Genomic DNA, 50483 nt, shown 5'->3' on the forward strand with positions numbered 1-50483 from the left:
GCATGCATACATTTGGCAAGGCTTTCCTAGGAGTTGTGAGCATTTCCATGGGGTGGGTGGGTAGGTGGGCAGTTTTGTGACCCTTGTGGTGGTAGTTTGACAAAGCTTATGTACCGTGAACGTGAGGAAACATTTACAAGAATCTAATTAATTACTTTTACGGCCTTTGGAAATAGTTGAGGTGAGAGGCGGAAGGAAGGGTCTGAGAATGCCGACCACAGTGTCTCTAAGCGCAATATCACGAGTCACATCAATCACCAAAACGACAAGAGCTGAACAAACGGACCGAGTGACACAGAAACGTCCTGAAGAACACCATTAACGCAAATCGAACTTTCGTCTTTACACTGAGGCGATGAAGGTGCTATGCGTAACCATCCTAAAGGGCAACCAATATCACTGAATCAATTACCAAGGCGACACGAGCAAATAAAGAGCTCTTTAAAACGCTCTTTAAAACATCGCACTGACAGGAATATTCTAACCATGTCCATTTTTACACTGAGGCGATGAAGGTGCTGAGCGTAACTATCCTAAAGGGCAACCAATATCACTGAATCAGTTACCAAAGCGACACGAGCAAATAGACAGCCGTGGCTATGAAACGCTCTTTAATACAACGCACTGACAGGAATATTCTAACCATGTCCATTTTTACACTGAGGCGATGAAGGTGCTGAGCGTAACCATCCTAAAGGGCAACCGATATCACTGAATCAATCACCAAGGCGACACGAGCAAATAAATAGACAACCGTGGGTATGAAACGCTCTTTAAAACATCGCACTGACAGGAATATTCTAACCATGTCCATTTTTACACTGAGGCGATGAAGGTGCTGAGCGTAACTATTCTAAAGGGCAACTAATAAAAGGGCAATTAATAGACAAATGTGGCTATGAAACGCTCTTTAAAACATCGCACTGACAGGAATATTCTAACCCTGTCCATCCTTCTTTAGGTTTAGACGCTGGTGGTGCTCAGGGTCCATCCAAACATCCACCTCGGAAATTTTGTTTAAACCAAGAATAAAAGATGAGGTTGGGGTGTCTGGAAAAGGCCGCTGTACTCTATTCAGGAGCAGTAGGTAGCGGGATTTTTTTTTCATTATTGTTTTTCTTTTTTTTTACGCCCTTACAGTCTCCTCTGCTGTAAAAAAAAAAAAAAAAAAAAAAAAAAAACAGGACGACAAATAAAAGGTGAGGGTACACGGAGCTTGCTAGGAAGATGATTGGAGAATGGTGGAGAAAGTATCTGCATTTTTATTTTTATTTTTGTTGTTATGCCAAAAGAAAACAAAATAAAGGAAGCTGTTTGTTTAAGCCGTATAGTGGTGACTGGAATAAACAGTGAGAGAGAGAGAGAGAGAGAGAGAGAGAGAGAGAGAGAGAGAGAGAGAGAGAGAGAGAGAGAGAGAGAGAGAGAGAGAGAGAGAGAGAGAGAGAGAGAGAGAGAGAGAGAGAGAGAGAGAGAGAATATGAGGTAACCTGATGGAAAGTAAAGTAAAGCCTCTCAAAAGGTTGGAGAGAATGCTGAAAAGGAAATCCGATGTTTTGTTTTCCCTCTCTCTCTCTCTCTCTTATTGGGTTTTCACAGTTGAAGAAACAGCTTAAGGGGTATAGACACACGCTGATCCGATAAAGAACACGAAATAAGATGCCGAGAAAGGAATAAGCAGAGAAAGAGTGGGCAAGGAGGGCAAGGGGTATGTGAGTTAACAAGATCCACAGTGCAAGGTCCCGTTCACAATGTGCCGACCAGCGTTGCCAGATTATCGTATTCACCACATTTTATTTATTACTTTTAAGCCTCAAACTCTCGTACCTACAAAAAACGATAGAAAATTGAAGTTAGCGTTAAAACTCCTACTTTTAATGATGATTGTTTGTTTGCTTTTGCTATAGTTATTGGTCAGAAACAACGAAAATGCAATGCGATGTGTACGATGATTTGGCACCGCTGGTGCCGACCGACTCCCCCACGACAACCTTCTTCCTTCCCCTTCGAACTGTACCGACTCAGCATCCGGCGACCGTTTCTAGACCTTTCTCCGACCAAGTGCGACTCTTTCACATCAAAATTTCACACCCAAGACCTCATGTACCCTGAGTCGCCTGGCTGTCGTGGCCCAGAGTCGGCACAGTGTGAACGGGGCGGGGCCTAAGACTTCAACTAGGTCACATGTATATATAGGACACATCTAACGCCCATTCCACTCACCCATATCAGTTTCCGTGCCCGCCATACCCACACGAAAATAAAATAAATCGATGCAAAGAAAGAAAAACGGCTGAGAAGAGACTTAACCAGGTTGGTATAATAAGACACTTTCGCTTCTCACATCAGCTATTTCTTAAGGTCAAAGAGGGGGTCAATCGGGTTCTAATGAGTGATTCTTCAGGTTCACGGTACAGAAGAAGGGTCAGACTACCACCAGGGTCATAAAACTACTTCTATTTCTAAAGGTCAAAGGGGGGATCAATCCGGTTCTAATGAGTGTTTCTTTAGGTTCACGGTACAGAAGAAGGGTCAGACTACCACCAGGGTCATAAAACTACTTCTATTTCTAAAGGTCAAAGGGGGGATCAATCCGGTTCTAATGAGTGATTCTTCAGGTTCACGGTACAGAAGAAGGGTCAGACTACCACCAGGGTCATAAAACTACTTCTATTTCTAAAGGTCAAAGGGGGGATCAATCCGGTTCTAATGAGTGTTTCTTTAGGTTCACGGTACAGAAGAAGGGTCAGACTGCCACCAGGGTCCTAAAACTACTTCTATTTCTAAAGGTCAAAGGGGGATCAATCACCACCAGGGTCATAAAACTACTCCTGGAAATGCCAAAGAGGGGGTCAGTCGGGTTCTAATGAGTGTTTCTTTAGGTTCACGGTACAGAAGAAGGGTCAGACTACCACCAGGGTCATAAAACTACTTCTGGAAATGCCCCAAACTCCTAGGAAAGCCTTGTCAAATAGGTGAACTTTGGAGACGAAATGATTAGTAATACATCCCTTACCCTTCCTAGATTCCTTAAAACTACCTACTCTAAAACAAAGCCATAATAAACACCTTTCGTAATTATCAAACCGTCGTATATAGAACTGACTAAGACGTTACGTAGCTTAGGAATAGAGTTGAAGAGCATGGTGAAGGAGGCATTTTTTTGTTTTGTTTTTTGTTTGTTTTCCAGCTATCCATTTTCTTCGTTTTATTTTATTGTCCTCTACTTTGTCTTTCTTTCTTTTTTTTCTCTTTCTTCCTTCCTTTCTTTCTCTTTCTTCTTTTCTCTACTTCTTTCTTTCTCTTTCTTCATTTCTCTCTTTCTTTCTTTCCTTCCTTCCTTTCTTTCTTTCTTCTTTCTTTCCTTTTTTTACTCAGAGAAGAAACACAGAAAGAGGGAAGATGCATGTGCCTCGAGAGCTTGAGCGTGAGCGTGATGCTGCAGCGACTCACGGCACACAACTCACACCTCGGTCTGGGTTGCGTCGCGTTGACCGCCATGTGTGTGTCTGCCTGGCTACCGTCGTGTCTTCCCTTCCGCCTCGCAGTGACTCAGGGGTTCTACGTGAAGGGTGGAGGAGGTGTCGAGAGGCGGTGTGCTGAGGGGGCGTTAATCAGAGTTCTACGTGAGGTGGGGGTGGCGTCGCGAGGTGCTGCGCTGAGGGGGCGGCGTCAATCAGAGCGTGTGGACACGGAACAACAGGCAGCAGCTTGACTTGCTCTTGCGTAGGTCAGGTTACTCGTGTTGGGCTCTCTTGCGTACAGGTTATGGTTGTGTTTCACTCTCCACTTGTTCTTGTTAATATATCGTTTCTTTTACGGTAAGAAGAGGCAGACCAAAGGCTAAAGACACTGGGCTGGTATTATAAGACACGCGCTTCTTACATCAGGTACTTCTAAAGGTCAAAGAGGGGGTCAGTCGGATCGAACCTGCGCGTAGGTTACTTAGGTTCGTGTTCTTGCGTGTGCTAGGTTCAGGTGTATGTTTGCGCTGTGGTCTGTCTTTCCCTGACTGGTTCTTGCTAATATATCGCTTTTTGCACGGTAGGAATAGGCAGATAAAGGCTAAAGATAAAGACACTTGTTCTTGCGTAGTAGGTTTTGTTACTGTTGCGTACAACTCAAGGTTATGTTGTTTGTGGTTGTGTTGGTCCTGACTGGTTCTTGTATATCGCTATTTTTTTTCACGTAGGAATAGTCAGATAAAGATAAGGCTAAAGATAAACTTGTTTGTTTGCAGGGTTAGGTTACTCGTGTTCGGTTCTTGCGTACAGGTTATGTTTGAGTTTCCTCCTCAAATACACGTGTTCTTGGGTAGGTTAGGTTATTCGTGTTCGATTCTTGCGTACAGGTTATGGTTGTGGTTCATTCCTGACTGGTTCTTACTAATAAATCGCTTGTTTTACGGTAGAAATTGGCAGATCAAAGGCTAAAGACACTTATTCTTGCGTAGGTTAGGTTCCCCGTGTTCGGTTCTCTTGGGCACAGGTTATGTTTGTGGTTCACTCCTGACTGGTTCTCACTAATACAGCGCTTGTTTTACGGTAGAAAGAGACAGACCGAAGGTATTTCCTCCTGCCTATGACTTCAACTCTTTCAAGAGGAGAGTATCAAGACACCTCTCGACCCGAAATTGACCTCTCTTCTGCCCTCTCGCTCTTTTTTTTCTCGGAGCAGCGTTTAGCGTTCTTTCTCTTTGTTGTTGTTGATGATGATGTTGATGATGTTTTTGTTTTTTGCCCTTGAGCTGCCTCCCTTGTTAAAAAAAAAAAAATGGACACGCTGCTGCTCTGGTGAAAGTAAAATATAGAAATAGAAGCACGAGTATAATGCAAAATATAAATAACCAGTGAGTGTAAGAGGAGTGAGGAAACAAGATTAACGGTGCACGACGCCTGGAAGAGATCTAAAAAAAAAATAATAATAATGAAAAAAAAATAATGAAGAAAAAAAGCCCGCTACTTACTGCTCCTGAATAGAGTAGAGTGGCGACCCGTAACAAGAACAAAACCGAAACACGAACAACTAAATCAACTTTGTACACGAGAGCAATAACAACACACACAAACGCGCACACTGATGCAAATATGACAACACAAATCTTAGGACTTTGTGAAGCTCAGACGAAGCGTGGAATATGAAAAGAGAAAACACTGCTCCATCTCGCCGGACCGAAACGCACTTAACAAACAGGACTGAGCGAGGAAAAGATAATTATATATAAAATTTCCTTCGGCTCTTCACGCCTCGAAAGCACGTCAAGCGATACCGGTAATGAGAGTCTGCTCGGCCAGCGAAACACCGACCACAAAATGCATTAATCTGAGTACGTGTTGACCCGAAACTGACGAGCCATGAAATAGACAATAAACAAGAATAAAGAGGAAGAATAACAGAGGAGATAAAAATGAAAGGGAAGAAGAAAATAATTGTAAGGAACGAGTTACCGAAAGAAAAAGAGAAATGAAGGAAAATGAGTATAGAAGAATAAGCAAAAACAATAAATAAACACAGGTAGAAAGGAATGGAAGTTAAGAATAAATACTTGTCACAGTCAGGCTCGAGAAATGATGATGTCTTGTCTCGATCCATTAAACGCAATCCAGGAATTCAATAGACAGCAGAAAAAAAATAATAATACCACCACCACCACTAAAAATAACAAAGAAAATAATGATGTTAAGAAAAAGTGATAATATTGACTGACTGACTGACTGATTGACTGATTGATTGACTGATTGATTTATTGATTGGTGGGCTGTGGTAATGTCGCCGCAACTAGTGGTCATATGGCGCTGAACACAGTATACAAGTTAAAACTATAAAGTCTTAAAAAAAAAAAATGAAAATCGCTGTTAATAAAAAAATAATGATGATAATGATGATGATGATGACGATAATAATAATAATAATAAAAGTAAGAAGAAGAAGCAGAAGAAGAAGAAGAAGAAGAAGAAGAAGAACAAGAAGAACAAGAAGCGGAAAAAGATAAAAAAGAAGAAGAAGAAAAAGATGAAAATGAAGAACAAGAAGAAGAAGAAGAAGAAGAAGAAGAAAACAAAGAAGAGGAAGAAACAGATAAATAAATAAATAAATAAATAAACAAACAAACAAAATATTAAATAAGAACACCAGTAACCAGCACTTCCCCGTTATGACATCACTGCAGCCACAGCCCAAAACGGAGCCAACATTTCATCACCTCCACACACACACACACACACACACACACACAGACGTAGAAACAGCCGTCCATGCCTTCAGTGACGTAATAAAACAATAAAGCATGCCCCTCCCCCTTTATTTTCCTCCTTACTTTACTGTCATTGTCTTTACTTGTTTACTTTACTTCTTACGTTACATTGCTCTTTACTCTACTTGTCCCCCTCACCCTTTTTTTCCTCCTTACTTTACTGTTATTATGTCTTTACTTGTTTACTTTACTGCTTACTTTACATTACTCTTTACTCTACTTGTCCCCCTCACCCTTTTTTTCCTCCTTACTTTACTGTCATTGTGTCTTTACTTGTTTACTTTACTGCTTACTTTACATTGCTCTTTACTCTACTTGTCCCCCTCACCCTTTTTTTCCTCCTTACTTTACTGTCATTGTGTCTTTACTTGTTTACTTTACTGCTTACCTTACATTGCTCTTTACTTTACTTGTCCCCTTCACTCTTTTTTTTCCTCCTTACTTTACTGTTATTATTTTTATTGCTACTTTCTCCCCTCTTTTTTTTATTCTTCTGCTTACTTTACTATTACCTGCTCTACCCTCCCCCTTTTTTTCCCCCTTTTTATTGTGACATGCCCCTTCACCCTTTTTTTTATTTTTCTACTTACGATACTGTCACTTTCCCTTTCCCACTAATTATTACTCTTACTTTATCGTCATTATCTTCTGTTTTTCGTATCCATATCTGCTTATCGAGGGGACTTTGTTTGGGTCTACATCATTTTTATTACTGTTTTTTTTTATACCTTTTCATGGATCTCAACAACAACAACAACAACAATAATCATAATAACAATAATAATCATTCTCGTATCACCAACCATAACACGAGGAAATATACGATCATTCCATTCCCTAAGTTAAGGAGGCATGATAGATAGAGTCACAGATAGACAGACAGAATCATATACAGCAAATCGTACCCTTTCAACTCACTCAGCATGGAAGATAGTAAGATAGTGTCATACAAGGGGGTTTAAAGGCTCATATCCATTTACTCCTTTCTCTCGGCTAAGTCCATAAAGGATGGTCGTGGACGGATATCAGATGGAGTTTACATAATCCAACCTGTAGTCTTAGTATCTTGCTGCTTTCGTTTCGTTCCGCAAGGCAGCTGTTGTGTCTACCTCAATTTTTTATTTTTTATTATTATTATTCTCTCTCTCTCTCTCTCTCTCTCTCTCTCTCTCTCTCTCTCTCTCTCTCTCTCTCTCTCTCTCTCTCTCTCTCTCTCTCTCTTCTATCTTGTCTCTTCTCTATTCCACTTTTTTTTGTTTTCTTTTTTCTTTCCTTCTCTTTCCATTTCTTTTCTTCTCTTTACTTGTCGTTTCTAATCTTTTCGTCTTTCCTACACTTCTTTTTCTCTTCTCTCTCTCTCTCTCTCTCTCTCTCTCTCTCTCTCTCTCTCTCTCTCTCTCTCTCTCTCTCTCTCTCTCTCTCTCTCTCTCTCTCTCTCTCTCTCTCTCTCTCTCTCTCTCACACACACACACACACACACACACACACACACACACACACAGAATGACCTTGCATAATGTTCTCGGCGCTAAGGGATGGAGGGAAGGAGGGTGGGGGTGGGAGGGAGGGAAGGAGGGAGGGAGGTAGGGAAGAGGGGAAGAAGATTGCAGGTAAAGAGAGAGAAAGGGAAGGAAAGAGAGGAGGTGCGAAGTAAAGCAAGGAAAGGAAGGAAGGAAGGGAAGAAGAAGGAGGAAAGAAAGGCAGGAAGGAGGGAAGAAAGAAAGGAAAGAAGGAAGGAAGGAAGGAAGAAAGAAAGGAAGGAAATAGAAAGGGAAAAAGTGGAATGAATAAATGAAGGAAGGAAGAAGGGAAGAACAGAAGGAAGGAAAAAGATAGAAACGGAAGGAGAGTGGAAGGAAGAAAGCAAACAAAGAAAGGGGGGTGATAGTACGGAGGAGACGAAGACATGAAAAAAAAAACAATAACAGACGAAAAATAAGAAAGAACAAATCAAGAAAGAATGAAAAAATAACGAAAAAAATGAAACCAATAAAGGAGAGACGGCAGGAAGAGACAGGAAAGCATGAAGCGAGCACCGGCGATAAATAAATAGGAAGAGAGAGGGGAGAAACAGAAAGGAGGTTAGGCAAAGAAAGGAAAGTGGTGGGGGCGAGAAAACAAGGAAGCAAAATAGTGGAGAGAGAAAAAAAAAGGAAGAGCATAATATTGATGAGAGAGAGAGAGCGAGAAAAGGAAGAGAGGAAAGTGAGAGTAAAAGCAACAGTAAGCATGAACAGTAAACAGAAATGAAGAGGATGAAGACTAACGGAGGAGGAGGAGATAAAAATTAATGGTGAAAAAAAAGAGAAAAGAAAACACGAAAGAGAATGAAAGTATAGAATAAACAAGCGTAAGAAAGTGGCAATAAACAAGAATGAAGAGGAGGAAGACTAAAGGAGGAGATAAAAGTGAAGAAGAAGAAAATAATTGTAAGAAATGAGTTACAGAAAGGAAAAAATAGAAATGAAGGAGAATGAAAGTATAAAATAAAGAAAAATAAAACAGTGGCGATAAACAAGAATAAAGAGGAGGAAGAATAAAGGAGAAGGAAGAGGTAAAAAGGAAAGGATGAAGAAAATAAGTGAGTTACGAGTTACTCAAAAAAAAAAGAAAAAAAAAAAAAAAAAAAAATGAAAATAAAAAAAAAAAAAAAAAAAAAAATAAAAAAAAAAAGAGTGAAGAAGAAGAATGAAGGAGAAGGAGGAGATAAAAATGAGGAGGAGGAAGAAGAAAATAATTGTGAGTTACGAGTTACTCAAAAAATAAAGAAGAATGAAAGTATAAAATAAAGAAAAAAACGCGACAAAAAAAAGAATGAAGAGGAAGAATGAAGGAGAAGGAGGAGATAAAAATGAGGAGGAGGAAGAAGAAAATAATTGTGAGTTACGAGTTACACAAAAAAAAAGGAGAATGAAAGTACAGCATAAAGAAACATAAGAAAGTGGCAATAAAGAAAAATGAAGAGGAAGAAGAAGAAAGGAGAAGGAGGAGATAAAAATGAAGGAGAGGAAGAAAATAATGGTGAAGAAAGTTACCAAAAAAAAAAAGAGAAATGAAGGAGATTGAAAATATAAAATAAGGAAATAATAATACAAAACATTGGAAGAAAGGAAAAAAAAGATAAGATTAAAAAGACGAAGATAACACTGAAAACAAAAAGACAAAAAATATAAAAAAAGAAAACTGGAAGTGGAAGAAAGTGAAAGCGTAGAGAGAAAAAAAAAACAGGTAAAAGGGAGAGAAGAAAATGATAAAAAAAATATATTGCATGAAAGTAACCAAGAAAAAGAAAAGATAAGAAAACGAGTGAAATTTAGAAAATAAAAAATAAAAAAAGGCAAAAGAAAAAAGAAAGACATGAATACAATAAAAAAAACACTAATGCAGGAACAGGTTATAAAAGAGAGAGAGAGAAAGTGGGAAACGAAAGCGAGAGTGAAAGAAGTGGACAGGTAAAAAGAAACTAACAAAAAAGAAAAAAAAGAAGATAAAACTGATAAAAAGCCAAAAAAAAAAGAAATAGGGAAACGAAACGGAAAGTGAAATAATGAGATAATGAAGTAAAGAAAGAGAGAAAGGAATAGGAAGAAAGAAAACGGGAATAAAAGGAAGGAGGGAAGACTATGGAAATAAATTCTCAGTAAAAGGAAGAAAGGAAAGTGAAAGATAATAAAGTGGAAAGTGGAAGAACAATAAGATGAGAGGTGGAGGAACGAAATGAAGATGAAAGGTGGAAGAAAAAAGAAAAAAAAGGTGGATGGTGGATAATAAAGTGAAAGGAAGAAGATAAGAAACAAAAAAAGAGCCAACATGCAATTACGAAAGGACGAAGAAAGAGAGAATATAAAAAAAAATAAGAGAGGAATGAGATTAGAAAGGAGGAATAAATGAAAGAAGGAAGGAGAAAGGGAAAGGCACAAAATAAAAGAGGAACAACATCATGAAGGGAGGGACATGCAGTATATAAGTGGAGAGAATTATATCATTAATGAAGAGTACAGAAGGACGTAATTACTGATGCATGACTTTTATTTAGATATTACGCGGGTTATCATGATGGTCTCTCTCTCTCTCTCTCTCTCTCTCTCTCTCTCTCTCTCTCTCTCTCTCTCTCTCTCTTCCCCACCACACTCATCTCACTCCCTGCTTCTCCCCTTCCCACTTTCACCCATCCCACCTCATCCCCCATCAACCCCACCCCACCCCACCCCTCCATACTCCACCCCATCCATCCCCTTCCTGTAACTCTCACCCCCTCCATCCCTCTGTACTTCACATCATCCCTTTTCTTCCTATAAGCCAAGAATGGATATTGGTAAAGAAGGTAAAGAGGAATATTGAAGATGAGGACGATGACAAGACAAGAGAAAGCAGGATCATGTGTAAGAAGAAATATTATAGGAAGCAGAAAGGAAGGTAGACGGTTTTTTTTTTTTTTTTACACTCTTTTTGTTGCCCTTGAGCCGTCTCCTTTGTTGTAAATGAGTAAATAAATAAATAAATAAATATATAAAAGAGATGTATATGGATGTATGGGCGTACGGAAAATAAACAAAACAAATATATAGAAAACATCATAGGCAAGAAGAAATTGAGGAAAGCATAAAGGTCATCTCATTGCCTCACCCCATCATACCTTTCCCCTCACTATGAATCACCCTACTCGCAGCTCCTCCTCCTCCTCCTCCTCCTCCCTCTCCCTCCCAGTACCGCGCCCCACCACACCCTACCTCTCACCCCTTTCCCTCCCTGGTATACTCCTCCCCACCATACCCAACTGCAGTCCCTACCACAACCTCATGCACCACCACCTCGGCTCCGCGTCCAGTCACATAACTTTCGAAAAAAGATCTATCACGTGGAGATGAATGCATCTGAACCCATCTTCGCCTCCTCTGTGGGTCGGTTACTTCGGCGGGAACCTGAAGCAACCGTGTGGAAGGGAGAGAGGGAGAGAAGGAAGGAAGGAAGGATGAAGGAAATCGACGCGCCGTGACTTACGCTGATGACGGTAGTGAAGTAACGATGATGATGATGATGATGATGATGAGGGTGATCGTGCGTGCGTTGCAGTGTGTGTGTGTGTGTGTGTGTGTGTGTGTGTGTGTGTGTGTAATTCACCACGGCCTGATCATGAGCTGGACTCGTCATCGCCAGTAAGTACCTTCCTGATTAGGTATGATAGTCTAAGAGCAGAAATGGCGACAGTACTGGTAGGTAAAGAGGAAGAAGGGTCTAAGGAAGAGAAAAAAAAAAAAAAGAAGAGCAGAAAGAGCTAAAGAAAAACTAAAACAAGGACAACAAAACCCAAAATAAACAAACCAAAAAATAAAAAGACCCAGAGAGCAAGCACTACTTAAGACCTTCCCCACAACCTTTCCAACCACCACCAGCTTGAGGAGTCACACCAGCTCGCGACGGGAGATGATATACCTGCTGAGCCAAGACCCCGGGCAGGTAGGCGAAGCGACCAGGTAATGTGCGTGAAGTCAGCGGGTGGCGGGTGGGATGGAGACAAGCGAGCAGGAGGAGACGTGAAGGAGGGACAAGCAGTATATATAAGTGGAGAGAAAGGTATTATGTTAGGTAGGGAGGGGGGGAAGAGGAGTAGGAGGATACGTAATGGAGGAAAAGGCGTATGAGAAGGAAGATAGGGATAGAGGAGAAGGGACGTGAAGTTAAATGGAAGAAAGATTACATGTCGGGTCAGAGACTAGGATGAGAAAGATACGAGAGGAAAAGACAGATGAGGAGGAAGACAGATAGAGGTAGAGTGACATTAAGTTAAGCTGGATGGGAGAGGGGCGAGGGAAAGAGGAGACAAGATTGAAGAGAGACAAGAAGAGAGGTGGAAGGGGGACATGCAGTAAGTGGGAGAAAGATTTTATGTCGGGTTAGAAAACAGAAAAAGGAGGACCAGGGGAGAGAGAGGAGACAAATGAAGAGAGAGACAAAAAGAGAGAGAGAGAGGAAGGACATGCGATTGAAAAGAAGAACAAAGGTATTATATCGGGTTAAAGGATAGGAAGAAAAGGAGCACGGAGGAAGGAAAAGAAAAAAAATGAGGAGAAAGACAAGAAAAGAGGTAGAGATACAGAAAAACAAGAAATAAGGTAAAGGGAAAACATAAAAACAAGGAAGACTGGAAAGAAAATGAAAAACAAGGAAGAACTGAGGAACATGAAGAAAACAAGGCAGAATAGATAGACATACAAAAACAAAACAAAATAATAGATAAAGACAAATAAAGAAGACGGGACAGGTGGAAATAGAGAGGTTAGTGTGTTGTGATGACAGAGAAAGGGAACAGATGAACAGGAAGGAGCGGAGGGAGGGAAGAGAGGAAAGGGGGGGTGGGGGGGGAGAGAGAGAGAGAGAGAGAGAGAGAGAGAGAGAGAGAGAGAGAATGATGGGAGTTTTCACGTGTCTCTCTCTGCCACATGACTGTCTTTATGCGTGACTTATAACAATAATAGAAAGTGACGGATTGTGGGATAAGGTATCATATGGCTGCAACAACAACAACAACAACAACAACACACACACACACACACACACGATGGAAGATGATCCGATAACCCATACATATACACACACAGATACATACATACATACAAACTTATACAATGGATGAACAACGTGGATGGTTTAGAATTAGCCATGACAGAAAGGGAATAGGAATGGGACAAGTCTGTCAGGGGGATGGAATGATGGAATTGTTGGAAAGAAGAAATGGAGGGAAAGAGGGGACGGAGGGGAAGAAGGAAATGGAGGGAAAGAAGGAACGGCTGGGAAAGATGGAATAGAGGGGGAGAAGGAATGGAGGGAAAGAGGGAATAGGGAGAAAAAAGGAATGGATGGGAAAGGACAAAGTGATGGGATGAACAAATTATTATAGAGTTTAATGGATGAAATGTATCGTTTGGAGTGGCCACAAAAAAAGGGATGCGTACATATATGGTTAGGTCACATACATACATACATACACACATACAAACATACATACACACATACATTTAAACAAACGTGGTAAAGGGAGCGTGGACTTTTGTAAGTGAATAGAATACGTGTGCATTGGCCTGTTTTGTGGGTGTATTTGTTTGATTTGCTTGAATGTGTGTGTGTGTGTGTGTGTGTGTGTGTGCATATGAAATGACTCAGCTGACTGCATTAGACATATCTCTCTCCCTTTCTCTCTCTCTCTCTCTCTCTCTCTCTCTCTCTCTCATGCAGGGCTTTACTCACGAGTGGTTTGATTCCCAGAGCAGCAATAACACACACACACACACACACACACACTCGTAACACAGACAATGATGTAACACAAACCAAACCGCAAACAATCCCCCTTCACCCATCTCCACTCCGTCCCCAATCACCTGCCCCTCCCCTTAACCCCCCCCCTTCCTCGCCACCCCCTTCTTCCCCACCACCACTATACAACCACGCCCATACACGCCCATGTCCTCCCTACCCCTCCCTACTACTGAGACTAATTACCTAGCCTTCACCTTCCCTCTTGTCCTTCTACTACACCTGTCCATTTAAATCACCACCTTCACCACCATCACCACCGCCACCTGTTATTATCATCATCTTCCAGACACTATTGATTCCTTCTTCTCTTCCCCAATTATTCTATTCCTTCTTTACGTTCACTCTGTCCTCAAATTTATTCTTTAGCCTTAAGTTATTGTTCTAAGTATTCATCTTCTTCCTTTCTCTCTAGTTCATCTTTATCTTCCACTTTTTCGTTTATTCATTTCCATCATTTTATACTTCCTATCCACGAGTCTAATTACCATTATGGCTTTTTTTTTTTTTTTTACAGCTAAGGAGACAGTTCAAGGGCGTAAATAAAAAAATAAATAAAAAATAGCCCGCTACTCACTGTTCCCGAACGGAGGTCAAAGGAGTGTCCAAAACGAGAGGTCAATTTCGGGAGGATCTAATCTAACCATTCCACTTTTTTACCCAATATCCCCTTCAATTTGTCCACTCCCTCTTTATCTCTGCCTCCACCTCGACCTTCCACCCCCATTCCATCACGCACCCATCGACCAATTCATCATTTCTTTTTTCCACTATGACTTCTTTCTACTAAGCATCCATTCACCCTGTTCACCCATACCTATTCTTCACCCTTAACCCCACTTCCATATTCTCATTCAACCTATCCACAAAGCGAAGGAAAGAAAGGACTGATTATACGCTTCCTACTTATTTTTCCCCCTATCTTCTTTTCCTCCTCTTCTCTTACGTATTCGTCCTTTCTCTCCATCTTCTTTCTCCTTCTCCCTCTGTTGTTGTTTTTCTTCCTTCTCGCCCTCTTTCCGCCGTATTCACAAAGACATCCTCTGTTCACTCCATAATGGGTGATTTCAACCGTCTAGTCTTCCCTTCTTGTCCTTCAAAATGTCCACTTCTCATCCCATGTATCCACAAAGCAATCCTCCCTTCGCTCTATATGGATAATTTCAACCGTATAGTTTTTTCTCCTTGTCCTTCAAAATGTCCACTCATCCCTGGCTCTCCCTCCCCCTTAACCTCACTTCCATATTCTCATCCCATGTATCAACAAAGCCATCCTCCCTTCGCTCTATTATGCGTGATTTCAACCGTCTAGCCTCCTCTTCCTGTCCTTCAAAATGTCCACTCATCCTCGCCTCTTCTTCCCCTCCCTCTCCTCATCTTTTACCGCCCCCCTCCACCCCCGCCCCTTTAGCTCTCCGCAACAACAGACGGAGCCGCCCTCAGGCAATGACTAGTGAGGGAGGGGCGGGAAGAGAGCGGTGGTGTGAGTGCCCTATATAAGCAGCCCACGCACCGTAAGTTCCCATCAGTCTTCGTTCTGGGCCTAACACAACAACAACACCCCTCAAGGTACTCCTGGTAAACCCTCAAGCAGGATCGCAAATGTTAAAGGAAAGATACAGTAATACAGAGAAGCTTCAAGATGGGAAAAGAGGATCCAGATGGTTTTGTTAAGTATAAGAAAATGAGAAGTTGAGAACATTATAGACTTGGGAATCGATATTAAAGTTTTATGAAGGGAAATATTAAGACGCAGACCGATTTTTACTTTTATACATGGAATATTTCTGAAGTCGTGATGTTGAACGACTAATAACAGAACTTTTTTATCGTTATTTTTTTTCCTACAGAGGACTTCGATATTCCCTTTGATAATACACTATGATACACGACTATTAACCCAACGCCAATATAATCTTGTCTTTTCACTTAACCTAACCTAACCTAACCTATATCCCTAACAGCTCCTAACCTAGCTTAACCTAGACCAACCCATAACAGCTCCTAAACTAACCTTACCTAACCCCTAACAGCTCCTAACCTAATTTAACCTAGATCAACCCATACCAGCTCCTAACTAACTTTACCTAACCCCTAACAGCTCCTAACCTAAATTAACCTAGACCAACCCATAACAGCTCCTAACTATCCTTACCTAACCCCTAACAGCTCCTAACCTAATTTAACCTAGATCAACCCATAACAGCTCCTAACTAACCTTACCTAACCTCTAACAGCTCCTGACCTTACCGAACCCATTACAGTTCCTAACCTAGCCTAACCTAACCTAACCTAACCACTCCAATTCTCATCTCCCTTTCCCTCTCCAACCCCTCAGATGATGCTGGCGAACGGTCTCGTGTCGGCGGTGCTTCTGGTGGCGGCGATAGGGTCGGTCGAGGCAACCTATGGCAAGCCTCAACAGCAGTGCTACCCCAAGACTCAATACGTGACACAGTACCAGACGGAGTACCAGAAGGTGATGAAGGAGTGAGAGGGGAAGAGAAAGAGAGAGTATTAGACAGCTAGGGAGGACCAGAGGGTGATAATGGAGGGAGAGGAGAAGAGAGAAAGAGAGTGATAGGTAGATAGATAGATAGATACAGCAGAAGGTGATTCAGGAGAGAGAGAACGAGAGGTGGAATTAGATAGATAGATAGATAAATAGATATTGATTGAGAGAATGAGAGAAAATTTTGATAGGTAGATAGATAGATAGATAAATAGAGCAAAAGGTGATTTGGGAGGGAGAGAACGAGAGGTGGAATTAGATAGATAGATAGATTGATTGAGAGAATGAGAGAAAGAAAATTACCTCACACGTACAAATAATGAGATTAATTGTTTATATTGCTGTGGTTTTAAGAGTCAATTGCATTATTACTTTCTCTTCAGGTAAACTTCACTAATTAACTCTCCCTTTGCCTATCACAGGTGCCGGTGTACGAGACGGTCTACAAGGATAGGGTCGTGCCCACCACCCTGTACCAGACCCAGTACCAAACCCAGTACCAGACCCAGTACAAGACCGAGTACGTGCCCAGATACGTCACCAAGACCCAGTATCAGACCCAAACCCAGTACGTCACCAAGTACCAAACCCAATACCAGACCCAATACCAGACCAAATACGTCACCAGCACCCAGTATGTCCCCAAGTACGTCACGCAGACCCAGTACCAGACCCAGTACCAGACCCAGACCCAGTACCAGACGGTGTATAAGACTGAGTACCGCCCCCAGTACGTCACCACGACCCAAGTGCAGTACCAGACGCAGTACCAGACCCAGTACCAGACCCAGTACCAGACGGTCACCAAGAACCAGCAATCCTACGTGACGGTGTGCCCCAAGCCTTCCTACGGCGGCTATAACTGAGGCTCACCTGTCTGTGTCTTCGCTTATTACCTGTGTGAGCTAACTTAACCGACGCGATGTTCAGGAGAAGCTTGTATAATCGTGTCTTTGTTACCCCGGCCAACTAGTCTGTACTGCATTGTCATAAATAAACGAATGGAAACGAAAATGAAGGTTTGATTTTTGTTACGCGTGTTAGGTAGGCGTTGTGGAGTAAAGAAAGGAAAGTTAAAAGGTAAAAAAAAAAAAAAAATGAAAGGATAAAATTATAAAAAAAAACAATATAAATAAAGATAATGAAGGTTTGGCTTGTGTTATGTGTGTTAGAGAAAAGCTGGCAACATAAGAACATAAGAACGTAATGAGTCTGCAAGAGGTAAAGAAAGGAAAATTTAGGAGTTATAAGACCAAGGATAAAATATAAAAAAGACGATAAACGAAAATAAAAGAAAATGAAGCTTGTCTTATTTATGTTACAGTAAAGGTATCAGGACACCTCTCCTCCCGAAATTGACCCATCTTTCGGCCACTCCTCTTCACTCTTTTGTGGGAGCAGTGAGTAGCGGGCTTTTTTCATTATTGTTTCCTTTTTTTTTTGCCTTGAACTATTTCCTTTACTGTAAAAAAAAAGAAAGGGAGTATATAAAGGAAAGGTAAGAGTTATAAGACCATAAATAAACAATAAAGCGATAAAATAAAAGACGGGTAAGAGGTAACAGACCATTCATAAACGACAATAAAATGATAAACGAGAATAAAAGATAATGAACCTTGTCTTATGAATGACAAAAAAAGTGGGAAGTAAAGAAAGGAAAAGCAAGAGACATAAGACTATAAATATAAATAAATAAAACCATAATAAAAAAACGATAAACGAGAATAAAGATAATGAGGCTTGTCTTAGGAATGACAAAGAAAGTGGGAAGTAAAGAAAGGAAAAGCAAAATGATTATTGCTTCCAGGATAGAGACCCCTCTGTGTGTGCTCAGCGCATCACAGAGGTGATTGTCTCTGGAATGGAGGCATACATTCCTCGTTCTTTCTCTACTCCTCACGCTAAAAAGCCTTGGTTTAATCACACTTGTTCTTGTGCTGTCAATGATAGAGAGGCAGCTCACAAAAGGTACCAGAGCCTTCAAACTAATGCTAATTATGAACTTTAGATTTCTGCCCGAAATCGTGCCAAATCTACGTATTCTCCGACTAACCAAAAATTCTTTCATTAATAGAAAATGCCAAAACCTTGCTTTCTCTAACTCTTCCCGTGACTTCTGGCATCTAGCCAAAAACATCTCCTCCAACTTCACTTCTTCATCTTTCCCTCCACTCCTCAGTCCTGACGGCAACACTGCCGTCTCATCTATCTCTAAGGCTGAACTCTTCTCTCAAACTTTTTCTAAAAACTCCACTCTGGACGATTCTGGGCATATTCCTCCTGCTCATCCCCCCTCTGACTCCTTTATACCTGTTATAAAGATTATTCAAAATGATGTTTTCTATGCCCTCTCTGGCCTCAATCCTCAGGAGGCTTATGGACCTGATGGAGTGCCTCCTATTGTCCTTAAAACTGTGCCTCCGTGCTGTCACCCTGCCTGGTCGAACTCTATCGCCTCTGCCTGTCAAAATCTACCTTTCCTTCTTGCTGGAAGTATGCCTTCATACAGCCTGTGCCTAAGAAGGGTGACCGCTCCAATCCCTCAAACTACCGTCCTATAGCTTTACTTTCTTGTCTATCTAAAGCTTTTGAATCCATCCTTAACCGGAAGATTCAAAAGCATCTTTCCACTTCTGACCTTCTATCTGATCGCCAGTATGGGTTCCGCAAGGGGCGTTCTACTGGTGATCTCCTAGCCTTCTTAACTGACTCTTGGTCATCCTCTCTTAGCCGTTTCGGTGAAACCTTTGCTATTGCGCTGGACATATCAAAATATTTTGATAGGGTCTGGCACAAATCTTTGCTTTCCAAACTACCCTTCTACGGTTTCTATCCTTCTCTCTGTACCTTTATCTCCAGTTTCCTTTCTGATCGTTCTATTTCTGCCGTGGTAGACGGTCACTGTTCTTCCCCTAAATCTATTAACAGTGGTGTCCCACAGGGTTCTGTCCTATCTTCCACTCTTTTTTTGTTGTTCATTGATGATCTTTCCAAAACGAACTGTCCTATCCATTCCTACGCCGATGATTCCACTCTGCATTACTCAACTTCTTTTAATAGAAGACCCACCCTACAGGAACTTAACGACTCAAGGCTGGAGGCTGCAGAACGATTAGCCTCAGCCCTTACTATTATTTCCGATTGGGGCAAGAGGAACCTGGTGTCCTTCAACGCCTCAAAAACACAGTTTCTCCACCTATCCACTCGACACAATCTTCCAAACAACTATCCCCTATTCTTTGACAACACCCAGCTATCACCTCCCTCAACACTAAACTTCCTCGGTCTATCCTTAACTCAAAATCTCAACTGGAAACTTCATATCTCATCTCTTACTAAATCAGCTTTCTCGAGGCTGGGCGTTCTGTACCGTCTCCGCCAGTTCTTCTCCCCTGCACAGTTAGTGTCCATATACAGGGGCCTTGTCCGCCCTCGTATGGAGTATGCATCTCATGTGTGGGGGGGCTCCACTCACACAGCTCTTCTGGACAGAGAGGAGGCTAAGGCTCTTCGTCTCATCAGCTCTCCTCCTCATACTGATAGTCTTCTACCTCTTAAATTCCGCCTCAGTGTTGCCTCTCTTTCTATCTTCTATCGATATTTCCACGCTGACTGCTCTTCTGAAATTGCTAACTGCATGCCTCCCCCCCTCCCGCGGCCCCGCTGCACTCGACTTTCTACTCATGCTCATCCCTATACTGTCCAAACACCTTATGCAAGAGTTAACCAGCATCTTCACTCTTTCATCCCTCACGCTGGTAAACTCTGGAACAATCTTCCTTCATCTGTATTTCCTCCTGCCTACGACTTGAACTCTTTCAAGAGGAGGGTATCAGGACATCTCTCCTCCCGTATTTGATCTTGCTTTCGGCCACCTCTTTTGTTTCTTTTATAGGAGCAGCGAGTAGCGGGCTTTTTTTTATTATTGTTTTCTTTTTTTGTGTGCCCTTGAGCTGCCTCCTTTTTTTTAAAAAAAAAAAAAAAAAAAAAAAAGACGACTATAAATATAAATAAATAAAACCATAATAAAAAACGATAAACGAGAATAAAGATAATGAAGCTTCTCTCTTGCATGTCATAAGGAAGGAGGGAATTAAAGAAAGGCAGGACAGGTAAAAGGTATAAGATCATGCTTGTACAAAGGGAGGAGGAGGAAGAGAAGAGGAGGGGAAAAATAGGGGAAGAGGAAGCAGGAGAAAAATATTATTACGCATGGAGAAAATGGATGGAATATATGAGGAAAAGGGGAAAGAGAACAGAGGGGAAGGAAAGAGACCGTGAATGACTAAGAGGGTGATGGGTGAGCGGAATAAACAGGTAGGCCCGTTTTGTAGTTAAGACTAAAACAATTATTGACTGCTTTCAAATGGAAGATTAATGGACGGGATATGTTTTTTTTCTGAGTTCAAAGGCAAAAATAATAAAATAAAATAAAGATAACAATGAGAAGAAAAAGCCCACTAATCACTACCCCTATAAAAAAAAATAAGTGATCAGAAGAGTGGCCAATACGAGACAGCCTATATACAAGCCCACCTGCATATATTTTTTTTTTCCTTCTGAGTTCAAAGGCAAAAATAATAAAATAAAGATAACAATGAGAAAAAAAAGCCAGCTAATCACTACCCCTATAAAAAAAAGTTATTAAGAGTGGCCTATACGAGACAGCCTATACACAAGCCCTCCTGCACCTTAACATATAAAACAAATAAGTAAATAAATATACCAAAAAATAGAGAAACATCACCTTAAGAACAGTTTCTCGCCTCAGTGGAATGCTACATATCGAATCCTTATACATGGCAAAGAAGAGAGAAGGACTAAAAATACGCCTTCTACTTATTTTTTCTCCCTATCTTCTTTTCTTCCTCTTTTTTTATTTGTCCTTCTTCTCCATCTTCTTTCTCCTTCTCCCTCTGTTGTTGTTTTTCTTCCTTCTCGCCCTCTTTCCGCCGTATTCACAAAGACATCATCCGTTCACTCCAAAATGGGTGAATTGAACCGTCTAGTCTTCTCTTCTTGTCCTTCAAAATGTCCACTCATCCCTGGCTCTCCCTCCCCCTTAACCTCACTTCCATATTCTCATCCCATGTATCCACAAAGCCATCCTCCCTTCGCTCTATACGGATAATTTCAACCGTATAGTCTTCCCTTCTTGTCCTTCAAAATGTCCACTCATCCCTGGCTCTCCCTCCCCCTTAACCTCACTTCCATATTCTCATCCCATGTATCCACAAAGCCATCCTCCCTTCGCTCTATACGGATAATTTCAACCGTCTAGTCTTCCCTTCCTGTCCTTCAAAATGTCCACTCATCCCTGGCTCTCCCTCCCCCTTAACTTCACTTCCATATTCTCATCCCATGTATCAACAAAGCCATCCTCCCTTCGCTCTATTATGGGTGATTTCAACCGTCTAGTCTCCTCTTCCTGTCCTTCAAAATGTCCACTCATCCTCGCCTCTTCTTCCCCTCCCTCTCCTCATCATTTACCGCCCCCCTCCACCCCCGCCCCTTTAGCTCTCCGCAACAACGGACGGAGCCGCCCTCAAGCAATGACTAGGGAGGGAGGGGCGGGAAGAGAACGGTGGTGTGAGTGCCCTATATAAGCAGCCCACGCACCGTAAGTTCTCATCAGTCTTCGTTCAGGGCCTAACACAACAACAACACCCCTCAAGGTACTCCTGGTAAACCCTCAAGCAGGATCGCAAATGTTAAAGGAAAGATACGGTAATACAGAGAAGCTTCAAGATGGGAAAAGAGGATCCAGATGGTTTTGTTAAGTATAAGGAAATGAGAAGTAGAGAACATTAGACTTGGGAATCGATATTAAAGTTTTATGAAGGGAAATATTAAGACGCAGGCCGATTTTTTTTAGACATGGAATAGATCTGAAGCTGTATTGTTGAGCGACTCACAGCAGAACATTTTCGTCTTCAGTTTTCTTGTTTTTTCCCTAAACAGGACTCCGATATTCCCTTTAATAATATAATACACTATTGATACACGACTATTCACCAAACGTCATTATAGTCTTGTCTTTTCCCCCACTCTTTTTTTCCTTCTTGGATAAGTTAGGCAGGTAAACTGATTTAACTTAACCAAACCGAACTGCAAACACAACTCCAATTCTTGTCTTTATACAACGACATTATAATCTTGCCTTTTCCCCCACTCTTTTTTTCCTTCTTGGATAAGTTAGGCAGGTAAACTGATTTAACTTAACCAAACCGAACTGCTAACATAACTCCAATTCTTGTCTTTATACAACGACATTATAATCTTGCCTTTTCCCCTCCTTTCTTCTCACTCTCAGGAATGATTTGGTTGTTAGGTAAGGTAAGGTTAAGCAGATCAAATGACCAAATCTAACCTAACCTTCCCTAAACACTAACAGCTCCAAACCAAACCTAACCTTACTTAACCCCTAATAGCTCCTAACCTAACCTAACCTAACCTAACCTTACTTAACCCGTAATAGCTCCAAACCTAACCTAACCTTGCCTAATCACCAACAGCCCTAACCTAACCTAACCTAGCCCCTCCAATTCTCATCTCCCCTTCCCTCTCCAACCCCTCAGATGATGCTGGCGAACGGTCTCGTGTCGGCGGTGCTTCTGGTGGCGGCGATAGGGTCGGTCGAAGCAACCTATGGCAAGCATCGACAGCAGTGCTACCCCAAGACTCAATACGTGACGCAGTACCAGACGGAGTACCAGAAGGTGATGAAGGAGTGAGAGGGGAAGAGAGAGTATTAGACAGCTAGGGAGGACCAGAGGGTGATAATGGAGGGAGGAGAAGAGAAAGAGAGTGATAGGTAGATAGATAGATAGATACAGCAGAAGGTGATTCAAGAGGGAGAGAACGAGAGGTGGAATTAGATAGATAGATAGATAAATAGATATTGATTGAGAGAATGAGAAAATTTTGATAGGTAGATAGATAGAAAGATAAATAGAGCAAAAGGTGAATTGGGAGGGAGAACGAGAGAGGTGGAATTAAATAGATAGACAGATAGATAGATAGATTGATTGAGAGAATGAGAGAAAGAAAATTACCTCACACGTACAAATAATGAGGTTAATTGTTTATATTGCTGTGGTTTTAAGAGTCAATTGCATTATTACTTTCTCTTCAGGTAAACTTCACTAATTAACTCTCCCTTTGGCTATCACAGGTGCCGGTGTACGAGACGGTCTACAAGGATAGGGTCGTGCCCACCACCCTGTACCAGACCCAGTACCAAACCCAGTACCAGACCCAGTACAAGACCGAGTACGTGCCCAGATACGTCACCAAGACCCAGTACCAGACCCAAACCCAGTACGTCACCAAGTACCAAACCCAATACCAGACCCAATACGTGCCCAAATACGTCACCAGCACCCAGTATGTCCCCAAGTACGTCACGCAGACACAGTACCAGACCCAGTACCAGACCCAGACCCAGTACCAGACAGTGTATAAGACTGAGTACCGCCCCCAGTACGTCACCACGACCCAAGTGCAGTACCAGACGCAGTACCAGACCCAGTACCAGACCCAGTACCAGACGGTCACCAAGAACCAGCAGTCTTACGTGACGGTGTGCCCCAAGCCTTCCTACGGCGGCTATAACTGAGGCTCACCTGTCTGTGTCTTCGCTTATTACCTGTGTGAGATTACTTAACCGACGCGATGTTCAGGAGAAGCTTGTATAATCGTGTCTTTGTTACCCCGGCCAACTAGTCTGTACTGCATTGTCATAAATAAACGAATGGAAACGAAAATGAAGGTTTGATTTTTGTTACGCGTGTTAGGTAGGCGTTGTGGAGTAAAGAAAGGAAAGTTAAAAGGTAAAAAAAAAAAAAATTAAAGGATAAAATTATAAAAAAAAAACAATATAAATAAAGATAATGAAGGTTTGGCTTGTGTTATGTGTGTTAGAGAAAAGCTGGCAACATAAGAACATAAGAACGTAATTAGTCTGCAAGAGGTAAAGAAAGGAAAATTTAGGAGTTATAAGACCAAGGATAAAATATAAAAAAGACGATAAACGAAAATAAAAGAAAATGAAGCTTGTCTTATTTATGTTACGGTAAAGTTATAAGAACACCTCTCCTCCCGAAATTGACCTATCTTTCGGCCACTCCTCTTGACTCTTTTGTGGGAGCAGTGAGTAGCGGGCTTTTTTCATTATTGTTTTCTTTTTTTTTTTGCCTTGAACTATTTCCTTTACTGTAAAAAAAAAAAAGAAAGGGAGTATATAAAGGAAAGGGAAGAGTTATAAGACCATAAATAAACAATAAAGCGATAAAATAAAAGACGGGTAAGAGGTAACAGACCATTCATAAACGACAATAAAACGATAAACGAGAATAAAAGATAATGAACCTTGTCTTATGAATGACAAAGAAAGTGGGAAGTAAAGAAAGGAAAAGCAAGAGACATAAGACTATAAATATAAATAAATAAAACCATAATAAAAAAACGATAAACGAGAATAAAGATAATGAAGCTTGTCTTAGGAATGACAAAGAAAGTGGGAAGTAAAGAAAGGAAAAGCAAAATGATTATTGCTTCCAGGATAGAGACCCCTCTGTGTGTGCTCAGCGCATCACAGAGGTGATTGTCTCTGGAATGGAGGCATACATTCCTCGTTCTTTCTCTACTCCTCACGCTAAAAAGCCTTGGTTTAATCACACTTGTTCTTGTGCTGTCAATGATAGAGAGGCAGCTCACAAAAGGTACCAGAGCCTTCAAATTAATGCTAATTATGAACTTTACATTTCTGCCCGAAATCGTGCCAAATCTATTCTCCGACTAACCAAAAATTCTTTCATTAATAGAAAATGCCAAAACCTTGCTTTCTCTAACTCTTCCCGTGACTTCTAGCATCTAGCCAAAAACATCTCCTCCAACTTCACTTCTTCATTTTTCCCTCCACTCCTCAGTCCTGACGGCAACACTGCCGTCTCATCTATCCCTAAGGCTGAACTCTCCTCTCAAACTTTTTCTAAAAACTCCACTCTGGACGATTCTGGGCATATTCCTCCTACTCATCCCCCCTCTGACTCCTTTATGCCTGTTATAAAGATTCTTCAAAATGATGTTTTCTATGACATCTCTGGCCTCAATCCTCAGAAGGCTTATGGACCTGATGGAGTGCCTCCTATTGTCCTTAAAAACTGTGCCTCCGTGCTGTCACCCTGCCTGGTCGAACTCTTTCGCCTCTGCATGTCAAAATCTACCTTTCCTTCTTGCTGGAAGTATGCCTTCATACAGCCTGTGCCTAAGAAGGGTGACCGCTCCAATCCCTCAAACTACCGTCCTATAGCTTTACTTTCTTGTCTATCTAAAGCTTTTGAATCAATCCTTAACCGGAAGATTCAAAAGCACCTTTCCACTTCTGACCTTCTATCTGATCGCCAGTATGGGTTCCGCAAGGGGCGTTCTACTGGTGATCTCCTAGCCTTCTTAACTGGCTCTTGGTCATCCTCTCTTAGCCGTTTCGGTGAAACCTTTGCTATTGCGCTGGACATATCAAAAGCTTTTGATAGGGTCTGGCACAAATCTTTGCTTTCCAAACTACCCTTCTACGGTTTCTATCCTTCTCTCTGTACCTTTATCTCCAGTTTCCTTTCTGATCGTTCTATTTCTGCCGTGGTAGACGGTCACTGTTCTTCCCCTAAATCTATTAACAGTGGTGTCCCACAGGGTTCTGTCCTACCTTCCACTCTTTTTTTGTTGTTCATTGATGATCTTCTTTCCAAAACGAACTGTCCTATCCATTCCTACGCCGATGATTCCACTCTGCATTACTCAACTTCATTTAATAGAAGACCCACCCTACAGGAACTTAACGACTCAAGGCTGGAGGCTGCAGAACGCATAGCCTCAGCCCTTACTATTATTTACGATTGGGGCAAGAGGAACCTGGTGTCCTTCAACGCCTCAAAAACACAGTTTCTCCACCTATCCACTCGACACAATCTTCCAAACAACTATCCCCTATTCTTTGACAACACCCAGCTATCACCTCCCTCAACACTAAACTTCCTCGGTCTATCCTTAACTCAAAATCTCAACTGGAAACTTCATATCTCATCTCTTACTAAATCAGCTTTCTCAAGGCTGGGCGTTCTGTACCGTCTCCGCCAGTTCTTCTCCCCTGCACAGTTAGTGTCCATATACAGGGGCCTTGTCCGCCCTCGTATGGAGTATGCAGCTCATGTGTGGGGGGCCTCCACTCACACAGCTCTTCTGGACAGAGTGGAGGCTAAGGCTCTTCGTCTCATCAGCTCTCCTCCTCATGCTGATAGTCTTCTACCTCTTAAATTCCGCCGCAATGTTGCCTCTCTATCTTCTATCGATATGTTCACGCTGACTGCTCTTCTGAAATTGCTAACTGCATGCCTCCCCCCCTCCCGCGGCCCCGCTGCACTCGACTTTCTACTCATGCTCATCCCTATACTGTCCAAACACCTTATGCAAGAGTTAACCAGCATCTTCACTCTTTCATCCCTCACGCTGGTAAACTCTGGAACAATCTTCCTTCATCTGTATTTCCTCCTGCCTACGATTTGAACTCTTTCAAGAGGAGGGTATCAGGACATCTCTCCTCCCGTATTTGATCTTGCTTTCGGCCACCTCTTTTGTTTCTTTTTTAGGAGCAGCGAGTAGCGGGCTTTTTTTTATTATTGTTTTCTTTTTTTGTGTGCCCTTGAGCTGCCTCCTTTGTTGTAAAAAAAAAAAAAAAAAAGACATAAGACTATAAATGTAAATAAATAAAACCATAATAAAAAAACGATAAACGAGAATAAAGATAATGAAGCTTCTCTCTTGCATGTCATAAGGAAGGAGGGAATTAAAGAAAGGCAGGACAGGTAAAAGGTATAAGACCACGCTTGTACAAAGGGAGGAGGAGGAAGAGAAGAGGAGGGGAAAAATAGGGGAAGAGGAAGCAGGAGAAAAATATTATTACGCATGGAGAAAATGGATGGAATATATGAGGAAAAGGGGAAAGAGAACAGAGGGGAAGGAAAGAGACCGTGAATGACTAAGAGGGTGATGGGTGAGCGGAATAAACAGGTAGGCCCGTTTTGTAGTTAAGACTAAAACAATTATTGACTTCTTTCAAATGGAAGATTAATGGACGGGATATGTTTTTTTTCTGAGTTCAAAGGCAAAAATAATAAAATAAAATAAAGATAACAATGAGAAGAAAAAGCCCACTAATCACTACCCCTATAAAAAAAAATAAGTGATCAGAAGAGTGGCTTGTATGAGACAGCCTATATACAAGCCCACCTGCATATATTTTTTTTTCCTTCTGAGTTCAAAGGCAAAAATAATAAAATAAAGATAACAATGAGAAAAAAAAGCCAGCTAATCACTACCCCTATAAAAAAAAGTTATTAAGAGTGGCCTATACGAGACAGCCTATACACAAGCCCTCCTGCACCTTAACATATAAAACAAATAAGTAAATAAATATACCAAAAAATAGAGAAACATCACCTTAAGAACAGTTTCTCGCCTCAGTGGAATGCTACATATCGAATCCTTATACTTGGCAAAGAAGAGAGAAGGACTAAAAATATGCCTTCTACTTATTTTTTCTCCCTATCTTCTTTTCTTCCTCTTTTTTTATTTGTCCTTCTTCTCCATCTTCTTTCTCCTTCTCCCTCTGTTGTTGTTTTTCTTCCTTCTCGCCCTCTTTCCGCCGTATTCACAAAGACATCCTCCGTTCACTCCATAATGGGTGAATTGAACCGTCTAGTCTTCCCTTCTTGTCCTTCAAAATGTCCACTCATCCCTGGCTCTCCCTCCCCCTTAACCTCACTTCCATATTCTCATCCCATGTATCAACAAAGCCATCCTCCCTTCGCTCTATATGGATAATTTCAACCGTCTAGTCTTCCCTTCTTGTCCTTCAAAATGTCCACTCATCCCTGGCTCTCCCTCCCCCTTAACCTCACTTCCATATTCTCATCCCATGTATCAACAAAGCCATCCTCCCTTCGCTCTATTATGCGTGATTTCAACCGTCTAGTCTCCTCTTCCTGTCCTTCAAAATGTCCACTCATCCTCGCCTCTTCTTCCCCTCCCTCTCCTCATCATTTACCGCCCCCCTCCACCCCCGCCCCTTTAGCTCTCCGCAACAACGGACGGAGCCGCCCTCAAGCAATGACTAGTGAGGGAGGGGCGGGAAGAGAACGGTGGTGTGAGTGCCCTATATAAGCAGCCCACGCACCGTAAGTTCCCATCAGTCTTCGTTCAGGGCCTAACACAACAACAACACCCCTCAAGGTACTCCTGGTAAACCCTCAGGCAGGATCGCAAATGTTAAAGGAAAGATACGGTAATACAGAGAAGCTTCAAGATGGGAAAAGAGGATCCAGATGGTTTTGTTAAGTATAAGGAAATGAGAAGTAGAGAACATTAGACTTGGGAATCGATATTAAAGTTTTATGAAGGGAAATATTAAGACGCAGGCCGATTTTTTTTAGACATGGAATAGATCTGAAGCTGTATTGTTGAGCGACTCGCAGCAGAACATTTTTCGTCCTCAGTTTTCTTGTTTTTTCCCTAAACAGGACTCCGATATTCCCTTTAATAATATAATACACTATTGATACACGACTATTCACCAAACGTCATTATAGTCTTGTCTTTTCCCCCACTCTTTTTTTTCCTTCTTGGATAAGTTAGGCAGGTAAGCTGATTTAACTTAACCAAACCGAACTGCTAACACAACTCCAATTCTTGTCTTTATACAACGACATTATAATCTTGCCTTTTCCCCTCCTTTCTTCTCACTCTCAGGAATGATTTGGTTGTTAGGTAAGGTAAGGTTAAGCAGATCAAATGACCGAATCTAACCTAACCTTCCCTAAACACTAACAGCTCCAAACCAAACCTAACCTTACTTAACCCCTAATAGCTCCTAACCTAACCTAACCTAACCTAACCTTACTTAACCCGTAATAGCTCCAAACCTAACCTAACCTTGCCTAATCACCAACAGCCCTAACCTAACCTAACCTAGCCCCTCCAATTCTCATCTCCCCTTCCCTCTCCAACCCCTCAGATGATGCTGGCGAACGGTCTCGTGTCGGCGGTGCTTCTGGTGGCGGCGATAGGGTCGGTCGAAGCAACCTATGGCAAGACTCGACAGCAGTGCTACCCCAAGACTCAATACGTGACGCAGTACCAGACGGAGTACCAGAAGGTGATGAAGGAGTGAGAGGGGAAGAGAGAGTATTAGACAGCTAGGGAGGACCAGAGGGTGATAATGGAGGGAGAGGAGAAGAGAGAAAGAGAGTGATAGGTAGATAGATAGATAGATACAGCAGAAGGTGATTCAGGAGGGAGAGAACGAGAGGTGGAATTAGATAGATAGATAGATAAATAGATATTGATTGAGAGAATGAGAGAAAATTTTGATAGGTAGATAGATAGAAAGATAAATAGAGCAAAAGGTGATTTGGGAGGGAGAGAACGAGAGAGGTGGAATTAGATAGATAGACAGATAGATAGATAGATTGATTGAGAGAATGAGAGAAAGAAAATTACCTCACACGTACAAATAATGAGGTTAATTGTTTATATTGCTGTGGTTTTAAGAGTCAATTGCATTATTACTTTCTCTTCAGGTAAACTTCACTAATTAACTCTCCCTTTGGCTATCACAGGTGCCGGTGTACGAGACGGTCTACAAGGATAGGGTCGTGCCCACCACCCTGTACCAGACCCAGTACCAAACCCAGTACCAGACCCAGTACAAGACCGAGTACGTGCCCAGATACGTCACCAAGACCCAGTATCAGACCCAAACCCAGTACGTCACCAAGTACCAAACCCAATACCAGACCCAATACGTGCCCAAATACGTCACCAGCACCCAGTATGTCCCCAAGTACGTCACGCAGACCCAGTACCAGACCCAGTACCAGACCCAGACCCAGTACCAGACGGTGTATAAGACTGAGTACCGCCCCCAGTACGTCACCACGACCCAAGTGCAGTACCAGACGCAGTACCAGACCCAGTACCAGACCCAGTACCAGACGGTCACCAAGAACCAGCAGTCTTACGTGACGGTGTGCCCCAAGCCTTCCTACGGCGGCTATAACTGAGGCTCACCTGTCTGTCTTCGCTTTTTACCTGTGTGAGCTTACTTAACCGACGCGATGTTCAGGAGAAGCTTGTATAATCGTGTCTTTGTTACCCCGGCCAACTAGTCTGTACTGCATTGTCATAAATAAACGAATGGAAACGAAAATGAAGGTTTGATTTTTGTTACGCGTGTTAGGTAGGCGTTGTGGAGTAAAGAAAGGAAAGTTAAAAGATAAAAAAAAAACATAATGAAAGGATAAAATAAAATAAAAAACAATATAAATAAAGATAATGAAGGTTTGGCTTGTGTTATGTGTGTTAGAGAAAAGCTGGCAACATAAGAACATAAGAACGTAAGGAGTCTGCAAGAGGTAAAGAAAGGAAAATTTAGGAGTTATAAGACCAAGGATAAAATATAAAAAAAGACGATAAACGAAAATAAAAGAAAATGAAGCTTGTCTTATTTATGTTATAGTAAAGTTATCAAGACACCTCTCCTCCCGAAATTGACCTATCTTTCGGCCACTCCTCTTCACTCTTTTGTGGGAGCAGTGAGTAGCGGGCTTTTTTCATTATTGTTTCCTTTTTTTTTTGCCTTGAACTATTTCCTTTACTGTAAAAAAAAAAGAAAGGGAGTATATAAAGGAAAGGGAAGAGTTATAAGACCATAAATAAACAATAAAGCGATAAAATAAAATACGGGTAAGAGGTAACAGACCATTCATAAACGACAATAAAACGATAAACGAGAATAAAAGATAATGAACCTTGTCTTATGAATGACAAAAAAAGTGGGAAGTAAAGAAAGGAAAAGCAAGAGACATAAGACTATAAATATAAATAAATAAAACCATAATAAAAAAACGATAAACGAGAATAAAGATAATGAAGCTTGTCTTAGGAATGACAAAGAAAGTGGGAAGTAAAGAAAGGAAAAGCAAAATGATTATTGCTTCCAGGATAGAGACCCCTCTGTGTGTGCTCAGCGCATCACAGAGGTGATTGTCTCTGGAATGGAGGCATACATTCCTCGTTCTTTCTCTACTCCTCACGCTAAAAAGCCTTGGTTTAATCACACTTGTTCTTGTGCTGTCAATGATAGAGAGGCAGCTCACAAAAGGTACCAGAGCCTTCAAATTAATGCTAATTATGAACTTTACATTTCTGCCCGAAATCGTGCCAAATCTATTCTCCGACTAACCAAAAATTCTTTCATTAAAAGAAAATGCCAAAACCTTGCTTTCTCTAACTCTTCCCGTGACTTCTAGCATCTAGCCAAAAACATATCCTCCAACTTCACTTCTTCATCTTTCCCTCCACTCCTCAGTCCTGACGGCAACACTGCCGTCTCATCTATCTCTAAGGCTGAACTCTTCTCTCAAACTTTTTCTAAAAACTCCACTCTGGACGATTCTGGGCATATTCCTCCTACTCATCCCCCCTCTGACTCCTTTATGCCTGTTATAAAGATTCTTCAAAATGATGTTTTCTATGCCCTCTCTGGCCTCAATCCTCAGAAGGCTTATGGACCTGATGGAGTGCCTCCTATTGTCCTTAAAAACTGTGCCTCCGTGCTGTCACCCTGCCTGGTCGAACTCTTTCGCCTCTGCATGTCAAAATCTACCTTTCCTTCTTGCTGGAAGTATGCCTTCATACAGCCTGTGCCTAAGAAGGGTGACCGCTCCAATCCCTCAAACTACCGTCTTATAGCTTTACTTTCTTGTCTATCTAAAGCTTTTGAATCAATCCTTAACCGGAAGATTCAAAAGCACCTTTCCACTTCTGACCTTCTATCTGATCGCCAGTATGGGTTCCGCAAGGGGCGTTCTACTGGTGATCTCCTAGCCTTCTTAACTGGCTCTTGGTCATCCTCTCTTAGCCGTTTCGGTGAAACCTTTGCTATTGCGCTGGACATATCAAAAGCTTTTGATAGGGTCTGGCACAAATCTTTGCTTTCCAAACTACCCTTCTACGGTTTCTATCCTTCTCTCTGTACCTTTATCTCCAGTTTCCTTTCTGATCGTTCTATTTCTGCCGTGGTAGATGGTCACTGTTCTTCCCCTAAATCTATTAACAGTGGTGTCCCACAGGGTTCTGTCCTACCTTCCACTCTTTTTTTGTTGTTCATTGATGATCTTTCCAAAACGAACTGTCCTATCCATTCCTACGCCGATGATTCCACTCTGCATTACTCAACTTCTTTTAATAGAAGACCCACCCTACAGGAACTTAACGACTCAAGGCTGGACGCTGCAGAACGCTTAGCCTCAGACCTTACTATTATTTCCGATTGGGGCAAGAGGAACCTGGTGTCCTTCAACGCCTCAAAAACACAGTTTCTCCACCTATCCACTCGACACAATCTTCCAAACAACTATCCCCTATTCTTTGACAACACCCAGCTATCACCTCCCTCAACACTAAACTTCCTCGGTCTACCCTTAACTCAAAATCTCAACTGGAAACTTCATATCTCATCTCTTACTAAATCAGCTTTCTCGAGGCTGGGCGTTCTGTACCGTCTCCGCCAGTTCTTCTCCCCTGCACAGTTAGTGTCCATATACAGGGGCCTTGTCCGCCCTCGTATGGAGTATGCAGCTCATGTGTGGGGGGGCTCCACTCACACAGCTCTTCTGGACAGAGTGGAGGCTAAGGCTCTTCGTCTCATCAGCTCTCCTCCTCATACTGATAGTCTTCTACCTCTTAAATTCCGCCGCAATGTTGCCTCTCTTTCTATCTTCTATCGATATTTTCACGCTGACTGCTCTTCTGAAATTGCTAACTGCATGCCTCCCCCCCTCCCGCGGCCCCGCTGCACTCGACTTTCTACTCATGCTCATCCCTATACTGTCCAAACCCCTTATGCAAGAGTTAACCAGCATCTTCACTCTTTCATCCCTCACGCTGGTAAACTCTGGAACAATCTTCCTTCATCTGTATTTCCTCCTGCCTACGACTTGAACTCTTTCAAGAGGAGGGTATCAGGACACCTCTCCTCTCGTATTTGATCTTGCTTTCGGCCACCTCTTTTGTTTCTTTTTTAGGAGCATCGAGTAGCGGGCTTTTTTTTTTATTATTGTATTATTTTTTTGTGTGCACTTGAGCTGCCTCCTTTGTTGTAAAAAAAAAAAAAAAAAAAAAAAGACATGACTATAAATATAAATAAATAAAACCATAATAAAAAAAAACGATAAACGAGAATAAAGATAATGAAGCTTGTCTCTTGCATGTCATAAGGAAGGAGGGAATTAAAGAAAGGCAGGACAGGTAAAAGGTATAAGATCATGCTTGTACAGAGGGAGGAGGAGGAAGAGAAGAGGAGGGGAAAAATAGGGGAAGAGGAAGCAGGAGAAAAATATTATTACGCATGGAGAAAATGGATGGAATATATGAGGAAAAGGGGAAAGAGAACAGAGGGGAAGGAAAGAGACCGTGAATGACTAACAGGGTGATGGGTGAGCGGAATAAACAGGTAGGCCCGTTTTGTAGTTAAGACTAAAACAATTATTGACTGCTTTCAAATGGAAGATTAATGGACGGGATATGTTTTTTTTCTGAGTTCAAAGGCAAAAATAATAAAGTAAAATAAAGATAACAATGAGAAGAAAAAGCCCACTAATCACTAGGCCTATAAAAAAAAATAAGTGTCCAGAAGAGTGGCCTATACGAGACAGCCTATATACAAGCCCACCTGCATATATTTTTTTTCCTTCTGAGTTCAAAGGCAAAAATAGTAAAATAAAGATAACAATGAGAAAAAAAAAGCCAGCTAATCACTACCCCTATAAAAAAAAGTTATTAAGAGTGGCCTATACGAGACAGCCTATGCACAAGCCCTCCTGCACCTTAACATATAAAACAAATAAGTAAATAAATATCCCAAAAAATAGAGAAACATCACCTTAAGAACAGTTTCTCGCTTCAGTGGAACGCTACATATCGAATCCTTATACATGGCAAAGAAGAGAGAAGGACTAAACATACACCTTCTACTTATTTTTTCTCCCTATCTTCTTTTCTTCCTCTTTTTTTATTTGTCCTTCTTCTCCATCTTCTTTCTCCTTCTCCCTCTGTTGTTGTTTTTCTTCCTTCTCGCCCTCTTTCCGCCGTATTCACAAAGACATCCTCCGTTCACTCCATAATGGGTGATTTCAACCGTCTAGTCTTCCCTTCTTGTCCTTCAAAATATCCACTCATCCCTGGCTCTCCCTCCCCCTTAACCTCACTTCCATATTCTCATCCCATGTATCAACAAAGCCATCCTCCCTTCGCTCTATATGGATAATTTCAACCGTCTAGTCTTCCCTTCTTGTCCTTCAAAATGTCCACTCACCCCTGGCTCTCCCTCCCCCTTAACCCCACTTCCATATTCTCATCCCATGTATCAACAAAACCATCCTCCCTTCGCTCTATTATGGGTGATTTCAACCGTCTAGTCTCCTCTTCCTGTCCTTCAAAATGTCCACTCATCCTCGCCTCTTCTTCCCCTCCCTCTCCTCATCATTTACCGCCCCCCTCCACCCCCGCCCATTTAGCTCTCCGCAATAACAGACGGAGCCGCCCTCAAGCAATGACTAGGGAGGGAGGGGCGGGAAGAGAACGGTGGTGTGAGTGCCCTATATAAGCAGCCCACGCACCGTAAGTTCCCATCAGTCTTCGTTCTGGGCCTAACACAACAACAACACCCCTCAAGGTACTCCTGGTAAACCCTCAAGCAGGATCGCAAATGTTAAAGGAAAGATACGGTAATACAGAGAAGCTTCAAGATGGGAAAAGAGGATCCAGATGGTTTTGTTAAGTATAAGGAAATGAGAAGTAGAGAACATTAGACTTGGGAATCGATATTAAAGTTTTATGAAGGGAAATATTAAGACGCAGGCCGATTTTTTTTAGACATGGAATAGATCTGAAGCTGTATTGTTGAGCGACTCGCAGCAGAACATTTTTCGTCTTCAGTTTTCTTGTTTTTTCCCTAAACAGGACTCCGATATTCCCTTTAATAATATAATACACTATTGATACACGACTATTCACCAAACGTCATTATAGTCTTGTCTTTTCCCCCACTCTTCTTTTCCTTCTTGGATAAGTTAGGCAGGTAAACTGATTTAACTTAACCAAACCGAACTGCTAACACAACTCCAATTCTTGTCTTTATACAACGACATTATAATCTTGCCTTTTCCCCTCCTTTCTTCTCACTCTCAGGAATGATTTGGTTGTTAGGACAGGTAAGGTTAAGCAGATCAAATGACCAAATCTAACCTAACCTTCCCTAAACACTAACAGCTCCAAACCAAACCTAACCTTACTTAACCCCTAATAGCTCCTAACCTAACCTAACCTAACCTTACCTTACTTAACCCGTAATAGCTCCAAACCTAACCTAATCTAACCTTGCCTAATCACCAACAGCCCTGACCTAACCTAACCTAGCCCCTCCAATTCTCATCTCCCCTTTCCTCTCCAACCCCTCAGATGATGCTGGCGAACGGTCTCGTGTCGGCGGTGCTTCTGGTGGCGGCGATAGGGTCGGTCGAAGCAACCTATGGCAAGCATCGACAGCAGTGCTACCCCAAGACTCAATACGTGACGCAGTACCAGACGGAGTACCAGAAGGTGATGAAGGAGTGAGAGGGGAAGAGAGAGTATTAGACAGCTAGGGAGGACCAGAGGGTGATAATGGAGGGAGAGGAGAAGAGAGAAAGAGAGTGATAGGTAGATAGATAGATAGATACAGCAGAAGGTGATTCAAGAGGGAGAGAACGAGAGGTGGAATTAGATAGATAGATAGATAAATAGATATTGATTGAGAGAATGAGAAAATTTTGATAGGTAGATAGATAGAAAGATAAATAGAGCAAAAGGTGAATTGGGAGGGAGAACGAGAGAGGTGGAATTAGATAGATAGACAGATAGATAGATAGATTGATTGAGAGAATGAGAGAAAGAAAATTACCTCACACGTACAAATAATGAGGTTAATTGTTTATATTGCTGTGGTTTTAAGAGTCAATTGCATTATTACTTTCTCTTCAGGTAAACTTCACTAATTAACTCTCCCTTTGGCTATCACAGGTGCCGGTGTACGAGACGGTCTACAAGGATAGGGTCGTGCCCACCACCCTGTACCAGACCCAGTACCAAACCCAGTACCAGACCCAGTACAAGACCGAGTACGTGCCCAGATACGTCACCAAGACCCAGTACCAGACCCAAACCCAGTACGTCACCAAGTACCAAACCCAATACCAGACCCAATACGTGCCCAAATACGTCACCAGCACCCAGTATGTCCCCAAGTACGTCACACAGACCCAGTACCAGACCCAGTACCAGACCCAGACCCAGTACCAGACGGTGTATAAGACTGAGTACCGCCCCCAGTACGTCACCACGACCCAAGTGCAGTACCAGACGCAGTACCAGACCCAGTACCAGACCCAGTACCAGACGGTCACCAAGAACCAGCAGTCTTACGTGACGGTGTGCCCCAAGCCTTCCTACGGCGGCTATAACTGAGGCTCACCTGTCTGTGTCTTCGCTTTTTACCTGTGTGAGCTTACTTAACCGACGCGATGTTCAGGAGAAGCTTGTATAATCGTGTCTTTGTTACCCCGGCCAACTAGTCTGTACTGCATTGTCATAAATAAACGAATGGAAACGAAAATGAAGGTTTGATTTTTGTTACGCGTGTTAGGTAGGCGTTGTGGAGTAAAGAAAGGAAAGTTAAAAGGTAAAAAAAAAAACATAATGAAAGGATAAAATAAAATAAAAAACAATATAAAGATAATGAAGGTTTGGCTTGTGTTATGTGTGTTAGAGAAACGTTGGCAACATAAGAACGTAATGAGTCTGCAAGAGGTAAAGAAAGGAAAGTTTAGGAGTTATAAGACCAAGGATAAAATATAAAAAAAGACGATAAACGAAAATAAAAGAAAATGAAGCTTGTCTTATTTATGTTACGGTAAAGTTATAAGAACACCTCTCCTCCCGAAATTGACCTATCTTTCCGACACTCCTCTTGACTCTTTTGTGGGAGCAGTGAGTAGCGGGCTTTTTCATTATTGTTTCCTTTTTTTTTGCCTTGAACTATTTCCTTTACTGTAAAAAAAAAGGAAGGGGAGTATATAAAGGAAAGGTAAGAGTTATAAGACCATAAATAAACAATAAAGCGATAAAACAGAAGGCGGGTGAGAGGTAACAGACCATTCATAAACGACAATAAAACGATAAACGAGAATAAAAGATAATGAACCTTGTCTTATGAATGACAAAGAAAGTGGGAAGTAAAGAAAGGAAAAGCAAGAGACATAAGACTATAAATATAAATAAATAAAACCATAATAAAAAAACGATAAACGAGAATAAAGATAATGAACCTTGTCTTAGGAATGTCAAAGAAAGTGGGAAGTAAAGAAAGGAAAAGCAAGAGACATAAGACTATAAATATAAATAAATTAAACCATAATAAAAAAACGATCAACGAGAATAAAGATAATGAAGCTTCTCTCTTGCATGTCATAAGGAAGGAGGGAATTAAAGAAAGGCAGGACAGGTAAAAGGTATAAGATCATGCTTGTACAAAGGGAGGAGGAGGAAGAGAAGAGGAGGGGAAAAATAGGGGAAGAGGAAGCAGGAGAAAAATATTATTATGTATGGAGAAAATGGATGGAATATATGAGGAAAAGGGGAAGGAGAACAGAGGGGAAGGAAAGAGACCGTGAATGACTAACAGAGTGATGGGTGAGCGGAATAAACAGGTAGGCCCGTTTTGTAGTTAAGACTAAAACAATTATTGACTGCTTTCAAATGGAAGATTAATGGACGGGATATGTTTTTTTTTTCTGAGTTCAAAGGCAAAAATAATAAAATAAAATAAAGATAACAATGAGAAAAAAAAACCACTAATCACTAGGCCTATAAAAAAAAATAGGTGTTCAGAAGAGTGGCTTGTATGAGACAGCCTATATACAAGTCCACCTGCATATATTTGTTTTCTTTCTGAGTTCAAAGGCAAAAATAATAAAATAAAGATAACAATGAGAAAAACCCCCCAGCTAATCACTACCCCTATAAAAAAAAGTTATTAAGAGTGGCCTATACGAGACAGCCTATACACAAGCCCTCCTGCACCTTAACATATAAAACAAATAAGTAAATAAATATACCAAAAAATAGAGAAACGAGAGCCATTGCCCAATCCTACTTTCCCAAGCGAGTGTAATGACGCTGTTGCTATTGTTGCTCAGTGCTCGAGGGGAGGCGCTATTGCTATGTCATTCTGAACACTGGAAGGGAGGAAGGCTGAGCGTGTTATACCGACGGCGAAGGTGAATGTTTTCTTCCTCTGTGTTAGGCGTTCGAGTCCCGCTGGCCCATAGATAAGAATAATAGTAAGAAGAAAAAGAAGAAGAAGAAGAAGAAGAAGAAGAAGAAGAAGAAGAAGAAGAAGAAGAAGAGAGAGAGAGAGAGAGAGAGAGAGAGAGAGAGAGCGAGAGAGAGAGAGAGAGAGAGCGCGAGAGAGAGAAAGGAGATGAGGAAGAGAAAAAAGGTAAAAGTGAGAGAGAAACAAAAAAAGTGAACGGGAGGAAAGAGAAAGATAAAAAACGGAAATAGAAGAGAGAGGAAGAAGAAAGAATGAGAGAGGAGAAATGCAACAACCAGATGAAAAAAGGATTAAAGGATTGAAGGAAAGTCGACAAGGAAAGGAGAGATGACAGGGAGAGGAGACAGACATGACAGACGGAAAGAAAAGGTGCCAAACGATGAAACAGGAAGAACAGGAAGACAGGGAGAGGCGAGAAGGCAGACGTGACATGGTTATACAGGTAAAGGAGGTGACAAAGGAAGACCAATGTAAAGAAATTGACCCCGAAATTGACCTCTCTTGGCCACCTCTTTGGATTCTTTTTAGGAGCAGCGAGTAGCGGGCTTTTTTTTTATTATTGTTGCCTTATTTTGTGTCCTTGAGCTGTCTCCTTTGTTGTAAAAAAAAAAAAAAAAAAAAAAAAAGAGGGAGACAGGATTAGTGAAGTAACAGACATTGAAAGCAGATAACAACAAAAGGCAAGAAGAAACTGATAGAAAGGTGTGAAGAAATACTGAAAACGTGTGACCAGGCAGGTAGAACACAACGGAAGGTGGTCGATACTAAGATATTAATGGAGGGAAGATGACGAGGAGGCGTGGGGAAATATGAACACGTGGCAAGACTAATGACAGGGGACGATGGTTGCTACTGAGAAATCAATGGGAAGAAAAAGAGAGGGAGATGTGAAGAAAGATGAGAACGTACGGCATAGTGGAAAACGACGGGAGGTGACGAGGGAGATTAAGGAAGGAAGGGAGACTGAAGGAGTAAAGAAATAGGACTTGGCAAACATAAGGAAACAAAAAGTGAAAAGGAGAGATTAATTAAGGAAAAAAGGGAGACATTAGGAGAAAAGAAATCAAGAAAACGAGACAAACAGATGACAAGGGAAGGTGACAAGGGAACATTAAGGAAGAAAGGGGGACGGAAGGAGTAGGAGTAGGAGTAAAGAAGTAAGCATAAGGTGGCTAACAGATGACAGCGGAAGGTGACAAGGGAAGACTAAGGAAAAGAGGGAGACGAAAGGAGCAAAGAAATAAAGAACAAGTCGCAAACAGATGACAACAGATAGTGGCAAGGAAATATTAAGGAAAAGAGGGAGACTGAAGGAATAAAGAAATAAAGAACACGTAGCAAACAAATGACAACAGATAGTGGCAAGGAAATATTAAGGAAAAGAGGGAGACTGAAGGAATAAAGAAATAAAGAACACGTAGCAAACAGATGACAACAGATAGTGGCAAGGAAATATTAAGGAAAAGAGGGAGACGAAAGGAGCAAAGAAATAAAGAACAAGTCGCAAACAGATGACAACAGAGGGTGACAAGGGAAGACTAAGGAAAAGAGGGAGGCGGAAGGAATAAAGAAATAAAAACGTGACAAACAGATGACAACAGACGGTGGTGTACTAAGAGATTAATGGAAAGAAGATGACGAGGAGGTGTGGTGAAACATGAAGACGTGGAAGGCGGGCAGATGGCAACAAAAAAGTACCAGGAAGTGACGAGTGAAAAAATAATAAATAAATAATGTTGAAACGGTAATAAAACGATAAAATGATGATAAAATTTGTGTTATGTATGTTAGGAAAGGTGGGAAGTATATTAATAAAGGAAAGGTAAGAAGCAAACAACAGTGAATAAACGATGATGCAATAATAAAACGATAATAAACCATAATAAAAGGTAAAGTAAGGCAAAGTATGGTAAGGTAAAGTAAGGTAAGGTAAGGTAAGGTAAGGTAAGGTAAGGTAAGGTAAGGTAAGGTAAGGTAAGGTAAAGTAAGGTAAGGTAAGGTAAGGTAAGAAACACAAGACAATGAATGAAAGATAACACAATAAGGTAAGGTAAGGTAAGGTAAAGGTAAGGTAAGGTAAGGTAAGAAGTAAAAGGTAATGAACAAGCAATAACACAATAATAAAACGATAAAACGACAATAAAACTAAAAAGGAAGACACCTGCACACACACACGCTTACTTTACATATTATAACCTGTTTGAAGATAGTATGACCGACAAAGACCAGAAAACGCGCTCCGCACACGCTTCTATCACGAGTCAACATGAACGATTAAACTGCAAAGAGAAACGTGGGCGGAAATTTGCGTTGAAGTCCATTGCATAAGGTGACTGAATGACTTAAGCAATTTTTTATTTACTTATTTTTATTTTTTATTTATCTATTTATTTTTATTTACTTTATTTATTTTCCGTCAAAGTGAATGCCAAAACAGACTTCCCTTTCTCCTCGGTATCACGGACATATCTACTTTCATCTCCACAGCACTTGAGTTTAATCTATTCATTTGTTTATTTATTTTTTATTCATTTATTTAGCTATCTGGCAAGGAAGATTCAGCGATACACATCGGGCAAGTTTGACTCCCTTCTCTGTGTCTGTCTGTCTGTCTGTCTGTCTGTTTATGAAGGGTCGGTGAGGCGTGACATCTCCCAAACAGGACGATCATTTTTTTGTTGATGCTGTTTTTGTTGTTCTTGAGCGCTTCAGATTTTTTTTTTTTTTTTAAAGGATGATGCAGATAATATAAAACAGGTTAGTCTTCCTCTGTCGATGTTACGTGTTTCTGACTGGTCTCTGAGGCGTCATACGAGGAGACTCTATGAATGAACTGGAACGGCACGCGACGTAACGACAAGAGGAAATCTATAACATGAAGCTACAAACATTATTATCCTTTAGTATTACGCGAAAAGGAAAAAAGTAAAAAAATATAGAAGCATGATGGGGAACAGAGAGAAAGAGGCGGGGAGAGTTCAACATAAAGAGAGAAGAAGCGAGTATCATGGATTAAGAATGGACAAATATTATGTTCCTATTGTATTACTTTCCTTGCCTACTCTCCTTGTGTCCTTTTTTTTTACAACAAAATAGGCAGCTCAAGGGCACAAAAAAAGGAAACAGTAATAATAAAAAAAAGCCCGCTACTCGCTGCTCCTAAAAAGAATCCTACTTTTAATTGACATCAGCCTCGCAACACTCAAGCAGATATATACGTTTTCATTTCTGGCAATATTCAGTTTTGGGTTGCCATGAAACTACCCCCACAATAATACTGCGACATAGACATTGTTTTTCGTGTAGCTTATCAAATCCCGTTATTTTCGATTTTGACAGGACTTCAACGTGCGCCACCGAGGCAGATAGGATTGCAACGCTTATGTAACATCTTCCTTCAAGTGTAAACGTCACAGAAGGGAGGGATCCGTTTCATCACCGCCTATGATATACGGTGTTTGAGGGGCGGGGGCTTGCGGTGTGAAGTGAAGGGACGACGCGTGGGACGTTGCACTATATGATACGTTACACTATACGACACGTTGCACTATATAAGCCGCAGCCCCGACATCTCCGGCAGTATCAATCCGAAGATTAAAACCTCAACACCCCTTCAACGGTAAGAATCCCTCCGCCACTGTTGTTAGCGAGAGGCGGTGAACAGGGAGAGGAGGCGGCGGGTGACGGTGATAGCGCGGTGACGAAGAGCTTTACCATCTACACGGTTGGCTGCGTTGTGGGAAGATGATGGGATGGGATGCTGCTGGTAGAGGTCTTGCTTTGGGTTGTGGGGACGGGATGGGAGAGTGATACTGAAGAGATGGTTGGGGTTGGGTTAGGTTAGGTTATGGAAAGGATGTTAGGGTGAGTATTTCGAAGATGTTGATGCTGTGGGGACGAGATGATGATGGGATGCTGGTGAACGTCTTGCTTTGGATTGTGGGGATAGGATGGGAGGGATGCTAAACAGGGATGATTGGGTTAGCTTAAGTTAGGATAGATTATGGGGGCAGGATAACTGTTTGAGAGATTATAGCGGTGACGTTGTGGGAACGATTTGATGGGATGCTGGTAGACGCCTTGCTCTTGGTTGTGGGGAGGGGATGGAAGTGATACAGAACATGGCTGGTTGGGTTATGGCAATGGTATGTTAGGTTATGGGGAAAGGATGTTGGGGTGACTTTGAAAGACGTTGATTATAGCGGTGATGCTGTGGGACCAAAATAATGGGATGCTGGTTTTGGGAACAGGATGGGAGTGATACTGAACATGGCTGGTTGGGTTATGGTTATGGTACGTAAGGTTATAGACAGAATATTGGGGTGACTATTTGAAAGATGTTGATCATAGCGGAGGTGTGCCCAACAGAATCCCATATAAAATCATACGGACATTTGAGTTATGGCAGAGCAACAACGCCTCCGTACATCGGCTTTCCTTCTCTTGCCTCCAGATGGCGCTTTTCCGTGTTTACCTGGTGGCCGTGCTGGTGGTGGTGGCAGTGCTGCGGCCGGCAGAGGCTACCCTGAAGGGTCGCCAACGCTGTCACCCGCAAGTCAAGTATGTCACCGAGTACGTAACGGAGCTCAAGCAGGTAAGCAGGAGGAGGATCAACAAGGCCTTCTCAGCGTTTGTCATTCTTCACGTTCACGTCAACTTTTATTTACAGATTTACTTCCCTTCAGTTGTAGCCTGTGATCTTCAAGCAATTAGGGTCGCGGCAAATAACAATACTAATACACAGACTAACAGCAATTTCTTTTCCTTTCCGACACAGTTAACAGATGATCAACAGGCTTATCTCAACGATTTACTATGATACTGTTACTCCCCACTTCGTGTTTCAGGCCAGTTTCAGAGTCCAAGAAGGAATGTATGTAAAGTGATGATTCAGGAGTGTTAATCAACTTTTACTAGTGCTTCTTCACCTGGAATTCCTCTAATGTGATCCATATTTTGGTCTGGTGTATTGCGGGAGGTTTAGACTTTGTAATGACACTTCCCTGATGTGTTCTCTCTTGTCGTGGTCTGTTTTATACCTTTTCCTTCGTTGTCTTACTCTATAGCTTCCTTCTTGCCAGTGGCCTCTCTAAATTATTTTCCTTCGTTTTCTTATACTTTAATATCCTTCTCGCAGGTGCAGGTGCCGGTGGAGAAGACGGTGTACCGGACTCAGGTGAAGACACAGGTGCAGCAGCAGTACGTCACCGTCACCAAAACACAACAGTCCTACCGCACCGTGTGTCCCAAGCAGCAGCCCTCCTACGGGTACGGCGGACGCTAAGGACCTCCCGCCCCCACCCACAGCCTTCCATACCCACACCCACGGAAGGAACACCCCCCTAATGTAATGATATATAAAAGGAACTGGCGCCCCCACCCACGGAAGGATCAACTTCTCCTTATTGTACTGGTGTTTAAAAAGATCTGCCACCCCCACCTTCCCCAAGAAAGAAACACCACCCCCTACAGTAATATTGTTTAGGGGCCTCCAAGTTCGCGCCCCCTTCAATGCCTCCCAGAATAAGGCAGCCAATGAGGACCAACATACTGTATTTTCACTCCTTCCTGTGACTTTAACTCTTCCACCTGGAGGATACGAAGACATCTCTGGCCATGATTATTTGTTTTCCATGTAATAGCTTCATGTTGCAGTCATTGTTTTCTGTTCTGTTAAGCCTTTAGTCTACCTCGTCTCGCCATCAACGAAAAGAGCACCTCCTATCCCTAACCCGACTCCTCTACAGTCTACACAACCACAGCCTCAGCCTCACAGCCCTCAAAGCTGCCATACACCCCCACCAGGGAACACCACTCCCCCATGAATGGTGTCCAAGGGGCCCATGTTCCCTCTCCCTCCAAAATTTTCAACAACACACCTGCTCAGTTTGATCCACTTATCCACCACCCCCTACGAGAACCAGGTCTTGATTACTTCCTCCATTAACCTGAATTTATCCAACTTATGCCTGTTGCTGCTTGTTCTTACATCTGTTATTAATATAAGTACTTAGTCTAAATCGCTCTTATTATTCCCCTTACCCATTTAAAACTGCTACTGAATTACCTTGCAGTCTACGTGTCCAATCAATGCAAGTTATGTAAGTTTTCTGTAGTCTTTTTTTTTTTTTGTACGGCAAGTTGCTATGTCTTTGGATCATTTTAGTCATTCTTCTCTGTACTGATGATTTGAGTTGATAAATATCCTGTCTGTTGCTTTGAGTGTTCGTCCTTTGCATTGTGTGGCTGTTAGTTGTAATTATGTTTATTTTATGCTCATGTGTTCAATTCTCTTGTTCATTTACGAATAAATAATAGAATAATCATCAAGAGTGCTTCAATCATTCCTGCTAATATCATCTTCCTGTGTTAATATAATTTTTTTTTGCAACTCCGGCTAAAGTCCCGCAAGTACCACCACCTGTATTACCAAGCCTCTAGATAACTTAAAAATCCTTAGTTTCAATGCGCGTAGCCTAAGAAACAAATTTGATGAACTGAGATGTCTTGCTTTAACAGAAAATTTTGACATAATTGCTATAACCGAAACATTTATCGACACCACAAATATTGATTTAAGTTCCGAATACAACATAGATGGCTACAGACTCTTCAACAAAGATCGTGTAAACCGTAGAGGCGGTGGCGTCGCCCTTTATGTCAAAAGCTATTTGCAACCCACCGACAAAACACCGGGAAACAGTAACGTTGAACATTTGTGCGTGCGAGTAAACATTGCAAAAGTCAATTTAAATATATCTGTCACCTACAGACCTCCCGGGCAATCACTCGATGACGACCTTGAAATGTACAGCGTCTTAAGGCAGTCACTTAATAACAACGACTCACTGATATTAGGAGACTTCAACTCCCCATATCGACTGGGCGACACTGTCAGGTACAGAAGGCGAGTCACATAGAATGATCGAATTTCTAGAAGAAAATTATCTAAGCCAAATGGTTTCTGAGCCAACTCGACAAAATAATATACTCGACCTTGTTATAACGACCCAAGATAACCTTGTCAGTAGTGTCACGGTAGGAGAACACCTCGGTTCTTGCGATCATAAATTAGTGCGCGTCGACATTAAAGCTCAATCATCAGTGACTGAAAATAAAGTAAAGGTGCCCAATTTCAAAGAGCTAACTTCGTAGAAATCCGACAAAACTAACAGAAATACAACTATCAGATGACGGCAACGTAGAGGAAGCCTGGCTAAGCCTTAAAATCACTTACTCACTCATCAGAACACATTCGTCCACTTGTTAGAGAAGAGAGATAACTCTAATAATAGCCCACCGTTGTTTAATAGCGAAATTAAACAATCAGTCAATGAGAGTAAATTGTTTTACAGGTTAAAGAAAGAACAAAGCACGCCCGAGAACATTAGACTCTATAATGATGCCAGGCGACGAGTAAAAAGACTAGTAGGTCAGGCAAAGCGTAGATATGAAGAAAATATTGCAGCCAACTGTAAAAATAACCCGAAATCTTTCTTCAGTTACATAAACAACAGAAAGGCGATCAAAAGTGGTATTGGACCTTTAACAAACAGCGACGGTGCACTAGTGACTGACAGCCAACACATTGCAAACCTCTTAAACAATTACTTTTCCTCGGTGTTTAATACTAACAGTCTTCCTCTCGCTACCACCAACACCAGTACTATTGTAAATCTCGAGCATGCATTGCCTAATTTTGAAATAACAACCGATGAAGTCCTTAAAGCTCTCCATTCACTTAAAACAAATAAAAGTCCTGGACCTGACAAAGTATATCCAACTCTGCTGAAAGAAACGAAGAGCGAAATACTCTCCTCCCTCACAACCGTATTCAATATGTCCTTGCGACAAGGCATCGTCCTTCAGATTGGAAAAAGGCTAACGTGACACCGATTTTCAAGAAAGGAGACAAAAAGTACCAGGTAATTACAGGCCCATTAGTCTAACTTCGGTTGTAGGTAAGCTACTTGAGGGCATAATTAGAGACAAAATTGTGAGTTACCTTGAAAGCCACTCATTGATTGGGGACTCACAACATGGCTTCCGAAACAAAAGATCCTGCCTATCAAACCTATTAACCTTTTATAACGACCTCTTCACTGTTTATGACGTAACCAAATCACTGGACGTAGTCTATCTTGATTTCAGAAAGCGTTTGATAAAGTCCCGCATCATAAATTACTTTACAAATTAAAGCAAATAGGTATTGACGGTCAAGTAAACCAATGGATCGCGAATTGGTTGAGCAACAGACAACAAAGAGTAGTGATTGACGGATTTAACTCAGAGTGGGCGCCTGTCACTAGTGGCGTCCCTCAGGGCTCGGTCCTTGGCCCAGTGCTCTTCATTATTTACATCAACGACGTGGATGTTGGACTCAATAACCGCATTAGTAAATTTGCAGACGACACAAAGATTGGTAACTCGGTTCTCACTGACGAAGACAGGCAAAGCCTCCAAGAGGATTTGCACAAAATTTCAGCTTGGTCGGATAGATGGGAGATGCCCTTTAACGTAGACAAGTGCCAGGTCCTTCAAGTTGGAACGAGGAATAAGAAGTTCGAATACGAAATGCGCGGCGTTAAACTCAAAAGCGTTCAATGCGTCAAAGACTTGGGGGTCAAAATCGCGTCAAACCTCAAATTCTCACAGCAATGCATCGATGCAGCAAATAAAGCGAACAGAATGTTGGGCTTCATTAAAAAACTTTGTATTCAAGAATAAAGATGTAATACTCGCTCTACAACAGTTTAGTCAGACCCCACTTGGAATATGCGGTACAGTTTTGGTCCCCCCACCATGCAAAGGATATTGCTAAATTAGAAGGTGTTCAGCGTCGGGCAACGAAAATGATCCCTTCCTTGCGCAACAAATCCTACGAAGAAAGGCTTTCTATCCTTAACATGTTCTCTCTTGAGAAACGTCGCCTCCGAGGAAAATTGATCGAATGTTTTAAAATACTTAATGGTTTCACGAATGTAGACAGATCAACATTGTTTATGATCGATGACAGTCTGCGCACGAGGAACAATGGCGTAAAACTCAGATGTAGACAAGTAAATTCAGATTGCACCAAATTTTTCTTCACCAACGTTGTAGTGCGAGAATGGAATAAGCTTCCACCATCAGTGGTCCAGTGTAACACGATTGACTCCTTCAAAAATAAGCTCGACCGTCACTTCCTTCAACTTAATATCAACTAGAGTAGAAATGCAACGTTTTGGAGTCTTCTGATTAATGTAAAATCACTTAGGTTTAAGGACAGACCACCAAGTCTGGACCATGGGGTCTGTGTGGTCTGATTTTCTATGTAAATCTATGTAAATCTCCACCGTCTCCTCTACTTCCTCCGCCATCTTCCTCTTCCAGTAGGCTTAGTGCTCTCTGGGTTAAAGTGTATAATAGGTTCCTCATCATCTCTTCTCACCACATGACCAAAACCTCTATTTTTATCTTAATTGTCTATGAGTTAAAGTCCATGGTAGTTTTTTTGGCCTAGACTTCAGGCTTATTTAGCTCCCACACGAAACGTATCAACTGTCTTTAAAATATATCTAAATAAATAAATGGAGAAAATTAAACAAAATATAAAGAAACTAGACAAAAAAAAGCAATGAAAAAGTAGAAAGAAATTGAGGTAAATAATAACGGCCACAACTGAAAAAATTAACATGAACACGCTGATGATGATAATGATAAGCCGTCGGCGAACCAAACCAACCGATCCACCACACCTTGACGCATAGATAGGTACCTTCAGATGGTTTTTCCGTTAATAACCTATCGTTGTGGCTTCCCCAAGACCATCACAAAGGATAGTTATGGCCCTGCAACACGAGGGACACGCGACGCTGGCACGGGTGGTCTGCCGCGGATAAGTGCTTTACCTGGTCACACACGCGAGGGTGGAAGGGAAACCCCGCGCTGATCCACACTCGACACCAAGGCAAGGACGCGCGATGGGAAAGTCTACAGAGTTATACAACGCTTAATGAACCACCGCGGAGTGAGGGGAAGGGGAGGGGCAGGGATGGGCGTGGACGGGGCGGGGAGGTGGCGGCCGTGAGGGCGAGACGGGGTTGGGGCGGCCGAGTAGCCTAGTTACTGTTCCGCAAAGGTAAAATATCCACGTCAACCTGAGCTCGTGTAAACAAATTATGAATAAATTCGTTTTAAGTAAAAAAAAGGAAGATATGAATTGGGTTTATATGAAGATGGACTGCAATAAATGACGATAGAATTCAAGGCTGCAAAAAGTACAGGAAAAGAAGATAAAGTTTTTTACTATGATAGACATTCAGAACGAAATGAATCATCGAAATGATTTATACATAATTGTAGCCTAACGTAACCTAACCTACAGGGAATAATAATCCTATAATTTAATCTAACCAAACGAAACCTAACAACCTATTACGGGGGAGGGGGTCGACTCCCCCGATTTCTTTTACTTTCACAAAACGGAACCTATTATTTTCCGGACATATATCGTGTGCCCACAACTTTACCTTTGCACCAGTAGATGCCAAAGCCGTAACCGACAAAATGTAAGTAGTAGTGTGGTGATTTCGAACTTATTCAGTACCTAGCTCGTCACTTATTTTATGTTTTCAAACAAGACTCGTCCGACATTAGAGGAAAAAATAAAATGTCATCGGCGACGGTATTCAGCTTCACGGCGCGGCCACGTAACTGACGGTGCCGGGCGGACACGTATGAAGGTGTCAGCCAAATTTAAAACAACGATTTTTTTTTAACTGACACTAACGAACTGACAGGACGCAGCAATGACACGCCACTGATCGGTGTCCCTCGACCTTTCCCCGCACCAAACCACAGTAATGCAGTCCTCTACAGGGAATAACACACAGGAAAACACATAACAAAGACAACGGCCGCTGCGCACTCACCCTTCTCGCCTCACGCCCCTCGCCTGCTCGTCTCGGCGCCTCCTGGACATCCTGCAGGAGGCTGAGGTGTCCTGCCACAGCCACAAATCACATGTACTCGTCCCCATCAGCCGCAGAGGATAATAACACTAATGAGCACGCCAATCACCCCGCACGAGGCCACACACTCCACGCGGGTCACCATGTAAACAACCACTGCCCGATTATCGTACTTAGATTATTTAACAACTTCCGACACAAAAACTGTCTCCTGGGCCCCAATAACTAGATTCATTTATATTCATCGTTGAAATAGTTAATTCCTGATGTTTCTTGGCAATAGTTAATCGTCAAAAACCGGTAATACTATGCTCTGAGTACGACAATCTAGCAACGTTGAGGTCCCTGATACGCCTGCTAACACACCCATTACAGAAGTGCCAACCGCTGCCTCTCCTTGATGGTTGATTTGGGTTGATTTTAGAACACCAGTAGGCTACAGTTATGCCTTTAGTCTTTCTATTGCATTATCTATTGAAGGAATCATGAGTACAACAGTTAAATTTCGTGTCGAGTGCTCGGTCCTTAATTAAGTATTTGTATAGACGATTCAGAGTACGTCCAGCCTTCTAATCTATTGTTGTGCCTATATCTGAAGCCGTAACTGATTATAATTGTGAATGATAAACTATAATGAGCCACATATCGATCACTCAATAAACAGGTATTTGACAAACTCATGCTGTTTCTACAAGATTTTCCTAATTGCCTTGACAGCCTACTATTTATCTTTATCTAATACATGATCAAATTAACGAAAAATGAGATAATTATCATACATCATGCCAAACAGCCAGTCTTCAAGTCCATATAATAACTCCTCATAGCCTACTCACTCTCCTTTGTGCTGGATAACTGAGTGAACTTAAATTAAGGGTTGTGATAATGTTTAGGCTAAAGTCATGAACTCAAAATGTATGTGATCCCAGTGTAACGGTCCGAATGTGAGTGAGCGAGAGGGTATACAAG

At 41.7% G+C, this 50483-nt stretch overlaps 1 protein-coding gene across 8 annotated transcripts; it reads left to right on the forward strand.

Moving 5' to 3' along the window:
• Positions 1–15048: 15048 nt before the first annotated feature.
• Positions 15049–36732, forward strand: LOC127004544 (adhesive plaque matrix protein-like). 8 transcript variants are annotated; one of them, XM_050872377.1, is made up of 3 exons: positions 15049–15133; positions 22655–22795; positions 23251–23724. In XM_050872377.1, the coding sequence occupies exons 2-3, from the start codon at positions 22655–22657 to the stop codon at positions 23692–23694; spliced, it is 585 nt and encodes a 194-aa protein (XP_050728334.1). In that variant the 5' UTR covers positions 15049–15133; the 3' UTR covers positions 23695–23724. The 8 variants fall into 8 exon arrangements, with proteins under 8 accessions (XP_050728334.1, XP_050728332.1, XP_050728338.1 ...); XM_050872375.1 differs by lacking the exons at positions 22655–22795; positions 23251–23724 and adding exons at positions 15903–16043; positions 16499–16972 and having other exon boundaries at positions 15063–15133; XM_050872381.1 differs by lacking the exon at positions 15049–15133 and adding an exon at positions 21722–21803.
• The last annotated feature ends 13751 nt before the right edge of the window (positions 36733–50483 follow it).

This window comes from Eriocheir sinensis, chromosome 28 (assembly GCF_024679095.1).
Source record: "Eriocheir sinensis breed Jianghai 21 chromosome 28, ASM2467909v1, whole genome shotgun sequence".
In the NCBI taxonomy this organism is placed as follows: Eukaryota; Metazoa; Arthropoda; class Malacostraca; order Decapoda; family Varunidae; genus Eriocheir; species Eriocheir sinensis.

Bases quoted from the DNA above. Each gene is read 5' to 3' on its own strand.
- LOC127004544 (XM_050872377.1), top strand. From the start codon at position 22,655: ATGATGCTGGCGAACGGTCTCGTGTCGGCGGTGCTTCTGGTGGCGGCG. The intron at 22,796-23,250 runs GTGATGAAGGAG...TGGCTATCACAG, and splicing joins ACCAGACGGAGTACCAGAAG to GTGCCGGTGTACGAGACGGT.